Source organism: Dendropsophus ebraccatus, chromosome 12, assembly GCF_027789765.1.
Source record: "Dendropsophus ebraccatus isolate aDenEbr1 chromosome 12, aDenEbr1.pat, whole genome shotgun sequence".
Taxonomy (NCBI): Eukaryota; Metazoa; Chordata; class Amphibia; order Anura; family Hylidae; genus Dendropsophus; species Dendropsophus ebraccatus.
The window spans coordinates 38962365-39034453 of NC_091465.1; the positions used below are offsets into that span (position 1 = coordinate 38962365).

General features: G+C 45.6%; 1 protein-coding gene and 2 long non-coding RNA genes across 7 annotated transcripts; all 3 read right to left on the bottom strand.

Annotated features, from left to right (window-relative positions):
* Positions 1 to 23528: 23528 nt before the first annotated feature.
* On the bottom strand, positions 23529 to 29674 carry LOC138769032 (uncharacterized). 4 transcript variants are annotated; one of them, XR_011359198.1, is made up of 11 exons: positions 29472 to 29674; positions 29278 to 29365; positions 29078 to 29157; positions 28849 to 28976; positions 28359 to 28742; positions 27996 to 28251; positions 27829 to 27887; positions 27398 to 27529; positions 27019 to 27290; positions 26605 to 26911; positions 23529 to 23895 (listed from the first exon to the last, which is right to left on the bottom strand). It is a non-coding gene; the product is annotated as an uncharacterized lncRNA (long non-coding RNA). The 4 variants fall into 4 exon arrangements; XR_011359196.1 differs by having other exon boundaries at positions 27829 to 28251; XR_011359197.1 differs by having other exon boundaries at positions 27829 to 28251; positions 29278 to 29368.
* Positions 29675 to 29678: 4 nt separating this feature from the next.
* LOC138769033 (uncharacterized) lies at positions 29679 to 35337 on the bottom strand. Of its 2 annotated transcripts, XR_011359201.1 has the most exons (6): positions 35304 to 35337; positions 34766 to 34816; positions 34041 to 34070; positions 33697 to 33745; positions 29845 to 30628; positions 29679 to 29738 (listed from the first exon to the last, which is right to left on the bottom strand). It is a non-coding gene; the product is annotated as an uncharacterized lncRNA (long non-coding RNA). The 2 variants fall into 2 exon arrangements; XR_011359200.1 differs by lacking the exons at positions 29679 to 29738; positions 29845 to 30628 and adding an exon at positions 32921 to 33163.
* Positions 35338 to 35847: 510 nt separating this feature from the next.
* On the bottom strand, positions 35848 to 57694 carry LOC138768700 (uncharacterized). The gene is made up of 14 exons (XM_069946653.1): positions 57638 to 57694; positions 57419 to 57528; positions 42688 to 42712; positions 42404 to 42422; positions 41773 to 41808; positions 41421 to 41459; positions 40938 to 40988; positions 40729 to 40773; positions 40421 to 40462; positions 39469 to 39519; positions 39237 to 39284; positions 37087 to 37128; positions 36081 to 36131; positions 35848 to 35899 (listed from the first exon to the last, which is right to left on the bottom strand). Exons 2-14 carry the CDS (start codon positions 57443 to 57445, stop codon positions 35848 to 35850), a joined length of 528 nt encoding a protein of 175 aa, XP_069802754.1. The 5' UTR covers positions 57446 to 57528; positions 57638 to 57694.
* Positions 57695 to 72089: the final 14395 nt, after the last annotated feature.

Sequence of the window (72089 nt, forward strand, 5' to 3'; positions counted from 1 at the left end):
GGAAGAAAGTCTGAGTGAGTGTAGCTAAACTTTCCTTGTGAACTGCAGCTGTGCCCTGAGGAAATGTGACACCTAGTGGTCCAAATGAGGTGTGTATGTGGTTGATCATACTATAATACTGCATCTATAATACTTTAGATGGTTCTTTTGATTATTCTTCATTCTATATAGCTGCAAACATGTGTTCTCCACACCAGTCTTATACTGGTGCATCCACGGTGCAGAATGAGCTGTATTTGTCATTTCTGCATCATTGCAAGCATGACAACATTTATATAATGGTAAGTTTGTTCAATTTTATTAGCTTTTGGATTTCATACTTTTACATCATTTTGGATGATGGTATATGAAATACGTAGGCTGACATTGCAAAATAATGAACATGGTACACACTCTAAAATGCTGTGGGGGTGGGGAGTGTTACATACTTTTATTCCCATACTCTGATATATTACTTACCTCCATTCTCCTCCCCGTCACATACCTAAGTAATATAATTACATGAGTGGACAGGTCACTGCCTCCCACAAGACCAGCACACTCCTCCTCTTCAGCTTCCACGCTGCATGTGCTGTCTCTGCATGCTGAAGAGGAAGGAACAATCTGATAAATAGAAGACAAAGAATAAAAACACATACTGAGGCGGATCAAATTATAGTCAAGCTCATAAAATGAAAATATAGTTTTAAAGGAGATAACATCCTCGTCTCTCTTCCTTTGACATTTGGCAAAAAACTACTCCTTCTATACTTTCCAAATTAAAAGGGGATTTCTGGTCATATGTAAATGAGTATATTCACTGTATCCTGAAAAGCTCTGGAGCTTTCTAATATCTTGGCATTTTAATTTTTCACTGTTAGTAAAATGGGGCATAAAGCATGTACCATAGGGCAGACTGCGGGTCTACTATACAAGAGTCTAGGGCAGCATATCCACTGTGAAAGCTCTGTTTAGGCTAGATTCACATGTAACATATGCGCAGCGCAGTAGATTTCACAGATACCTCTTTTGTAAGTGTCAATGTGATTACATACTCCCAGCGAGATTTTCATCCCCATCCCCATAGACAGCAAGCCAGCGTATTTTTTCATATTAACTACGGCCGTTGTTGCAATCGGCAACAACGGCCGTAGAAATACGAAAAAATACATTGTATGAACATAGCCTAATACTAAAAACTAATATAGCTACAATAGTACTGCTATTATAATGAACCAAACCTAAACAAATTTCAAACTTCGCGGTAAAGTTTGGTGAACAAAACAAACCAAACTTTTCAAAGTTCACTCATCTCTAATATGCACTTAAAGGGGGAGATTTATCAAACATGGTGAAAAGTGAAACTGTCTCAGTTGCCCCTAGCAACCAATCAGATTCCACCTTTCATTTTCCAAAAAGTCTGTGAGAAATGAAAGGTGGAATCTGATTGGTTGCTAAGAGCAACTGAGCCAGTTCTAATTTACACCAGTCTGATAAATCTCCCCCAATGTCTTTTCTTTTGTATGGATCTATATTTATTTAGAACGATGACTTAAGGGCATTTGTGTTAGTACCGCATCGGTGCTGGAGAGTTGTTCCTATGTGTTACAATATTATAACCATGGCTCTTTGAGTGCTCTGTCAGATTATCAGTAACATAAATCTATGATCCCAAGGTTTTGTGTATAGTCTTTTCAAATGGAATCACACGTGGCCTTGGATCACAGATTTACCTAACATGATCTTCTCACATAACATAAAAGGTATCTTAGATTAGTTAACCCCGTTTTTAAGGTTACAGCATAAGTTTAGTCTTGGCGAGATTTGTCACATGTCATTTAAAATTATGCTGACTACCTCAGTGGTGAGTCCCTCCCGTGAACCCCAATAATGAGACACGACACCAGCACGGAATGCATCGGCCACAGCAGCCGTTTTATTAACAAAATTAATAATAACAATAATAACCAATAGGCACATTTAAACCTAACCTCAACACTCTGAGATAACCCAACCTTTTTTAGGCCTGAAGGAGGTCCTCGAAGCCCCATAAACAGGCGGTCCCCAATCTGAACCACTCCCGACTTGCCCACAGGTTCTACCTCCAGCCGAGGCGCACCTGACTCGGAGGCATGTAACTGAACCCCTGTGTGCCCTTGAATTCCACTAGATGCCTCCGGGGCCGAAGCCCCCCACCAGACCCCCTGGTTGCCACTAAAGACCGCCATGCCCTCCTAAATTAGGGAGTCCAGAACCACCTATTGGTTCCCTCCCTATTCTCCAGTGCCAATGTACTACACCGACTTCGAGGACCCCCCACATCACCCCCCCCCCCCTCAACTGCTGCGACAAAAAAAAAACAAACTCCACTGCTGCACCACCAATGCCCCATGCTCATCCCCCCAACAGATCCCCGTCCCTCATCATCAGGGAGGGTGGGTGGGAGATTGTTAGCTCCTTTCACTCTGGCAGTAAACTGGCTATGCCCTCCCCTAACCCCTTTTCCCCTTAAATACTGCCTCCCCCCGCCCTTAGCAACCTACCTAGCACCCAATCCCCTACCTGCCATACCCCCTAGCCCCCCAATCCCTTAGCCCCTATACCCTTTCCTGCCCCCACCCCTCTCCGCCCCCACCCTTTCCCCCTACCCCTCCCACCTCCCCTTCTAATGTTAATCAACCCCCCGCCCCCTAACTGAAACTCTACCTCCTTCTCTCTGTCCCCCCAAAGTCCAGTCATGCAGGCCTCCCCTAAGCTGCACCCCCAGTCCGGCCTATACTGTCACCTTTATGATAAGACCCCCTTTAATAACCCTTCAGCAGCACTCAAAGCTGACAAAGTAGTCTGATGTCATACATTGTGCAAAGCTTGTACACAGTCAGCAAAATCATATTTGCTCAGTGTCCACACGATTTTAGAAAATGAGAACGTTGTTGTAGAAATAGAACCCTGCCAGTGTACCAGGATCTGGAGTTGGCAGACATATCGTATGTTGAAATGCCTGATTGCCTCTTTAACTCTCAATAAGATTTTTGATAAGGAATTGTGCATTCTTGAGATTTTTTTAGCATGTGTCAGGATAATATAAACCAACGCTGTATAAAACAGGTTATATATTATCCTGACACACGTTGAAAGAAAAATACCTTAAAAATTGCAAAATTTCAACTGTTATCAAATTTTACTTTAAGCACCAAAGTGCTAACTATGTTACATAGTTTTTGGGGAAAGATACAACTATAGAAAACGATAGAGAAATGCAGGGACCTGGAAACTGGCTAGGCCTCAGGTGTGTTGTGAGGCCTAACAAACTGAAGGAGACATGGGTGGCTGTTCTCACTCCTCTGGTAAAACCAGGAATATCTAGAAAGTTCTAGCCCTCTGGAAAGAGAGGGTTGAACTTTGCAGTGATTGGTTCTCATCCAGAAAGAAGGTGGACCAGTGAGACACCATCTTCAGAGCACCCTTCATGGTAAAGTTGCCATTAAGAAGGTCATGCGACCAGAATCTTTACTTTCTTGACATGTGACCATTAGATGTGCCACACTAGTGTTTACCCTTGCAGAAATCACAGATGCACCACCTCGTATGGGCGTGCAGTAACCACGGTCCAAATACGTGTAAATTATATTTAATTTCCCAGAATCACGTATAAAATCTAACTTTTATTAGATATGCATTAAAAGTAAAAAATGTATTAAAACAAGTGTTCTACACATATGAAATCGGCACTTCACAACAGATCTAGGGTGTTGACCCTCTGATAGACTGGTATACTTAGGGATAGATTAGCCCAGATATATAAGGATAAAACCAGACTTCAGAAAAAATTGCGATAAACAAGTATCTCTGTCTCAATCCAAGTCTCTTCCGGCACCACAATCACCATCCTGGGCACGTTGGGGGTAGTGAGTAATCCCTGTGGGGATGAGTACACCATATCTGCACTGTGACTTATCATGATGGCTGTCAGTATATATGCTTCATGCACTTGCCAGTTTCTGTGACTGTACCTGATGTATGAGACCTTTTTCATCTTCCAGGATTGGATCTAGTACTTGGCAGACATAGCTAGTATATGCATGGTTGCCATAGATTATTGTAGAGGTTATGCATGTTATCATATTTACATGTGGCTTGTGACTTCATAGGATACTGGTATCTAACCTGAACCCCAAAGGACTGTCTCTGAGGGTCATTGCTATTCCTATTGGTCATACATACAGTTTCTGACGTGTAATACTGCAGCCATAAAAGTGTACTCCTGATTGTATTGTGTGTGGTTTGTCTGTGTCTTGGGGTTATCCTGACCTGTCGCTCCAAGTGCTTATCGGAGGCCGGGCCAGGGTGAACACCCAACGCACGCACAGAGTATACACACGGTATATACCCCCACTTGTCTCCTACCCTTTTCTATATTCATCTGATTTTTCTATTTATTTAAACACAATAATTCTATATAATCTCTAAACAGTAACCACTGTGTTTTGTGAAGGTCTCCTGATGATCCCAGGGACATATCTGGGTGAAACGCGTAGAGACTTGGATTGAGACAGAGATACTTGTTTATCGCTATTTTTTCTGAAGTCTGGTTTTATCCTTATATATCTGGGCTAATCTATCCCTAAGTATACCAGTCTATCAGAGGGTCAACACCCTAGATCTGTTGTGAAGTGCCGATTTCATATGTGTAGAACACTTGTTTTAATACATTTTTTTACTTTTAATGCATATCTAATAAAAGTTAGATTTTATACGTGATTCTGGGAAATTAGTGTTAACCCTTGCACTTGCAAAATTTAGCTCATGTATGATGTTTAACAGTGTTTAGCAGTGTGACAAGCAAAATGGTTGTACATTCAAGAGACTTAAAATAGTTAAAACTCTTAGTGAGATGTTCCTGTATAATAAAACTACAGGGTTATGGGTACCAGGACACTGTATTACATTGACTGTGACAGGAAAATCTGAGATATTTTTGGTGGACAGGAAGTTCACTGAAGGAAAACTAGTGACATCACCTATCGAATTCACCATCATGATGGACATTTTAGGCTGGGTTCACACACAGTATATTTCAGTCAGTATTGTGGTCCTCATATTGCAACCAAAACCAGGAGTGGATTGAAAACCCAGAAAGACTGTTCACACAATGTTGAAATTGAGTGGATGGTCGGCATTTAATGGCAAATATTTGCTGTTATTTTAAAACAACGGCTGTTGTGTTGAAATAATGGCCGTTATTTACTGTTATATGGAGGCCATCCACTCAATTTCATCATTGTGTGAACATAGCCTTTCTGTGTTTTCAATTCACCCCTGGTTGAGGTTGTAAAATACTGACCAAATACTGACTGAAATATACTGTGTGTGAACCCAGCCTTAGGCTATGTTTACACAACAATCTTTCTGGAAATAATGACTGTGATTTGGCATTGAAATCTCCAGATTGTCTCCTATTCATCAGCTGTGTCAGCACGGCACATGGGCTGGATCGTTAAGGCACCTGTGCAGTTTTCACTGCAGAGGAATAGGAAAAATGATGAAGAGGGTGTGGAGGAGGGACGGAGGGGTAATGCAAAGTTAGGGCACAGATTCTCCAAGCCACGGCCGTTGGGCGCAGGGCTGCAAGTTTAAAAGTTGTTTTTTAGGACAATAGCTGCATCACCTGCCAAACGGAGCCCAGGACAAATCTTGGATTAAAAGCAGCTATCCGATGGTACAAGTGGTTTGGGGGGGACAGATTGTGGGTACAGAGCCGCTTTAACAAAATCTGGACAGAATCTGCCTTCCTTGTAATAATCTAAGCAATAAGAAGTGAATGAGAAGCTTACAGAGCTGTGAGATAAGACTGGGAGCATGAACTCAGGGAAAGAAGAGCTAATGGAGATTGTCACAGACTTCCACCTCAAACTCCACTGACTTTGAAGCTGCCGATACGTTCCTGACAGGTATCATCCTGCCATTGTTAATCCTACAGGTGTGGTGACCATGGATTCTCCTTTCAGTTTGGAGGAGCTGCTCTCTGCTACTAAATAATTTAGGCCTGGCAGGACCCTGTTGGTCTTCCAGCAAAGCTCTATGTAGCCAAGAGGAACACTCAGACAGATCACCATTGAGGGCACAGCACTGGTTTCTGCATAATGAAGTTCTGTCTATGCTCCAGTACACTGCATGGCTAGTTTTTAGGGCCATTGCTAGGAGTGTTTTTCACCTGGAGATTTAAAACGGAAGTGGGTTGTTATGTACAAGGATTCTTTTGCATGTGATAGAGATGAGTGGCTCTGTGGGCACACCAGTGTCTTGCGCCTTCCTCTTGCCCTTTTGGTAGGGACTCAGGTGGGACAGCTCCATGCAATCGGCACACTCCCTGGATTTATGAACCTACTGCAGGGACTCAAGCCTGACTTATAAATTGTGTTAAGAGCGCTTTATTGGCAGGAATTGGCACATTTCAAGGGAGTGCATGTCCATCCTGGCCTGCGGATCCCAGCCTGCTCAGTAACTTTTATATATTTACAGTCCAGACATCAATGATGAAGTGAAATACCACCTCCCTACTTTCCCCTCTCCCTTTGTGTGATTTTTCTTTCAATAAAATCTTGCCCCTGTCTGTCTGTCATTGCCTGTAATGCTTTATTGTTGGACTTTGGGGAAGATGTATCAACCATGGTGTAAAGTAAAACTGGCTCAGTTGCCCCTAGCAACCAATCAGATTCCACCTTTCATTTTCCAACCCTTTGTTCTTATAATGTGTGTGGGAATGTTAGTGTAAGTGTTAGGTATAATATATAGTGTAGGAATACCAGTGCTGTATGTTGTGCACAACGCTATGCATGGTGACTGCATTGATTTATTGTGCGCTATTTTGTAGACAGCGTTACTTTGCAGTACATTGTATGTTTGTTTATGATGACTGCATTGGACTGGAGTGACTGTATGTCTGCCTGTTTCTTATGCAAGGATGAAGTATATACCTTTGCCACCTAGCAAGGCTCCTTTTAACTCTCTTTTATACTGCATTTGCTGAAAGCACCACTAGGGGGAGCAAGTAAGCCATTAATATCACAGAACAGCAGCAGGTGGCTCAAACATCATTTGTACAGTAAATAAAAGATTTCCTCAGAAATACTCAGAGTTCATCATGATGTGGAGATACCAGTTTTTGTTTTTTAGCTTGGCGCAGTCACTTGTACTCAAAGCTGCAGTCAGCAATGCTTCATGTATGCAGAATTTTCACATCAAATGTCAGTGATAATATACATAAGGCCAAATTAATTTTAATAATCAATGTAATGTCTTTTATAATTATATGTTACTTTTTACATGCAATAAACTGCAACAAAGAGTAATCCCTCACGTTTTGAGCCCACAGCAGCATGATATGGTTGTGACTCATACAGAGATCGCAATCCCTGGTTTAAAGACTGGCCAAAAGGTCATGTGACTATATTTTTTGGAGAGTAATTCTTACATACTAACATTCGTTCATTTAAATTTGGGTGTCACTTTTATTAAAACTTTAAATTTAAATGGCATAGTGCTTGAATACACGGTCTAATTCCAGTACATGCAGCTCCTGTCGGATAAGCTTTTACACTTCAGTTTCTATATTCATCTGTTATTTCTTCTGCCTTCCGACACTAGTACAATGAAGCCTAAATAAGCAGGTATAAGTGTTGCCATGTGTAAATAGGGTATTTATGGGCTATAACTTGGAAGGAGATCTAATGGTACGTGTACTGTACTTGTACTAGCACAAAACAATAATAACAACAGGGCATTGATTTATTTGTCCTGTCCTCAAAGTATCATTCATTCCATTCTGCATTAAGAAAACACTCCTTATTGTTAGGAGCAGCGCACCTGCCATGGATTTCCCCCTATTGTTCCTGCACATATTTGCAAATAAAGACTGACTCTGTTTACATTAGTTGTGATTTTCATTCATGGTTCATTCATCTCCTCTAAGGCTATGCAGTTGTGGTGGAGCTCAGATGTTTCTGCCCACCAAGGATTCATCAAGGTTATTGGAGGTCTCAGAGCAAAATCTTTAAGGCCTAATTCACATGTCCGTTGTTCTGTCCGCAATTGCTGGCACGCAATTGCGGACAAAACATAGAACCAACGTTATTCAATGTCCCTGTTCACACGTCCGTATGTGTATACGGGGCCGCCATCCGTGCTGCAAAAAATCTGTTGTAATGCGGAGCTAGGGTGAATGAAGTGTCACGTAGTGCTCCATGAAGCACGGAGCACTAGATATGCTCATTCGTAGTGCGGTCCGCGATCGGGGACTGCACTACGGGTGTGTGAATGTGACCTGACGCTTTCATCTATATCTTTCTCATTCTATGTGTTCCTTTGGTATATAGCTATAAGGTGTGAAGTGATAGCATTGAAACCTAGGTCCTGCATTCTTTTTGCAGTGTTTGCAGTGTTAGGCCGGGTTCACACTACATAAAAAACCCCTTCTTTAATAACACCGGACGTAATTGGGCAAACAGTGGCCGTTATGCAATAAATAACAGCTGTTGTTTGCGCAATTACGGCCGGTGTTATGAAGTACGGCTGTGTTTTTTTACGTAGTGTGAACCCGGCCTAAGGTTATGTTCACACAACGTATGAGACCGGCCAGTCTCTGAAAAGATCATCCCGGCCGGATAATCTTTAGCCCCGCAGAGTTCTGATGCGGGCACATCCCTGCGCATCGGAGCTCTCCACTGCACGCTATGAAGCGAGTGGCCGGATCCGCCCTACAGTGTGCACTGACAAGGTTTTCTGCAGCCGCTATTCAATGAATAGCAGCTGCAGAAAACTGACATGTCAGCTGTTTGCGGGGCCGCGAGAGATCCCAGCCAAAGCATATACTATGGGGGACATTTATTAAGTCCGATGTTTTCTGCGCCGGACTTAAAAATGTCCCCGCAGCTCCGGCACTACGGAGATTTATGTAGAGGCGGACTGCCTCTACATAAATCCGGTGCGCACGGCAGAAAACCTATGCCAGCTGAGATCTTAGTGTGAAAACAATGATGAATCCAGCGGACTCTGCACCGTGGCCAGCTATTGGCCGAGCAGACTGTCACTCCTGAGACGAGTGGCCCACTCACAAACAGCGTGGTTCACCAGAGAGCTGTAGGTGAAAACCGGGGGAGCACAGAGAGGTAAGCATACATATTTTGTTTCTTTATAACAGCAGAAAAACAAGAGTAGATATTCCTTAATTATTAGATGCATAAACGGAATTTCTTAGCCCTACAGTATAGGCAATAGTTCTTGCTGTAATGTGGATAGGATGATGGGGATGATTTTATTTATTTCAAAGTGAGGCACACTTTTACAAATGACTGACATTCCGCCAAATGAAATACCCTAAGAAACATTCCGCCAAATGAAATACCCTAAGAAACATTCCGCCACATGGAATGTTTTAAGATACATTCCGACAAATAGAATGGCCTAATAAAAAAAAAATACCGCCAAATAGAATGTCCTAAGAAATATTCCGCCACATGGAATGTTTTAAGATACATTCCGCCAAATGGAATGTCCTAAGAAACACTCCGCCAAATGAAATGGCCTAAGAAACATTCCGCCACATGGAATGGCCTAAGAAACATTCTGTCACATGGAATGTCCTAAGAAACATTCTGCCAATAGAACGGCTTAAGAAACATTCCGCCAAATAGAATGACCTAAGAAATATTCCGCCACATGGAATGTCCTAAGAAACATTCCGCCAAATGAAATAGCCTTAGAAACATTCCGCCAAATGGGATGTCCTAAGACACATTCCGCCAAATGGAATGTCCTATGAAACATTCAGCCAAATAGAATGGCCTAAGAAACATTCCGCCAAATGGAATGTCCTAAGAACCATTCCGCCACATGGAATGTTTTAAGATACATTCCGCCACATAGAATGGCCTAAAATAAAATACCACCAAATGGAATGTCCTAAAAAACATTCCGCCACATGGAATGTTTTAAGATACTGTCAGGATGGTATCTCTGCAGAGCATTATGCGCCCCTCGGCTCGTGCTGTTCGGCCGAGAAGGCACTGATTTTCTTGTATCCTGTTTCTGTGTTTTGTTTTGCTGTGTGTGAACTCTGGTTTATTGCTCACCTGGGTTGGGAGACACACCCGACTTCACCTGCTGAGTTCTGTCTGGCCATGTCAGGGTTAATCTGTGTTTTGGTTCTGCTGTGACTGACAGGTCTTCCTGCCAGTGGATCTGTTTTGTTCTCAGCTGTCTGTGCTTGGAGATCAGGGGGATGGTCCAATTATGTTCTGGATCAGAACCCTGGCCTCCTATATAACTACCTCAGTCTTGGATATCATTGCTGGTTATTGACTTAGTCTCTGCCTGCTTGTGGATTCTGTTTCTTTGCATCTCCTGACTACTGCTTTGTGTTCTGACTATCCTTGCTAGCTGCTTGCCCCTGACCATATCGCTTGTTTGTTGACTCTGATTATAGGATTGTGATTTTGTACTGTGCTGCCTGATTGTTGTGACCCGGACTGTCGACTATTCTTTATTGTATTTTGTCTGTCTGTCTTGTCTTTGTGTCCCACCTAGCCAGTGCAGGGACTGCCGCCCAGTTGCTCGCCGCCATCTTAGGGCGGATTGGGGCAAGTAGGTAGAGGACAGTGGGCGGGGCTGAGCTTAGGGCTCACTGACTTGTCTTGTCCTGCTGTCCGGTTCCTAACAGATACATTCCGCCAAATAGAATGGCTTAAAAAAAATTACCGCCAAATGGAATGTCCTACGAAACATTCCGCCACATAGAATGTTTTAAGATACATTCCGCCAAATGAAATGTCCTAAGAAACATTCCACCAAATGGAATGTCCTAAGAAATATTCCGCCAAATGAAATGTCCTAAGAAAAATTCCACCAAATGGAATGGCCTAAGAAACATTCCGCCACATGGAATGGCCTAAGAAACGTTCCGTCACATGGAATGTCCTAAGAAACATTCCACCAAATAGAACGGCCTAAGAAACATTCCGCCAAATAGAATGGCCTAAGAAACATTCCGCCACATGGAATGTCCTAAGAAACATTTCGCCAAATGGAATGTCCTAAGAAACATTCTGACAAATGGAATGTCCTAAGAAACATTCCACCATATGGAATGTCCTAAGAAACATTCAGCCACATGGAATGTCCTAAGAAACATTCCACCAAATAGAATGGCCTAAGAAACATTCCGTCAAATGCAATGTCCTAAGAAACATTCCGCCACATGAAATGTTTTAAGATACATTCCCCCAAATTGAATGGCCTAAGAAACATTCCACCACATGGAATGTCCTAAGAAACATTCCGCCAAATATAATGGCCTAAAAAAAATATACCGCCAAATGGAATGTCCTAAGAAAGGTTTCGCCACATGGAATGTTTTAAGATATATTCCGCCAAATGGAATGTCCTAAGAAACATTCTGCCACATAGAATGGCCTAAGAAACATTCCGCCAAATGGAATAACCTAAGAAACATTCTGCCACATAGAATGGCCTAAGAAACATTCCGCCACATAGAATGGCCTAAGAAACATTCCGTCACATGGAATGTCCTAAGAAACATTCCGCCAAATAGAACAGCCTAAGAAACATTCTGCCAAATAGAATGGCCTAAGAAACATTCCGTCACATGGAATGTCCTATGAATGGAATGTCCAAAAAAACCATTCTGCCAAATGGAATGTCCAAAGAAACATTCCAACAAATGGAATAGCCTAAGAAACATTCCGCCAAATGGAATGTCCTAAGAAACATTCCGCCAAATGGAATGTCCTAAGAAACATTCCGCCAAATGGATAGGTGTATACATTAGGTGTATAGGAACATATGACTCTGATGCTGCAGAGATAAGGAGGATACAACAAAAATATTGGGGCATCTTACTCTTGGATGAGGATCTAAGAGGTGTTGTAGGACCCAAACCTAACATTACATACTGGAGAGGTAAAAACTTGCGAGACCTGTTGGTCTATAGCCACCATCAAAGCAGTTGTGGAACAATGGGCCCTACTACGGTGGGGTCGTACCCATGTGGACATTGTGGCTTTTGCCAATATATGCCCAAAATACAAGAGTTTACAAATCCTATTGATGGCAAGATCGACAAAATAAGATAATTTATAAATTGTAGTTCAAAAGGGGTGGTTTATGCCATCAAATGTGGATGTAACAAGCTGTACATTGGTAAAGCTATCCAATAATTGAGAAGACGAATATCAAAACACCTGAGCTCCATTCGTACATCTCAAGACACACCATTATCACGACATGTACATGAATTCCACAATGGAGATTTCCAGCATCTACAAATATGGGGAATTTGTCAAATTAAATTAGGAGAACGAAAAGGGAACCTCGACCAACAGATACTCGGTGAAGAGGTGAGATGGATATTTCACCTCTCAAGCCTAAGTCTAAATGGCCTATATGAGGGTTTTTTGTATGCTGCTTTTCTTTAAGTTTTTAATAGTGTAGGGGTTATGATTTTATGCATTGTAGATTTACTTACCGTGAGAGATTCCTGGTTTTTGGCTAGTGTGGTTCCCTAATCTAGAAATTAATATATTCAGGGACATCCTTATAAACAGAAGGATTTTTCCTATTTAGCAGGATTCGAGGGCTTCTCTCTCCATTTTATGAGTCCCCTCCACATCACCGATATTTTGATGAAGTAGCAAAAATATATACAGTTGTGTAGTATTTCACAATTTATTTGACAAGATATTAGATTGCTTCTACTTACATGTACATAAATTAATTCATTTACTGTTATTATGATCAAGTTATATGCCCCTTGCCTTTAGGCCTGTCTAATAATGTCTATTTAATATGTCCCATATATAAAGGCAACTTGTGACCTGTTATGAATAAACTTTATACATAGACACAATAGGGGAGATTTATCAAACATGGTGTAAAGTGAAACTGGCTCAGTTGCCCCTAGCAACCTATCAGATTCCACTTTTCATTCCTCACAGACTCTTTGGAAAATGAAAGGTGGAATCTGATTGGTTGCTAGGGGCAACTGAGCCAGTTTCACTTTACACCATGTTTGATAAATCTCCCCCAATGATTCAATTAAGTAATTATAGACATACAGGTAGATATAGTATACTGGTGAGGATTTCTTCTTCTAAGTCCGTGCGTCTGCGCGGGCAGAATTGTCAGCATACCAAGAAGAAAAATAGTTTCTAAGTCCGTGCCCCTGCGCGAACTGCCTGTATACCAGCAAGGTGAATTTTCCTAAGTCCGCACACCTGCGAGAACTGGGAAATTGTCTAAGTACACATGCATGCGTGAGAGATGATGAACCGACTGTACGTCACGGAGGGCGCAACAGAACCGCACAGTGATGACATTGGTGAGCCGGTCTTCTGAAAAGCAATGAGATGGATCTAATCATTGGTTGGTTGTTAAAGGGCTGATGATTGGAGGGCAAATAGGAGTCATGCACTATGTAGGATGACGTCTCAGATTGACTCGTCTGTTTATTTTGGTGAAGAATGGACAGCCTTCTTACCGGTTCGCAAATGTTATTGGTTATGCTGATTATTCCAACCCCTATGATATCACTAGGGTGAGGTATAAAAAACCTAGCCAAGCCAGGGGACACCGCCATTTGCTCTACACCAGAGGACGCCCCGTTTAGGGGTGAAACTAGTTGTGGAGGCGGTGTGTTAGTTTTTAGATCCACATTCACAGTCCAATTGAAAATATAGGTAGTCTGCAGCTACATAGTGTTTTTAAACATACTCACGGTTATGGATATTTTTTATGATGTATATACATTACAAGTTACGTTTTAGACATTAGTTTTTGAGGATAATCAGGGTTCTTTTGGGTTGTTGGCCCTTTGTGCCTGGGTGTGTTAATCAGGGAACTCTGACTATTCAGCTCATCCCAGGTAACAAGGTCTAGGGCTTGTGCCACCCTCTAGGACAGGTCGACCGACACTGGTGGGCAATAGGTGGTGCAAAGACCAAAGAGCCAAAACACAGGCACAATTATTCTCTCTACTCTCAAGTATTCAACTTATTCTCCTTCTAAAGTTCCGGCAGAGCACAATACTACATTGGGTTGGGACTCTCTGGACAACCTCTTTCTCTGAACTTCTTCTACCTCTCAGCACAGAACCTGTCTCCAAGGTCTAAAGTAACTTATCGAATCAAAAGCCTACTGTGTATCAATGTATCAAGAATTTTTGCAGTAAAGAAGAGTTGGGTCAGAGCTCCACTCCGGACCACCGTGGTAAGTACCCAAGGGACCCTTAAACAGCTCGGCAGGTTACCGACCACAGGGGAAAGGGTATAGCCAGCCTGTCTAAAATAAAAGCAGGTGTGCCATCATAACTGTGTGCCCAACCGGCACTGGCATCACAACAACCTAACATCTGGCTGAGTTATATTCAGACCAACCACCATAGAAGTGACGTCACACGATACCATCTGGCAAGTGACCGGTTGAGCATACACCACACCCCACACCATATATCATGCTTTTAGTGGTGTCTTTTTTTGGAAGGACAATAAAGCTATACATTTTCACACAGATTCTGCTTGGATGTGCATTCCTTGTGTAACACACCACTCTGCTCCTGTTTGTGTATACACATACTGTATATGATACATCCATCACACACACAAAACACATACACATGCACTGTACATACATCATATATACACACAACACAATTAAATACAGTGAAACTTTACATCAGAGATATGCATTACATTACATATTTACATCCATGATCCATGCTACTAACACAGGGGTAGGGAACCTTGGCTCCCCAGCTGTTGCAGAACTACAACTCCCATCATACCTGGGCAGGCATGATGGGAGTTGTAGTTTTGCAACAGCTGGAGAGCCAAGGTTCCTTACCCCTTTACTAACATATGCACCCCACAGTATAGTTACTCTGAAGGCAGGGAAGCTACAGGGGATCCATGTGGGGCAGGTTGCAGCTTCAGCTCTTCTCCTCACAGCCGCTCTAAGCCCCTCCCCCTTCTCTGTCCCAACATCAGAGAGAGCAGCTTCTATGCAGGGAGGAGAGATCTGTCCGCCCCCCCCCCCTCATTATAATATAACCCTGGGCCCCTGATAGCTGTACTGCCCTGATAGCGGCCCTGCTTATTGCTATCAGCAGGAGGCTTACAGTTATTAGCAAACTGCTCTGGCAGTCAGTCCCTATTGGCTGGAGGCAGTATTCTACCTCCGGCCACTAGAGGCCGCTCTCTCCTCCCAGGACCACTGCAGGGATGTCACTCCTGCGACTCACAGAGCCTGAAGAAAGACAAGATGGTGGCGTATTTCCTGTGAGCCAAGTATGTATGTGTGTTTTTTGTTATTACTAGGGGAGGTGGGGTATCTTGGAGGGGGGAGAAGGAAGGGGGTGTAGTCTCCAGGTCTGGTGCTACTGCTGCTCCTGCCTCCTCCTCACTTTACTGCTTCTCTGTAATAAATCTAACTGTAATTCCTTATGGGAAGCTGTGAAAGAGTTAATCATGTGGATTAATTACTGTACTGCAGCCAGAGAAGGGATGGGACTTTTATCAGCTTACATGGAAGAATGTGGCCTCCAGACCTCTTGTCCTTCAGATCCTTCTTTCCCTTCCAGACCCCTCTGTCGCCCTCCAGACTCCTCTGTCACCCTACAGACCCTTCTGTCACCCTCCAGACCCCTCTGTCACCCTCCAGACCCCTCTGTCACCCTACAGACCCTTCTGTCACCCTCCAGACCCCTCTGCCACCCTCCAGACTCCTCTGTCACCATACAGACCCCTCTGTCACCCTACAGACCCCTCTGTCACCCTCCAGACTCCTCTGTCACCCTACAGACTCCTCTGTCACCCTACAGACCCCTCTGTCATCATACAGACCCCTCTGTCACCCTCCAATCCCTTTGTCCCCTCCAGACTCCTTTATCAAGACCGCTCTGTCCTTCTCCAGAGCCACTGTCACACTTCAGACTCCTCTATCCTTCTCCAGACTCCTCTGTCCTCTTCCAGGCCCCTCTATCCTCCTTTTTTTATCCTCCTTTAGATTCCTCAAGCATGTAAAGTGTATTGGCAGCTCTAAAGGAAATGTAAGAAGCAGGTTAGAAGACTTATGTTCCCAGAGGGCCGGGACACTTAGGAGGCAGGTTGTTTTCTTACCTTCATCCTCAGTGCAGTTTTTACTAAGGCCGGATTGACACGTTCAGTGTTCGTTCCATGAAGAACGATTGGTGAATCCCTGCACTGGAGTGTTTCCTTGCCCAGCATTATGTATCAATATCATACCGGGAGCAAGGAAATCTCTGTGGCACAGTAGTGACAGCGCCGTGTGTTCAGTGCCTAACTCTTTACTTAACCCTTTGGGGACCAAGCCCAAAATGACCCAGTGGACCGCGCAAATTTTCATTTTTGTGTTTTAGTGTTTCCTCTAGCACTTTCAGTTTTCTATCTACAGGGCCATGTAATGGCTTGTTTTTTAAAGGAGTAGTTGTACTATGTAATGGCGTCTTTCATTTTACCATAACATGTATGATGGAATCCCAAAATTATTACTTATACAGATATAAATTGGTGAAATCGTAAAAAAGAATGCAATATGGTAACGTTTGGGGGGTTCCTGTGTCTACGTAATGCACTATATGGTAAAAGCAACATGATACCATTATTCTATAGGTCAGTCCGAACACAACCACATGCAGGTTTACACAGATTCTTTTTTTTATTAAATCCTTTTTTTTTTCACCTACGAGGCTGTATGGGGTGTCATTTTTTGCACCATGATCTCTAGTTTTTATTAGTACCATATTTGTGTGGATCCGAAGTTTTGATCACTTTTTAATATATTTTTTAATATATAATGTAACAAAAAATCGGGAATCCTGGCGCTTTTTTCACTCTTTTTGTTTACATGTTAATGTAATGCTGCAGTGCGATCAGTGCAGCCTGTCACTAACGGCTCACTGCAGCCGGTCCCCACCTCCTATGAAGTGCGCTCCGCCCCGCAGGGTGCTTCATAGCACAGGATGTCTGAGGACAGTCACCCATGGCGTACCGCTACTTCCTAGGTCGCCTAGGGGTTAAAGGGGAACTATTAGATGAATCTAACCTGATGAAATGTCACTATTGTGCAGGAGATGTAAAGGATGAAGGTATGTCTCTTAACTGAATCCTCAGCACCGTTCCTGTGCACTTAAATATTTACTCAAGGGTTCGGTTAGACCATTTGTAGCACTGGTGCACCATTAGGAGCACTGCCCCACCCCCATAGCACCAATCAAAATATCAAAATGGCTTCTGGGGCACGAGCAGTGCTCCTAATGGTCTTACCAGACCGAGGAGTAAACGACGGGAACCGCACAGAGGATGTAGGTAAGATACATACCTTCATTCTCTGTGCCTCCTGCGCAATAGGGAGCTATCAGCAGGTTAGATTCCTCTAACCTTCTGATAGTTCCCCTTTATGTATGCAAATTAATCAGTTTGGTGCCCTAGGGGCGGGACAACAGCCCTAAGGGCACCAATCCACCACGTGTCTCCTAATGAAAGTTCATCAGGCATTCTGCAGTAATGTCACAGCAGAGCACTGGATGAATATTCATGAGGAGGGCAGGAGTGACAGAGACTGCACCAAACTGCCTAATTTATTTATTGATTAAAGTGAAGATTTAGCAGAAAGAGCTCTGAGAATGGAGGTAAGAAAATTACATGGAGCAGTAGGGGGAGAGAAGAGGATGATCTCTGAAGCTGCTTGTGCCAGTGATTATCAGTTATGTGGGCAGAGAAGAGAACTGATTGCTGGCAGTGGCGTAGAGAAGGGGACAGGACAAGGGATGTTCTCTCTCTACGTAACTGGTTATCACTGGCAGCAGGCAGCATTCTCATCACTGCCATCAAGCAGCTGATACTATATAGTATTCTGGGGTCTTATACTAGAGTATATAATATGCTTGGGGTCAGGGGCGTAACTACCACTATAGCAGCCATAGCGGCTGCTATGGGGCCCGCCGCATCAGGGGGCCCCATGGCCTGCTCCTGCAATACACTGGGCCCCTTTAGCCGTCATTATTTGCAGCATCGGGTGGCCCTGCTGGTCTCCTGGGTTTTGCAAATGTCCCTTTAACTGCAAGCACTCCTGACCAGAGCTAGCAGTTATGTAGTTATGACTTCACTTGACCGTTTAGTGGTCAGTCGGGGGGAGGGCAATCAAAAGTTTGCTATGGGGCCCAGCCATTTCTAGTTACGCCCCTGCTTGGGGTCTTATACTAAAGTATATAATATGCTGGGGGCCTTACACTAGAGTATATAATATGCTGGGGGCCTTATACTAGAGTATATAATATGCTGGGGCCCTTATCCTAGAGTATATAATATGCTGGGGCCCTTATTCGAGAGTATATAATATGTTAAGGGCCTTATACTAGAGTATATAATATGCTGGGGGCCCTATAGTAGAGTATATAATATGCTGGGGGTCCTATAGTAGAGTATATAGTATGCTGGGGGCCAGATACTGGTGTCTATAATATGATAGGGTTCTGATAGTGGGGTCTATAATATGATAGGGGCCTGATAATCGGATCTGTAATATGATGAAGGTCTGATAATGGGGTCTGTAATATGCTGGGGGCCTAATACTGAGGTCTGCAATGCTCCCTTTGTATTGTCCTAACTGTAAGGTCTATACAATGAGAAGAATATAGGGAAAATTTTGTAATAATCCACCGATAGAAAGCCACACCCTTACAAACCACACCCACAATAAGCCACACCCTCATTGTCAGAGTTGAAGTGTCCCTGGCAACTATGATAATGATTATAATTATGATATGTATTATGTAGAAATAAAAATCATATTACCATTTTATGACAACTCCAGGTTTAATGATTTTCTAATTTCCAAAAGTATGCCAGTAAGTTCAATGGCTTCAGCTCCGGTGTATTCCCGGGCACCAGCCGAGCATGAAATACTGGAGGTCAGCAGTCCAGGCCTCAGTGTGACGAAACCCTCTCCATCCATTAGAATCAATGAAGCCGCCTCACAGAATGGAGTGGGTTTTGTCACACTGGGGACGGCCAGTCGGCCTCCAGTCCTTCATGCCTGGCCAGTACCTGGGAATAAATCGACGCTGTGTTTGGAAACTGGGCTGCGGTTCATCCCTGAGCTGGCACCAATATATTTATATAATAAAAACACAAAGCAATGTACTACTGGAACATTCGCTTTAGGATATGACATTTGGATTTAAAGGGGTTCACTTTCTTCCTAAAACAGCACAATTCTTGTCTCCAGTTTGGGTGCAGGTTTTGCAACTCCATTGAAGTCAATGGAGCTTAAAAGGGTACTCCGGCTCGGGGATATTTTTAAGCTATGGTCTCCCCGGTTCCAGCGCCGGGTCCCGGATCGCGCCGCCCCGTACACCCGTCCCGCGGCTACTTCCTGGTGTGAGCTGTGGCATGAGACGTGACGTCTCAAGGCAGCTTAGCCATTCAGCAGCCGTAGCGGGGTCCCAGCCTTTGGCTGATCGTTGTCACGAAGCAATAATCGGCCAAATCAGGGCGATTTGGCCAATTATCGCTCCATGTAATAGGGCGATAGACTGTAACACACCTCAGCTTTCATTTTAGTAGAGAAATATGTGAAGTGAAAGCTGAACTGTGATTGGTTGTTATTGGAAACAGAGAATCTTACACTAAGACATCTGGTTACTTCTCCCTAAAGGGAACTGAGGTCTTGTAATAGAAGAGAAATGGATGAAGCTTCTGAGGGAAGTTTTGGATCGTCTGTGTTGTTTGGTAAACCCAGAAGAGCTCCGTACATCTCAGCAGTCTGGTAAGGGACAACTTTTAGGCTCTAAACTTAGCATTCCCATTGTGTTGCACTTTCTGCAATGTTAGATGTGTCACATGGTCACTTATAATGCACCATCTTTTTGACGATGAGGCAAACAAACTAGAAAGACTTTGAAATGTGGCAAAAAGCCTACAGACTTAAAGGAGTTATTAGAGGAGCAAAAAAGGTCCTTCCCCTATGTTTCTGGCGATAACTTCTGAGACAAGAGTGGGTGGGAGCATGGTGCGGGCATTGTGTGAGCTATCATAGCTATCATAGAAAGGTTATCAGCTCACCAGTAGAAAGCAGTCCTTCCGAGTTCAGCTCCACACCCGGCCGGTGTGCCCACGTACTCCAAGAAGAAGACAGACGATCCAGCAATTGCAAAGGTGAAGGTTTTATTTCATTACAAATGCATACAGATGAACACTGTACTGCAGGGACCCCCACAGACAATCTGACGCATTTGAACCACATGCACGCTCTTGCTCCAAACCTGTCTCCCTGCTGCAACATTGGTATAATTGCCTGCAACATGCTCCCATCCTCCTCTCATCTTGGAAGTTATCACCAGAGATGGTCGGAGGCAGGGGCGTAGCTAAAGGCTGATGGGCCCTGGTGCAAAATGTTAGCTTGGGGCCCCCCCATCTCACCCGATCAGGCAAAGTCATATCTAACCTTATATCCAATTACTCTAATGTGCCACCATGTTCTAATGCACTGTCACTGCCTCCACCTCATGTACTGCACTACTGCCCCCTATAATTAATGGACTGTACTGTGTCATTGTCTAATCATTGTATTCCAATCTTTGACTCTACAGCTGAAAAACTACAACTCTCATCATAAACTGCCAGTTGGAAACGATGGGGGTTGTAGTGCTGCAACCTGAAGAGCCACATGCTGCAAAACTACAACTCCCATAATAAACTGTCAGCAGGGCACAATGAAGTTTGAACTTCTGCAACCTGGAGAAGTCACCTGATATCACCTGCAGTCCTATGTAACACCACAGATAACAGTGATATCCCTCTGAGTACAGATAATGTAGTAGTCACCTGCAGTCCTACGTAACACCACAGATAACAGTGATATCCCTCTGAGTACAGATAATGTAGTAGTCACCTGCAGTCCTATGTAACACCACAGATAACAAAGTGATATCCCTCTGAGTACAGATAATGTAGTAGTCACCTGCAGTCCTATGTAACACCACATAACACAGTGGTATCTCTGAGTACAGATAATGTAGTAGATGTCAACTGCAGTCCTATGTAACACCACAGATAACATAGTGATATCCCTCTGAGTACAGATAATGTAGATGTCACCTGCAGTCCTATGTAACGCCACAGATAACACAATCATATCTCTGAGTACAGATAATGTAGTAGATGTCCCCTGCAGTCCTATGTAACAGCACAGATAACACAGTGATATCTCTGAGTACAGATAATGTAGTAGTCACCTGCAGTCCTGTGTAACACCACAGATAACACAGTGGTATCTCTGAGTACAGATAATGTAGTAGTCACGTGCAGTCCTATGTAATGCCACAGATAACACAGTGGTATCTCTGAGTACAGATAATGTAGTAGTCACCTGCAGTCCTTTGTAACACCACAGATAACACAGTGGTATATCTGAGTACAGATAATGTAGTAGTCACGTGCAGTCCTATGTAACACCAAAGATAACACAGTGATATCTCTGAGTACAGATCATGTAGTAGAAGTCCCCTGCAGTCCTATGTAACACCACAGATAACACAGTGATATCCCTCTGAGTACAGATAATGTAGTAGTCATCTGCAGTCCTATGTAACAGCACAGATAACACAGTGATATCTGAGTACAGATAATGTAGTAGATGTCCCCTGCAGTCCTATGTAACACCAAAGATAACACAGTGATATCTCTGAGTACAGATCATGTAGTAGATGTCCCCTGCAGTCCTATGTAACACCACAGATAACACAGTGATATCTCTGAGTACAGATAATGTAGTAGTCACCTGCAGTCCTATGTAATAGCACAGATAACACAGTGATGTCTCTGAGTACAGATAATGTAGATGTCACCTGCAGTCCTATGTAACACCACAGATAACACAGTGATATCTCTGAGTACAGATAATGTAGTAGCTGTCACCTCGGGGCGCCCCTACTAAATGATGTTCTACAAAATAAGAAAAGTGTCATAAAGGGACTCACAGGTGACGTCTTCTTTGATCTGAGGCATCACTTTCCCTTTTCCTCTCCATCCGGCCCAGACCTCCAGGATGATTTCTTCCAGATATGTTTCATCTTTTCAGAACCTGGGAGACAAACAATTTAGGCTCCGCACATTTCTAGCAGCTTCCTTTCCTTTCTCCCTCCTGTAGGCTCCCATAGTAACTGCTCTGTGTGGTGTTATGTGCAGTAAAGCGAGTAGGAATGTGGGATGCTCCCTGTATGTAGGATCCCCTGCTCTGCCCCCTGTATGTAGGACCCCCTGCTGTGCCCACATGAGCTAATAATGCCCCCAGAGGTGCCCCCATGAGCTAATAATGCCCCCAGAAGTGCCCCCATGAACTAATAATGCCCCCAGAGGTGCCCCCATGAACTAATAATGCCCCCAGAGGTGCCCCCATATACTAATAATGCCCCCAGAGGTGCCCCCATGAGCTATTAATGCCCCCAGAGGTGCCCCCATGAACTAATAATGCCCCAGAGGTGCCCACATGAGCTAATAATGCCCCCAGAGGTGCCCCCATGAACTAATAATGCCCCCAGAGGTGCCCCCATGAACTAATCATGCCCCCAGAGGTGCCCCCATGAACTAATAATGCCCCCAGAGGTGCCCCCATGAACTAATAATGCCCCCAGAGGTGGCCCCCCATGAACTAATAATGCCCCCAGAGGTGCCCCCATAAGCTAATAATGCCCCCAGAGGTGGCCCCCATGAACTAATAATGCCCCCAGAGGTGCCCCCATATACTAATAATGCCCCCAGAGGTGCCCCCATGAACTAATAATGCCCCCAGAGGGCATGATAGGGTTCCATTGATTCTAATGGAGTCACGTCATGGAGGGGCTGGGGTTTCTTCCCACTGGGGGTGGATTGCCCCGCCTCCAGTGCTTCAGCCTGGGCCTGGTGGTACAGTCACTTTAAGGCTATGGCAACCATATGGATTGAGAAGTGCTTGAGGGTACTGCTGTAAAACACTCTGAATATTAATGCCAAGCAGAATGAGAGACTATTAATTTGATAATCTCATTAATCTCTCTTTCAATGACATTACCATAGTAATGGGTAAAAGTATCCTAAGACATCGCTCTTAGACTATGTTTACACAACATACTATTTTTGAAAAGAACAGTCACCGTTTTCCATTAAAAAAGGATGTTTTTTATACCGCAATGATAACAACAGCCGTTGTTATCACACAATGCATTGAACAACGGCTGTCATTTGGCACTCAAAACAACGGTGGTTGTTCAATACATTGTGAGAAAACAACTGCTATTGTTGTATTGGCTTCAATGCATATCATTGCAGCACAAATAGAACGGCCGTTGTTTTAATGGAAAACAGCAGCCGTTCTTTTCAAAAATAGTATGTTGTGTGAACATAGCCTAAATGATCTTTCATTACAGCTTTGATTATAACAAGATGAATAAGACTAAGACATTTGCCATTATTTGGTGTATACAGTTTATTGGGTGACTTTAAGAATGGCAAATTCTTTTCCAAAACATCTCTCCTTTTATTTCTTCATTTCTCTGGATTTGTAGCGATTTCCCTTTTCTCAGGTTTCTTCTGCATGATTCCACCTCTGGTGGTAAGAATGTGGTCAGAGAAGAGTAATACGTCACTAGGTATTGTCCAGTATGCTGCCATTTATTATGTGATCTTGGGCTGAGGTCGGGCAATGTACAGCAGAAGCAGGAAACAATAACTTCTTCTTTTTGTGAAAACATCGTCGTTGCTTTTGCAGCTTTCTCATCTTCACATATTTGCTGTTTCCTTTTCTTTCCGCTTTGTGCATCTGTAGGTTCTGGAGGGGCCATTTATGTTGCTTTTAAAGAAAACAAAAAATGTAGATAACTGAAGATGAAATGTCGCCTTCTGTTTGTTACAATGATACAAAGAATTGTGTTCACTCCTATAATCATTGCTATGAACATTGTGGGGTCAGGTTTGTGGCCGCCAAAGTGGCTGTATGACTTTAGTCCTCAAATAGGCCGATATTATACTCTCTTTTAGTTGGCAGGGTGGAAGAGCGATACCGCCGGGGGCCTTAACAGGTACCTGCTGGGGACCAATGAAGTAATTATATTTGATTTCCTATTTTACAGAACACGGAGCCTAAATCTAGATGAAGATTTGAACCAGGGTTCTGCTATTGTTTTGGTGTAAAATCCTGGCTCAAAGTAAGTAAAATAGGTGACGTAATGTTAGACTAGACATTGTAAGTGTGCCTGAGATTTATGCTTTCTGGCACATTTCTGAGACAGTCAGTTCTAAGTGTACACTGTTTGTTGAGAAATGTGCTCTGTGCATCCCCTTTAAAGGGTTATTCTGGAGAAATATATGTATATATGGTTCAGGGGAGAAAAAGAGCGCTGCACCTCACACCTATGGCTGAAACTAGTGCCTCTCGGCTGCATAAAAAACATCAGAATTTTGTGTATGAATTGATCAAGCCACACTTCCCCATGTACCATCGTGCAGGTATCTGATACACAAGGGTCCCTACACTAAGTCCACACCGTGTCGGTCAGTGGCCACCATTCCCGTAGGAGTGCACGAGCAGGGAAGGGGGGCCATGGAACGGCCCTGCAACCCCCCTTGCCACATGGACTTAGTGTAGGAATCCATGTGTATCAGATACCTGCACGATGGTACATGGGGCAGTGTGGCTTGATCAATTCATACACAAAATTCTGATGTTTTTTATGCATCTGAGAGGCACTAGTGTCAGCCATAGGTGTGAGGTGCAGCGCTCTTTTTCTTCCCTGAACCGTATTTTGTTTCTCTCTTTTCTCAGTGTTTTTGCACTCCTGCTGGTAAGACCCACATGACCGCAAGTAGCAGGAGACACCTGAGTGCATGTGCTTTTATCCCTCCTGTTTGTCCCATTCTATCTGCAGTAGCAATGGTGAGCACAATACCTTATCCAGACTTGTGCTGTTTGGGGGCGGCTTCCTCCGCCGGCGGTGCTGGCTGGGAGTTTTTTTTTGGGGGGGGGCATTTTTGGGTCTGGTCCTGTGGCATGGGGGTTGCAGGGCCGTTCCATGGCCCCCCTTCCCTGCTCGTGCACTCCTGCGGGGGTGGTGGCCACTGACCGACACGGTGTGGACTGCACGATGGTACCTGCACGATGGTACATGGGGCAGTGTGGCTTGATCAATTCATACACAAAATTCTGATGTTTTTTATGCAGCCGAGAGGCACTAGTGTCAGCCATAGGTGTGAGGTGCAGCGCTCTTTTTCTTCCCTGAACCATATATGTATATATGTTGTCTTTGTCTGGTAACAGTAACACGCCCCTTCTGCTGTTACCAGTGGCTGTGTCGGGAACTGCAGAGCATCAGAAGCCCTGTCCCGACCCAGTTACCTATCGGTAATGCTGCTGCATGCAATGTTAGCGATACTTAGCCTCCCCCAATGTTTGTTCTAATGTAAATTAGCATTAGAATAGACATTACCACTTGGGCAGCAGCCTGTGTCAGGAGAACTGCAGTCACCCACAGTTAAAGAGGTGCTCCAGCGTGGGGGCACTTTTTTTGGGGACCGGGGAGGAGGTGGCTGAAATGAAAGACGTCCACTTACCTCCCCGGTTCCAGCGGCGGGTCCCGCATTACGGCGCTCCGGTGCCCGGTTCTGTTCCCGGCCGCTTCCTGGTGTCTGACGCCGCCCGAGACGCTACGTCTCAGGGCCACTCAGCCACTCAGTGAAGGAGGCGGGATCCGAGCGGACTTCAAACGGATCCCGCCTCCTTCACTGAGTGGCTGAGCGGCCCTGAGACGTAGCGTCTCGGGCGGCGTCAGACACCAGGAAGCGGCCGTGATGCGGGACCCGCCGCTGGAACCGGGGAGGTAAGTGGACGTCTTTTATTTCAGCCACCTCCTCCCCGATCCCCCCAAAAAAGTGCCCCCACGCTGGAGCACCCCTTTAAGCTCTGAAGTCTTGCAGTCTCACTGTAGAACTGCATTCTCACACAGTAAAGCTCATGGTTTTACTATGGCACCGCTGCAGCGCTCCTGACACATACAGCTTCCCCAGTTGTAATATTTATTCTATTCTGAAGGCCCTATTACACCAAGCAATTATCAGTCGTACTTGGCTCATTACCGGCAGTACCGGACGATAATCATTTAGTGTAATTGTGCATGTTAAAGGACCATGATCAGCAGACATGCACAATACAGCTGATCGTGATCTTTCAAAATGTTGAAAAATCACGATTAGTGCATCGGCGGTCTGCTGCTTGTCGATTCGTGTAATAGGAGCAGCGGTTGCAGACCGTCACTGACTTTAATTGGCAGCTCAGACAATGTAAGAATTGTCTAGGCAGCTCCTCCTGCTGCTAACCTCAGCCGCCCTGCTGCTTCCCACTCGCTGTCTGTGTATGGAATAGCACAGGCAGCAGGCGGGGAGCGAGGAGGAAGTGAGCGCTGACCTTACAGTTCAGCACTCGCTTCCCCCTTATTATCGTGCCATGTAATACGGCTTTATAGCTTCACTATGAAATTGTTTGATTGTGCTCAGCATTTGTATTTACCTTTCACACATGTAAGAAATCAAGTCTGGCTGGTTGTTGGATGGCTGGCTGATTGGCAGACTGTACAGCTGATTGTCTGGATCGCTGGCTGGCTGACTGGCTGGATTAGCGGCTGGCTGACTCACCAGCTAGCTGGCGGGGTAGCTTAATGGCTGTCTGACTTGCTGGCTGGATAGCTAACCGACCGGCTGGATAAGTGCAAGGCAGGCTCACTCGTTGGCTGGCAATGTGGACCGTGTACTGGCTGCAGGTACCTGGGCTGATTATCTGATTGTGCGGCTGGATGGATGGTTGGCCACTGCTGGACCTACCAGGACAAAAATAAAATCATGCCACAGGGATATATTGGGGATCTCCTGGAATTGTTATGAGGGTGCTGAAACTGGTTGGGCAGCAAGCGGCTTTTGTATTTACCTTTCACACGTGTGTAAATCAAGGCTGGCTGGTTGTTGGATGGCTGGCTGGTTGATAGACTGGACAGCTGACTGGATGGATCACCGGCTGTCTGACTCACCAGCTAGCTGTCAGGATTGCTTAATGGCTGGCTGGCTGGCTGGTAGCTGACCAACTGGATAGCTGGAACGCTTGATGACTTGGTAGCTTGCAATGTGGTCTGTGTACCGTTGCAGATACCTGAGCTGATTAGCTGACTGTACGACTGGCGTGATGGCCGGCCACTGCTGGTCCTACTAGGAGAAATATGAAATCATACCACTGGGTTGTAGTGCGGACCTCCTGGAATTGCTATGGGAGTGCTGTAACTGGCTGGGCAGCGCGCAGCTTTAATATTTACCTTTCACTCATTTGAGCATCATGGGTGGTTGGCTGGATGGCTGGCAGGTTAGTTAGCTTACTGGCTATGTAGATGTTTGGCTTTCTGACTAAATGACTGGCTGGCTGACTTGATGGCAGGTTACTGCTGGACCTATCAGAATAGAAGATAAAATCATGTCTCTTGAAACAAGGAAAGGACATTGGATGGGGACTGGGGTCCATGGGGAATTGCAGCCTTTGTATTTACCTTTCATTCAAGTGAGAATGAAGGCTGACTGGTTAGCTAGATGACTGACTGACTGGATGGCTAATTGACTTTCCTCTGCTGGACCTACCAGAACAGAGGATAAAATTATGTCATTGGTGTCTGGATGGGGACTGGGCCGGGACCTCCTGGGATTACTGTGGGATCCTGTAATTGGCTGGGTAGCACTCAACCTTTGTACTTACCCTTCACTCCTGTGAGAATCATGGCTGTCTGTCTGACTGGATGGCTCTCCACCGCAGACCTACCAGGACAGAAAATAAAATCATGCCACTGGGATCCAGTGGTGACCCCCTGGAAATGCTATAGGGGTGATGTAACTTATTGGGAAGCACTCAGCATTTGGATTTACTGCTGGTTGGTTGTTGGAAGAATGGCTGACTGGTTGGTAGACTGGACAGCTGGCTTTCTGGCTGGCTGGATTACTGGCTGGCTGACTCAACAGCTAGCCAGCAGGGTGGCTTAATGGTTGGCTGACTTGCTGACTGTCTGGAGAAGTGAAAGGCTGGCTGACTTGCTAGCTGGCAATGTGGTCTCTGTAGCGGCTGCAGATACCTGGACGGATTATCTGACTGTACGACTGGCTTGATAACCGGCCACTGCTGGACCTACCAGAACAAAAATAAAATCATGCAACAGGGATCTAGTGGAGACCTCTTGGAATCGCTATGAGGGTGCTGTAACTAGCTGGGCAGCAAGCAGCATTTGTATTTACCTTTCACTCAAGTGAGTGTCAAGGCTGGCTGGTTGTAGAATGGCTGGCTGGATGATTTGCAGACTGGACAACTGGCTAGCTGGATTACTGGCTGGCTGACTGGATTGAGTACTGACTGGCTGAATCACCAGATAGCTGGCAGAATGCCTTAATGGCTTGCTGATTTGCTGGCTAGTTAGCTGACTGGCTGGAGAAGTAGAAGGCTGGCTGCTTGGAAGGCTGTACAGCTGGCTGGCTTGCTGGATTCCTGGCTGGCTGACTGGCTGGATTTCCGGCTGGCTGACTCACCAGCTGGCTTAATCGCTGGCTGGCTACTTAGGTGACCTAGTTAGCTTCCTGGCTGGATTGGTGGAAGGCTGGCTTCATGGCTGGCCACTGCTGGACCTACCAAGAGTAAAATAAAATCATGCAACAGGAATAAAGTAGGGACCTCCTGGAATTGCTGTGGGGTGCTGTAACTGGCTGGGCAGCATGCAGCTTTAATATTTACCTTTCACTCATTTGAGCATCATGGGTGGTTGGCTGGCTGGCTGGCAGGTTAGCTAGCTTACTGGCTATGTAGATGTTTGGCTTTCTGAAGAAATGTCTGGCTGATTTGATGGCAGGTTACTTCTGGACCTATCAGAATAGAAGATAAAATCATGTCTCTGGAATCAAAGAAAGGACATCAGATGGGGACTGGATTGGGGTCCACGCGGAATTGCAGCTTTTGTATTTACCTTTTATTCAAGTGAGAATGAAGGCTGACTGGTTAGCTAGGTGACTGACTCGATGGCTAATTGACTTTCCGCTGCTGGACCTACCAGAACAGAGGATAAAATTATGACATTGGGATCTGGATGGGAACTGGGCTGGGGACCTCCTGGGATTGCTATAATGTGCTGTAATTGGTTGAGTATCACTGAACCTTAGTACTTACCCTTCACTCCTGTGAGAATCATGGCTAGCTGGCTGGCTAGCTGGCTAGCTGACTCGCTGACCAGCTGGAGGAGTGGCCCCTGCTGGACCTACTAGGACAAAAATAAATCATGCTACATGGCTATATTGGGGACCTACTGGTAATGCTATGAGAATGCTGTAACTGGCTGGGCAGCAAGTGGCATTTGTATTTACCTTGTGAATATATGTGAGAATCAAGGCTGGCTGGCTGTTGAATGACTGGCTGGCTGGCTGTTGAATGACTGGCTGGCTGGCTGTTGGATGACTGGCTGACTGGCTGGCTTTTTGGTTGGAAGGCTGTACAGCTGGCTGGCATGATTCCTGGCTGGCTGAATTGCTGGATTACCGGCTGACTGATTCACCACCTAGCCGGCAGGATGGCTGGCTGGCTGACCAGCTGGATAGGTGGAAGGCTGGCGTGATAGCTGGCAACTGCTGGACCTACCAGAAGAAAAATAAAATCATGCCACAGAGTTATAGTAGGGACCTCCTGGAATTGCTAGGGGGTGCTGTAACTGGTTGGGCAGCAAGCAGCATTTGTATTTACCTTGTGAATATATGTGAGAATCAAGGCTGGCTGGCTGTGGAATGACTGGCTGGATGGCTTGCTCACTGGATGACTGGCTGGCTGGCTGGATGGATGGCTTGCTCACTGGATGACTGGCTGGATGGATGGACGGCTGACAGGATAATCGTCTGCTTGGATGTCTGGATTTATTACTTCTTAAATGGCTTCTGGATTGCTTGCTTCTGGAATGGCTTCCTGGCTGGCTGACTTATTACGTAGTGGCTGACTTATCGGGTAGCTAGCAGGGTGGCTGACTGGATAGCTAGCTAAGTTGCTTGCTGGCTGGATAATTGGAAGGCTGGCTGACCAGCTGACTGGATGGCTTACTAGCTGACAATGTGGACTCTCCTGCTGCACATATCTGGATGGGGAAACTTGCATAAAGATTTTCTATTGGGCAGAGAAGTACACAAGCAGGACTACCTACTGATTGGAAGGAGCGCTGCTGCTTTGTATGCCCACATAACCGCAAGCAGTCGATTTTAGAGTAGCATAGTCAATCTGTGCATGCTCTGACATTCTTTTCCGCTCAGAAGCTTTCATTATTATATGTAAGCCAGTGCCGCTCACTGAGCTCTCGCCCCGCTACCACCTGTCCCAACACCACACATATGCCGCAGGAGTGCACAGGTGGAGGGGGCATCTGATTTATGTTAACAAAGTAACTACTCATACCCCCTTACCCCTGCATATGATCGGGGCCCTTGATGGCCGTACACCCACCTGGTGATAGTAAGTCCCTTTGAAGGGGCCCTCTTTCTTCCTGGAATGAGGCACCAGATTTATGTTATTGGGGCCTCCTCCTGACACCTCTTGGTGTTAATGGAGTCCTGTCATCTAGTCTGTAATGGTAAAGGGAACCTTGCCCCCATATAAGGCAAATGCATCCTCCAGTTGGTAAAGGCGCCCCATTTGCCACTAGCTATTTTGGGTGCCTCCTCCAGACTCCGCTAGGTCTTAAGGGAGTCCTTACCTCCAATATTTGATCTTAAAGTGGGGTTCCTCCTCCCCCAAATTAGGTAAATGGCTCCTCCTGATGGTAACGGCGCCTCATTTACCTCTATAGGTTAAAAAGGTTATCCAGGAATCTAAAAAGATTAGAGCTTTCCTCTCTCCCTGGTCACTGACCTCCAGATTACCTTTGTCTCAGTCTAATACTTATCTGGCCTAAAGGGCTGAGGGTAACGAGGCAAATGCTATGTTGCGTTCACACCACATGGGTGAAACCAGGCTTGCCGCTGTGGCCAAGGTATACATGATGTTGTGAGAACATCAGCAACATTGTGTGTACATTAGCCACCACTGGTTTGTCCAACGTGCAGCGATCGCAACACAGTACTCACTCCATCATCTCATCCTGCCTCTTCATGCAGGATGAGAAGGTTTTTTGATGTCATAAGCTAAAGAGAGTAAGTAAAGGAGGAAAGTGGCTGAGAATCGAGGAAAGGCCTCAGCTCCCTTGACAATCTCTTTAAGGGCGCCACCTCCGGACTACATTAGGTGTTAAAAGAATCCTTACCTCCAGTATCTGGTGTTATTGTGGGGTTCCTCCTCCCCCATATGAGGCAAATGGCTCCTCCTGATGGTAACGGCGCCCCATTTACCTCATGATGTTTAAAGGTTTATCCAGGAATCTAAAAAGGTGATACCTTTCCTCTCTCCCTGGTCGCTAACCTCCAAATTACCTCAGTCTGATACTTTCTTATCTGGCCGAAAGGGATGAGGGTGAGATAACTACTATGTTGTGATCACTGCATGTTGGTGAAACCAGGCTCACCGCCGTGGCCAAGGTATACATGATGTTGTGAGAACATCAGCAACATTGTGTGTACATTGGCCACCACTGGTTTATCCAACATGCAGCGATCGCAACACAGTAGTCACCGCATCATCTCATCCTGACCCCTTCACGTCAGATGGGAAGGTAAGCTGCTGAGAGTAAGTAAAGGAGGAAAGTGGCTGAGAAGCAAGGAAAGGCAATACCTCTTCAGATCCCTGAAAAACCTCTTTAAGAGCGCCACCTCCGGACTCAATCAGGTGTTAAAAGAATCCTTACCTCCAGTATTTGATGTTATTGTGGGGTTCCTCCTCCCCCATAAGAGGCAAATGGCTCCTCCTGATGGTAACGGCGCCTCATTTACCTCTTGATGTTTAAAGGTTTATCCAGGAATCTAAAAAGGTAATACCTTTCCTCTCTCCCTGGTCGCTAACCTCCTGATTACCTCAGTCTGATACATTCTTATCTGGCCGAAAGGGATGAGGGTGAGATAACTACTATGTTGTGATCACTGTATGTTGGTGAAACCAGGCTCACAGCTGTGGCCAAGGTATACATGATGTTGTGAGAAGATCAGCAACATTGTGTGTACATTGGCCACCACTGGTTTATCCAACATGCAGCGATCGCAACACAGTACTCACCGCATCATCTCATCCTGACCCCTTCACGTCAGATGGGAAGGTATGCTGCTGAGAGTAAGTAAAGGAGGAAAGTGGCTGAGAAGCAAGGAAAGGCAATACCTCCTCAGCTGTCTGGACAACCTCTTTATGGGCGCCACCTCCGGATTCAATCTGGTGTTAATAGAATCCTCACCTCCAATATCTGATGTTATTGTGGGGTTCCTCCTCCCCCAAAAGAGGCAAATGGCTCCTCCTGATGGTAACGGCGCCCCATTTACCTCATGATGTTTAAAGGTTTATCCAGGAATCTAAAAAGGTGAAACCTTTCCTCTCTCCCTGGTCGCTAACCTCCAAATTACCTCAGTCTGATACTTTCTTATCTGGCCAAAAGGGATGAGGGTGAGATAACTACTATGTTGTGATCACTGCATGTTGGTGAAACCAGGCTCACTGCGTGGCCAAGGTATACATGATGTTGTGAGAACATCAGCAACATTGTGTGTACATTGGCCACCACTGGTTTATCCAACATGCAGCGATTGCAACACAGTACTCACCGCATCATCTCATCCTGACCCCTTCAGTCAGATGGGAAGGTATGCTGCTGAGAGTAAGTAATGGAGGAAAGTGGCTGAGAAGCAAGGAAAGGCAATACCTCTTCAGATCCCTGAAAACCCTCTTTAAGGGCGCCACCTCCGGACTGCATTAGGTGTTACAAGAGTCCTTACCTCCAGAATTTGATGTTCTTGTGGGGTTCCTCCTCCCCCATATGAGGTAAATGGTCCCTCCTGATGGTAACGACACCTAATTTACCTCTGGATGTTACAGGTGTCTCCTCCTTTCCAGACACTTCAGATGTTACGGGTGTCTTCTCCTCCTGCCGATAGCACTGTGTTACCTAGATAAGAGATATAAAAAAAAAAAACTATTAACAAAATATCAATCAGAAAAGTAAAATGAATAAATGTATAAATATTATTAAGCTAACGGTCCTATTACACCAATCGATTAAAGAACATACTTGTCCGATTATTGACCATTGCGGCCGATAATTGCTTGGTGTAATATCTCCTGTTAAAAGGCAACGATGAGCCGTCATGCACAATGTCGGCTGATCCATGTCTTTCAACAGGTTGAAAAAAATAAGAAACAATAACAGCCTGCTGGCTGTCGCTTCGAGCTATAAGAGCGGCGGAAGCAGACGGCCGCTATCTCCTATGGGCTCTCCAGTTGATCTAAAGATCATCCGGGAAGCCCCTCCTGCAGCCCACCAGCTCTTACCTGCTCTCTGTCGGCACGTGTATTAGTGCCGGGAACGAGGAGCATGCGAGCGCGGATCTGACAGGTTGGGGCTCGCTCGCTCCTCCAGATCAGCCCGTGTAATAGGGCCTTAAGTACAATAAGGAAATCAGTGAGATTTTGGTTACTCACCTTTTAGTCGTCTTTGATGGTACAGCAGCAGCAGAACAGTGCCCGAAGTCTACAAAACAAAGAGAAAATCCACCATGACTTTCCTAAGATAAGACATATCTTCTGGTGACACATAGTGATGGGAGAATAGATGTTACATTGGAGAGAAGGGGGTCAGATATGTCCCTATCAGTGGGGTGTAGATGGGGAAGTTTAGGTACAGTGCCGGGTACACTATGTTTGTTAGGCCACAACTAAATCAAGCTGTTCTCAATGATCGAGGATAAAAAAAGAGGACGACTCTAGATGACTGTTTATCCCTTAGTATAAATATATCATGTAAAGACATTATCACTTGTATTCACCTGTCCATGATGGTCCTCCTGCTGGTGCTCCTAAGAAGAAATGGGGAGAAATAAATTAATAATTTTCCAAACCAAAATCATTGAGCACATTACTTTTATATAGGACAGTAGCACTTACAGCTATGTATATCATGATAATTCTTTCCTTACAGTATTTATAGGCGACTTTATTTACCTCTACAGTAATATTCTACATTTAAAGGGAAACTGTCAGCAAGTTATTAGCATCTAACCTGCTGACACATTCCTATAGTGGACAGGAGGCTGAAAATGTAGGAAGTTTGTTACCTTCCTACTCGGTGCAGTTTGCGTGTACTTGGTTGTGTAATGCACATGCTAATGAGGCAGTATGGTCCACTGGATGTGGGACTACCACCTTCAGTGCACCAATCCGCCAAGGGCCTACTCCTCCTTCTAATGAATAGTGGAGCAGAACTCTGCAATGACGTCACGAACAATGTCGATAGAAAATGTCGATGGTGATAGGGATCAGGCAGTGAGTTTCCATAACGCCTGACCCCTGTTAAGCCAAAGTCAGAGCGATGTAACCGCAGCCTACCCTTCCCCAAAGAGAATATAGGAACTCTCGACCGTGCTTAATGTTCCTCTGTGTGTGTGTGTGGTGAGGACAAGCAGAGGGTGGGAGATATAATTGGTGGACTCATTACATCCACCCATAAACCCCACCCAGTATGACTTCAGCTCTGCTCCTTTTTCATACTTACAAGATGGTGTCCAGACTAGGGCCTCCCCGGTGTGGTGGGTAGTCGTAGTCTCTGTAGCAATAAACATGGCTGTGGTTAGGATTGTTGACAGTGTCCTATCTAAAAATCACATTAAATCTTATCTATTGTAATTTCTCATTAAATTATGACCTTAAACTCCAAGATTTATTTTTATTCTTAAATTCCCATGATGTATTAAAGAGAACCTTTATGTATTAAAAAGAACATTTATGCCTTATTTCTAAGTATAAGATTTCATGTTGCTGGGGTATGTTCTCACAACGTAATTTTTTTTACAGCGATTACGGCCAATCATGATCAATATCTTTTTAAACTGCTGCCATTATCAAAAAACATAGCTGTAAGGTGAACCAGGATCTAAAAGTGGAAAAAGTTTCAGCAAGAAATCGATCGCACAAAAATGTGCGATTTTTTGACACAAAAATTCAGGACTACACTCTTGATAACTCCTCCCTCCCCTTTTATTTCAAGGAAATAAATCTCCTTCAATACCTTCATTTTTTAATGATGTACTTACCCATCCAGTTCGTCCTCTCCGTCTTCCTCGATCCTGTTAGTTGCAGAATAGAAAAGATATTGAGAACCTTATAACAATAGACAAACATATACATATACACTACTATAGTGCATGGGGCCCTGAGGATAAAGGTATGTTTTTTACCCTCATCCTTGGTACCGTTGTTTTGTAATTTACAGTTTAATCAATAGGCTAATAAGGTGTTTTGGTGCACTGGGGGTGGCACTACCACTCTCAGTGCACCCAGCCGGTCCACTTGTCCCTTCTAATAAATATTCACTAGAAGGGACGGCTGCAGTGAATTGGTGTTGAGTGGTAGTCCCACCACCAGTGCACCAAATCGCTTCATTATCATAAATATTAAGCAACAAGTACACAAAAACGGCACAGGGGATGAAGATCAGGAACTTATTTTTATCCTCAGCACCCTGTGCGCTATAGGGACATATTATAAGGTTAGATGCAGAAAACCGGTGGCTAATCGATCATTCAGCTGTCATATATTGAAGGTATATGACCACGTAAAGTCATTGCCTTTTATCACTCACCCTGGTTTGGCGTTGGTGTCATCCTCTTCTTCCACTTCATCAACTTCCCTGTATATGTAATATAAAACAGCTCATATACAGATATATATAGTTAATATGGACATGTGATTAAATAGAGACTTGTGTGGGGAGTTTATAAGGGAAAAAGTTACAAAGCATAATATACTTATTACATCTACCCATGGTCTGCAGCAGTATGATTTCAGTTCTGCTCCTTCTTCATACTTACAAGATGGTCTCCAGACTAGGACTCTCCTGATGTTTCGGGCAGTCGTAGTCTCTGTAACAATAAACATGGCTTTGGTTAGGATTGTTGACCCTGTGACTGTGTTAATAAAATATGACCTTAAACACCAGGATTTATTCCTCTTAGGCCCCGTTCCCACTGAGCAAAACTAGCGGAATTCCGTGGCGGAATTGTCCGCCGCGGAATGCCATTAGCCTCCCGCTCATAATGGGAGTCTATGGGAGGTGCACGCTCATGCTCTATCCGTGCTGAAGAATAAACATGTTCATTCTTCAGCGCGGGGAGAGCAGGAGCGCGCGCCTCCCATAGACTCCCATTATGAGCGGGAGGCTCAGTGGGAACGGGGCCTAAAATTACCATAATGTATTAAAGGGAACCTTTAATCTAAGATTTTATGCTACATCACACATTTTTTAACTTAAAGGGATTATCCAGTGCTACAAAAACATGTCCACTTTCTTCCAGAGACAACACGACTCATGTCCCCAGCTCAGGTGTGGTTTGCAGTTAATCTTCATTCACTTCAATGGAACCAAGATGCAAAATCTGCACCCAAACTGGAGACAAGAGTGGTGCTGCCTCTGGGAGAACGTGGCCATGTTTTCGTTGCACTGGATAACCCCCTTGCGTTGCAGGTAGCCATCTGGGCGGATCCAGACCTGTGTTTAGTTATCGCTCTCTGCCTGTCACTCATCCCACCAAGCCCGCTGTCAGGGAGAGAGCGGTGAATAGTCACAGGTGGTAAGCCGCCCAGATGACTGCCTGCCGTGTGCGTGGGGATTACACTTCATTTTCTTAGATATAAAGCTGCTGCTGCTTCTGCTGAAGCCATGACCAATACGTGCTGCAAGCTGCACAGGGGCTTCATACTGTGTTTCAGAGAACCTAATGCTGATTAATTCCCTTTAAATGGTGTGTTCTCACAAAGTCTTTTTTAAGCAAAAAACGTCTGTTTGCTGCAGTTATTATTTCACACTGATGTACTTACCTATCCAGGTCATCGTCTCCTTCCTCCTCTGCGTCTTCGGTCCTATTAGTTGCAGAATAGAAAAGATATTGAGAACCCAACAACAATAGAGATTCATATACATTACTATAGTGCACAGGGCGCTGAGGATAAAGGTAGGTCTCTTACCTTCATTCTCTGCACCGTTTTTCTGTAATTTGTAGTTTAATCCATAGGCTAATGAGGCGTTTGGTGCATTGGGGGCGGGACTACCACTCTCACTCCTCCAATCCACCAATCACTCCTGTCCCTTATAATGGATATTCGTCCAGTGCTTTGTAGTGATGAGCACCGGAGTGATGTCACCACAGAGCGCTGGACAAATATTCATTAGGAGGGAAGGGCAGGCCAGCTGGAGCGGATCGGTGCAGAGTGGTAGTCCCACCGTCAGTGCACCAAACATCCACATTATCATAAGAATTAAACAATAAAGTACATGAAAATGGCGCCCAGGATGAAGATAGGAAACTTACCTTCATCCTCAGCACCCTGTGCGCTATAGGGACATATCAGCAGGTTAGATGCTGAGAAATCCGGAGGCTAAATGATCATTCAGCTGTCATATGCTGAAGGTAGGGCTGGGCGATATTGCCAAAAAATAAAATCTCGATTTTCTGAAATTTTTGGACGATTCCTGATTTTTTTCTTTTTGCTAAATAAACAGAATTTTTTTTCCCTGCAGCGTCAGATACTATTTTAATTGCGTTTGAGACTGTATTGCTTCCCAGTGTAACAGTGCTCCCCCTGTGCCACCATGTAGTAGACAAGCCCATTGTGTGCCCCATATAAGTAGTTTTTCCATATATGTGCCACTTTGTGCCCCCATATAGTATAGGAGATCTTCTTTGTGCCTCCATCTAGGTAGGGAGTAGTAGTGGAGGCATAGTGGATAAGGGGTGTAGTAGTACAGGTAAAGATGAGAGGTGTGGTAGTGGAGGTATAGATGAGGGGTGTATTAGTAGTACAGGAACAGATGAGGGGATTAGTAGTACAGGTATAGTTGAGGGGTGTAGTAGTAGTACAGGTAACGATGAGGGGTGTAGTAGTAGTACAGGAACAGATGAGGGGTGCAGTAGTAGTACAGGTAAAGATGAGGGATGTAGTAGTAGTACAGGTAAAGATGAGGGGTGTAGTAGTAGTAGTACAGGAACAGATGAGGGGGGGGCAAGCATGGGGCACACTGGAGAGGGGAGAGCATGGGGCACACTGGAGGGGGGAGAGCATGGGGCACACTGGAGGGGGGAGAGAGCATGGGGCACACTGGGGGACAAGCATGGGGCACACAGGAGGGGGGAGAGCATGGGGCACACTGGAGGGGGGAGACAGCATGGGGCACACTGGGGGGACAAGCATGGGGCACACTGGAGGGGGGAGAGCATGGAGCACACTGAGGGGGACAAGCATGGGGCACACTGGAGAGGGGAGAGCATGGGGCAAACTGGAGGGGGGAGAGCATGGGGCACACTGGAGGGGGGAGAGTATTGGGCACACTGGAGGGGGGAGAGCATGGGGCACACTGGAGGGGGAGAGCATAGGGCACACTGGAGGGGGAGAGCATGGGGCACACTGGAGGGGGGAGAGCATGGGGCACAGTGGGGGGGGACAAGCACGGGGCACACTGGGGGGGAGAAGCATGGGGCACACTGGAGGGGGGAGAGCATAGGGCACACTGGAAAGGGGAGAGCATGAGGCACAGTGGGGGGGACAAGCATGGGGCAGATCGGGGGGAGCATGGGGCAGACTGGGGCAGGAGGGAACATACCTGGTGTACCCCCTCTGCCCGGGAGCTAACCGCCGGCACTTGCGTTTTCCTCCCGCCCACACTCCCCGCAGCGGACCCGGTACAGCTGCGGTACAGCTCCAGCACCTGCAGTGACACTATTACCCGATGCTTCAATATCTGCAGCCTCCTCCGGGGACCTCTCGCTCCTCTGGCTCTGTTTCAGTAGCTGGAGGATACGAACAGCCCGCGCGCGCCCGCATCTAGTAATTTATTTTTTTGAAAATCGATTTTCAAAAAAAATCTATTTGATTCTCAAATTCTGGGCGAATTAATGGAATTAATTTGATTAATCGCCCAGCCCTAGTTGAAGGTATATGACCACATAAAGTCATTGCCTTTTATCACTCACCCTGGGGTGGCGTCGATGTCCTCCTCTGCTTCCACTTCATCGACTTCCCTGTATATGTAATATAAAACAGCTCATATACAGATATATAGTTAATATGGATATTTGATTAAATAGAGACTTGTATGGGGAGTTTATAAGGCAAAAAAGTGATTTAGCATAATATACTTATTACATCTACCCATGGACGGACTGCAGCAGCATGATTACAGCTCTGTTCCTTCTTCATACTTACAGTATGGTGTCCAGACTGGGACTCTCCTGATGTTTTGGGTAGTCGTAGTCTCTGTAACAATAAACATGGCTGTGGTTAGGATTGTTGACACTGTGACTGTGTCAATAAAATATGACCTTAAACACCAGGATTTATTCCTCTTAATTTACCCTAATGTATTAAAGGGAACCTTTAATCTAAGATTTTATGCTGCTCAACACATTTTTTTAACTTAAAGGGATTATCCAGTGCTACAAAAACATGTCCATTTTCTTTCAGAGACAACATGACTCTTGTCTTAGGTTGAGGTTCAGTTCAGGTGTGGTTTGCAATTAAACTCCATTCACTTCAATGGAACCAAGTTGCAAAACGTACACACAAATTGCTGACAAGAGTGGTGCTGCCTCTGGGAGAAAGTGGCCACGTTTTGTTGCACTGGATAACCCCTTTAAAGGGAATCAGCTCAATTGGAGCACAGTATAAAGCTCCTGTGCGGCACATATCGGTCGCGGCTTCAGCAGCAGCTTTATATCCGAGAAAATGAAGTTTAATCCCCCAGCACGTGGCAGGTAGTCACTTCTGCGGTCACGGCACGCCTGTGAGCGCGCCCTGCAGGGATGATTGACAGGGAGAGGCACCAGTAACAGGCCTCTCTGCCTGTCACACATCCCGCCGAGCACGCTGTCAGGGAGAGAGCGGTGAATAGACACGTGTGGGGAGCCGCCCAGATGACTAACTGTTGCCCCTCTCCCTGCCACGTGCGTGGGGGATTAAACTTCATTTTCTCGGGTGTAAAGCTGCTGCAGCCGCTGGTGATATGAACCGCGAGCCGCACAGCATACTGTGTTCCAGGGAACCAAATCAACCCTATTAGGCCCATTCATTCCCTTTAAAAATTGTGTTCTCATAACCTCTTTTTTAAAGCAGGAAACGTTTTTTAACTGATGTTATTATTTTACACTGATGTACTTACCCATCCAGGTCGCCGTCTCCGTCCTCCTCTGCGTCTTCGGTCCTGTTAGTTGCAGAATAGAAAAGATATTGAGAACCCAAGAACAATAGACATTCACATACACTACTATAGTGCAAAGGGCGCTGAGGATAAAGGTAGGTTCCTTCATCCTTTGCGCTGTTGTTTTGTAATTTTTAGTTTAATCCATAGGCTGAGGCGTTTGTTGCGCTATAGGGACATATCAGGGAAAACCGGACACTAAACGATCATTCGGCTATCAAATATTGAAGGTATATAACCACATAAAGTCATTGCCTTTTATCACTCACCTTGGGATGGCGTCGATGTCCTCCTCTTCCTCTTCATCAACTTCCCTGGATATACAATATAAAACAGCTGATATATAGTAATGTGATATATGATTAGACTTGGACGGGGAACTTATGAAGCAAAACAGTGAAGCTAGCATAAAGGACTAATGGAGCATTATAATGACTGCAGCAGTATGATTTCAGCTCTGCTCCTTCTTCATACTTACCAAATGGTCTCCAGACTGGGGCGCCATTGGTTCCGTGGGAATCTGCCCTCACTGTAACAATAAAGATGTAGACTTAGATTAGGATTGGTGTCACTAGGCCCTGTTAAAAATTTACAGAAAATCTCATCTATTACAAAGTGTCAATAAAATATGAGCTTCAGCCCCAGGATTTATTTCTCTTACATTTCCATAAAGTATTAAAGGGAACCCGTCATCACATTTATGCTGCTTGTACCAGAAATTATAGTGGTGACCCCCAGTGGCTTCTCTCTGCCCATGAGCCGCGATTGATGGATCTCTCCTTCTACCCAAACAGGAAAAGATCTATCAATCAGCGGAGAAACATGTGGATCCTGCCCAGATGAGTCATAGTTCGGGCAGCATGAACGTGATGTTTCTTTTTAAAATTGACTCATATCCCACAAAATTCCGATGTCCTTTTACCCTTTCCCCCCAAGAAAAGAAAAGTGTTGTGATAGATACCTGAACGCTCTTGGCGCGTACTTCACCAGCATCATCCACCTATTATGAAAGAAGAAATACATAGAAATAAGACATATTATCAGGGGTAACAGTCACTCCTGCAGGTGCTGCACATTTCTGCAGGACGTGATATGTAATAAATAATCCTAAGACTAGCTATAGATATACGATTTCATGCTGCTGGAACAGAATCTAAAAGTCGCAAATTTTTGAGCAAACAAGCGATTGCACATAACTTTGTGACTCTGTAATAAACCCAGGACTACTCTCTTTATAAATTTCCCCCATTTTATTTGAAGGCGATAAATCACCTTCAATGGCTTAATTCTTTTCAATGATGTACTGTACTTACTCGAAGTCCGGTCCGTCGTCCTCGGTATCTTCGGTCCTGTTAGTTGCAGAGTAGAGAAGGTAGTGAGAACCCAATAACAATAGACGTCCATCTACACTATTACAGCAGTTTTCTACCATCTAGAGGAAATACAGTTTCTATACTGAGATCCTCTCAGCAATTCTGCAAATGTGATTGTTGTCTATGAGGCTGAAGTTACACTGTGTTTTGTGTTGGTTGCTCTTTCACATCCAGCTGGAGCTGTGGGGTGGGTCCTAACTAGAGATGAGCGAACCGGGTTCGGGTTCGAGTTGATCCGAACCCGAACGATCAGCATTTGATTAGCGGTGGCTGCTGAACTTGGATATAGCTCTAAGGTTGTCTGGAAAACATGGATACAGCCAATGACTATATCCATGTTTTCCACATGCTTGAGGTTCGCTCATCTCTAGACCTAATGTATCCTGGTCAGATGTCTGATAGGAGAAGGTCCCTCTGATGGGTCTATGGACATGTGGCTACAGACACTGACAATATACTCTATCCAACACTTAAGGAAAAGCTGGGTAAAGTGCTACAGAATGAGTTGGCGCTATACAAATAAAGTATTATTATCATTATTATTATATGTTTGTAGTAAATATTTACTAACCTGGTTGCTGGTCTCCTAGCTGAAAAAAAAGAGACAAACATTATTATTATTATTATTATTATTATTATTATTATTATTATCATCATTATTATCATTATCATTATTATATAATATAGGAATTAAATAAAAAGTCACTCTTCATGTTGGAATGATGTACACTACATAACACAGTCGCATCGTACAGCGTCTGGGGGACTCTGCAATATGTAATGAGATGCATGTGTCTGTAAAAGGTGATGTACATGAAATCCATGGAGATGGTGTAAGAAAATAGCAGAACTCACCCATCAGGTTTCCTTGTCCTGTGGCCTGAAATAGCAAATACAGAGAGTAAGCAGAGTATAGGAACACATGGCTGGGGATATTGGTATAGAGCATCTAATCTACTGTCAGCTCTTTTGTCTTCTGGATTAAAGGAGAAGTCCGACGAACATTTTTTATTAAAGTATTGTATTGCCCCCTAAAGGTTAAACAAATCACCAATATACACTTATTACCGGAAATGCACATAAAGTGATTTTTTTCCCTGCACTGCCTACTGCATCAAGACTTCACTTTCTGGATAAAATGGTGATGTCACGACCCGACTCCCAGAGCTGAGCGGGCTGTGGCTGCTGGAGAGGATGATAGCAGAGGGATGCTCAGTGTCCTTCCAGTGCCCTGTGTCCCTCAGTGTCCCTCTGCCATCATCCTCTCCAGCAGCCACAGCCCCAAAGCTCTGGGAGTCGGGTCGTGACATCACCATGTTATCCAGGAAGTGACATCACCATGTTATCAAGGGAGTGACATCACCATGTTATCCAGGAAGTGAAGCCTTGATGCAGTAGTAAGTGCTGGGAAAATAGCACTTTATAGGCATTTCCTGTAATAATTGTATAATGGTGATTTGTATAACTTTTGGGGGGTAATACAATACTTCAATAAAAATTTTCGACTGACTTCTCCTTTAAGGTGGGATATACAGATGCTGGAACGTGTAAATGTAAGAAAAAAAACTGTTATCTGCTGATCATCATATGTCCTTCTCTGCCCATCTAATCTATTGGATTGTATTCTATTCGATTCTATTGGCCAGATTAGGCTAAATTCACAGGAGGTGTTATAACAATTAATACGTAACTTTCATAAATTATTTAAAAGGAAAATATTCACCACATATAACACAGAAAACACACATAAGTGGCACCCAGCCACTCAAGGTAACCAACAACTGCACTCCGTGAATGATATATTCGGGAGAAACAAATGTCTCACCTATCCAGATGTCCTGTTGGCAATATTCAACACGGTGGGAGTGTAGAGGTGGTGTTGGTCCTGTGTCTGAGGTGAATGGACCCTCTGACCCTAATATACCCTAGCCAGGGTTATAGGCCAGACTACTCCTACTTGCACAGGGAACAGCGGGGCATTCGTTCTACAAAGGACGGCCCCTGCTCTGAAGTACCTCCTTGTGCAATGCCCTAAAGATTTCCTATCTATTGTGTGGGTCCCTCACCCTCTGATGCATTTCTGCTGGGTTACCAGGGACAACACTACGTAAAGGGAACATATAGTGATCATGTATGGCGCAGGTATGGTTACCGCGTCCCATTTGGGGTAATAATGATAACCCTGCAGTGGCAGAGGCTACCCATCTGTCGTCTATGGATCGCTGGATCCTAATCGACACAATGGCTATCTGTCAATGTAACCCAGCAGAAAGGCGACGGAGGGTGAGGGATCCACACACTAGGTAGGGAATCTTTAGGGCATTGCACAAAGAGGAAGTTCAGGGGAGGGGTTGCCTTTTCTAGGATGAGCGCTTTGCTGTCCTCTGTGTGAGTAAGGGGTTGTCTGGCCCATAACCCTAGCTAGGGTATATTAGGGTCAGAGGATCCCTACACCTCAGACACCAACCAACACCACCTCTACACTTCCACCGTGTTGAATATTGCCAACAGGACATCTGGATAGGTGAGACATTTGTTTCTCTCTAATATATCATTTACGGTGTGCGGTTGTTGATTACCTTGAGTGGCTGAGAGCCACTTATGTGTGTTTTCTGTGTTATATGTGGGGAGTATTCTCTTTTTAAATATTTTATGAAAAGTTACATATTAATTTTTGTACACCATCCTGTGAATTATTTTTTTTTATTATGGATGAATATTGGGCTATTGTTCTGGGCAGGAGACTATACAATATTAGATCCCATGCTAATGCATCAGGTTCTCCTGCCAGGAGGTGCTGTGCTCTATGTGTATTAGTTTATGGCTATGTTCACACGCTGTATAAACAATGTCCATTCCGCGTGAACGACCATTGTTTAACACAACCTACAGCCCAAATTAATTGATCATGCGGAATGGCCATTGCTTTTACAGCGTGTGAGCATAGCCTTAAAGCGTAACTGTCATATTTTTTTTATTGCAGAAATCAGTAGTATAAGTGATTTTAAGAAACTCTGTAATGGTGCGTTCACACCTACAGGATCTGCAGCTGATTTTCTGCAGCAGATTTCATTTAAATAACTGAACAAAGCATCAAATCTGCTGCAGATTCTGTAGGTGTGAACGCACCCTAATAGGTTTTATCAGCCAAAAAAGCCTCCTTCTGTACTCAAGAAGCAATCTCCCAGCCTCCCCCCCCTGACTTCTTATCTGTGCATTATCAGGCAAACACGTCTTCATTACAGAGAAGCCATTGAAGACGGGCTCTGCTCTCCCATTCTATCCTTATGGAGGGGGGAGGGGCCGAGGGAGATGAGGGCGCAGGAAGAGGTGACATGAAGGTCAGCTGTTTGTAGATTGTCTGGGCACCTAAACCGCAGGATTCTGGGGTCAGAAAGGTCAGTGCTTATCTATGAACTTACTGAGAGAAGATTGCAGGGTGTTGTGCTGTGCAGGACTGCTCCGTGCTCAGTCACTCCTAACAGCCCCTCCCCTCTCCATAGCCACATAATGGACACAGAAATCCTGCTTCATCTGAAGTGAGGGGGGAGGCTGGGAGATTGCTTTTTCAGTCCAGACGGAAACTCTTTTGGCTTATAAAACCTATTACATTGTTTCTTAAAATCGCTTGAACTGTTGATATTTAATGTTTTCAAAAAAATGGCCCTGAAATGACAGTTACGCTTTAAAGGCAACCTGTCACCACGGGCACCCGCCCACCCCACCTTCAGACAGGGCCTCACATACATACCCGCTCCTGCGTGTCCCACTTCTGGTGCCCTGCCGGATGCGCCACTTAGATCTGGCCGCCGACTAATCTGTGTACTCAATATGCTCCAGTGATTTTCTATAGCCATCAAACTCATCTCTGTTCATATGCATATTGTGCGTACAGATCAGTCGGCGGCCAGATCTCTGCAGCAAGAACAGCATTGGGAGCTGGACATTCAGGAGCGGATATGTATGCAAGTCCCTGTCCAGGGGTGTGGTGGGTTTGGGGGGGGTGCCCTGGGTGACAGGTTCCCTTTAAAGTAGAATAATGTTGTGCCGCGTTAGCCATAGAAAGCAGTAGAATAGTGAAGAAATCAGGCTATACATTTTATGGTTTAATCAGTTTTTATTAAGGTTTTACAAGATATAAAACAGACAACTGTGTGGTGTGAACACAGTAATCAAGGACAAAAGTTAACAACAAATACAGTATAACAACAGTATCCAAAGAAATCTCTGGGGAGCAGTGCAATAGTACAAATAAGCTCCCCACCGAAGGGTTATTTTGTTACATTAGTGGCAAGCTGTCTACTAAGCAATCTCGTGTCACCCAACTGTCTCGGCATATACTCTCCTTGTGGCAATATCAGAGTCTCTGTACATTTTGCTGCAGCCGTTGATAGTCCTTCCATGCTCCCCACATAGATTAGAAATTCTCACTCCGACCACCCCCAATAGCAATGATCTCTTCATCTGAATAATGTTGCTGTATAGTGCTAGTCAATTCCTTCAGCCCCGGAGCCAGCAACTGTTCCACTGCCTGGTAAGTATCAGTTTCACAATAACAAGTAGCTTGCAGAGCAGTGTCCTCTAGCGTGGAAGGACTGTGTGTAGTCCAAGTTGTAATAAGGCTATTTGAGGCGTCAGTTGTATAATGACCCCAGACACCTAAGCATGCCACCAACAGCCTCCAGTACGGAGCAAGTATAGGGCATGACCATAAAATAAGGAGTAAGGAGCCTTGTGTTCTGCAGTTTCTCCAGCAGTGGGCTGAGCAAGACGGGAATATTTGGGGCAATCAGAATGGGGTGTAATACCACCGCAGCATAGTCTTGGTGGCAGCTTCAACATGGGAGATACTAGCTAAGGAGGCAATTGTATGTTTAATTGCCGTGACCAAATCTTTGGTCTCAATGGTTATACCTAACTCCAAATCCCAGTCCAGACGAGTCCAAGAGGTCATAAATTGGCCCTTCATAGTTGTTGAAAAATAGACAAATAGGGCAGAGTCGCATTTGAGGCAGGGCAGGCCGTGGGCTTGGAGGAAATGGAGTACATGTAGGTACTTAAATATTGTAATTCACCAGATTCTAAGAGATATTTAGAGTGTAGATCATAGAAGGGTTTCAGGCGACCCTCCACAAGTAATTGGCCCACTGTCAGAATCCATTTAGAGAGCCAGGAGGAAACGGACAAATCTACACAGGTATCGCTCAAAAGCGTCAGGGGGGTGAAAAGGACATAATCTCAGGAGGAGCCCTGTAAACAGTAACGACATTGTGACCACCCGGCTAATCCCACCTTTGTAAGGAACGTAACTGTGAGACTATGCAGCACCCACGGCTTCTTACCTTGCCATATAAATTTGAATAATAAAGTTTAAGGAAAGTGATACACTTATGGGAAGGGTTCTATACAAGTATAGTAACTTAGGTAGTACCATCATCTTAAAGGACGGTATACGCCCAGTCCAGGATATTTCCATCTTGTTGTAACGGTCTAATTCTTTTTGGAGGGATATCAGTAAAGTTAAGTAATTTTCCTTGTATAGAGTTTTATGCGAGGTGGTGACCTGAATTCCCAAGTAGTTAATACTACTAGTTTCCCAGTCTAAAGTGTATGCAACCTTCTAGGATTGCAAGAGTGACTGAGGTATAGAGGCTGAGTATATTTTATTGTCGGACATGATGTTTTACAAAACTGAATAAACAGACTTATATACGCACTAGACAGAGATCATCAAAGGGTTTTAAAAACTTTAAAGATAACAAAATGCAGTGTACACAGAGGACTTGCACCTACTTACATCTGAACACTGACAGCTGACTACTGAGTTCTTACAACTGAATTCTGACTACTGACAACTGACTTTTGACTACTGACCACTGACAAAAGACTTATGACTACTGACCATTGACTTCTGACCTGACAAATGACTTGACTACTGACTTATGACTACTGACCACTAATTAATGGCTCATGACTACTGACCACTGGCCACAGACTTCCGCCTACTGACAACTTACCATTGACTTCTGACCTCTGACTACTGACTTTTTAATTCTCACCACTAACAACTGAGTTTTGACTACTAACTTCTGACTAATGACCACTTCTGACTACTGACTTTTTAATAATGACCACTTCTGATTACCGACAACTGACTTTTGAATACTGACACAAATGACTTCTAACTACTAACTTCTGAACACTGACTTAGACTCTGACTACTGACTTCTGGCAACTGACTTCTTACAACTGACTTCTGACCTCTGATTACTGACTTTTGACTACTGACCACTGACAGCTGTCTTCTGATAACTAACTTTTAGCTACTGACCACTGACTTTTGTTTTCTGACTAATGACATTTTACTTCTTTTTACTGACAATTGACCATTGACTTCTGACCTTACCTTTGACTACTGACTTCTGACAACTAAAAACTGACTTCCGAGAACTCACTATTGACCACTGACAACTGAATTCTGACTACTGAAAACTGACTTCTGACTAGTGACTTCTAATAACTGACTAGTGACTTTGGACTACTTACAACTGACCTCTGACTTTTGACTTCTGAATACTAACCACTAAGAATTGACTTTTGAATTCTGACAACTGACCACTGACTGTAATATACTCCCAATCCCTCAGGCTGAATGCCTGGGAACAAACACCCCCTTTAATGGGACCCAGCTAAAATATAACTTTTAATCTTACATGTGAATAAAATCTGTGTATGAAGTGGTAGAAAGACAGTGGTAAAAACACAACAGTTGAACTGCTACCGTATAAACCATATGCAGTGGGACCAAACCATGTCTATGTCACAGAATATGGTGGAGCAGGGTGCTGTTGCTATTTAAAATCTGCCTATAGCTCCTTCAACATGTTTCGCTGCGTCCACAGCGTCCTCAGGAAGCGAGTGCTGAGCTGACAGGTCAGCGCTCACTTCCTCATCAATATTGTGTAATGCGGCCTTAAATCTTAGATCTGTGTTTCTTATTTGTTCTAGTGTGGTCTGTATATAGATGTATGTGCTCTGTGGATTTGTAATTATTTAGCGGGTCTGGTGAGAGGTCAGTATTTAAGCGTCTAGCATTTCTATTCTTTCAAATAGTTTGTTCTAGGGTCAGTCTGCAGAAATGCTGGGGGTTTGTTTAGTCTATATTTAAGGGTCCAATGTCTGTATTTATTTAGAGCAGGGGTCCTCAACTGGTGGATGGCCAGCTGTCCGGACCCCTGGTCAGACCTCCTAACCACCCGGGACGGACCGGATCCGGGACGGTTAGGAGGTCCCGCTCCCCACCGCACTGCCTCCCGCCCCATAGGCGTACTGTCCTTAGATTTCAGTACGCCTGTGGGGCTGGGGGCAGTGTCGGTCCGGCCCCCGACTGATATGCGCTATGTAGGGATGTCCCGGGGATTCCCCAGCAGAGCGCGCACCAAAGACCTCAGCGTACGCCGCCGGCCTGTCCTTCCCGGAAGTGCCGGCCAGTGGCGTACACTGAGGTCACTGGTCAACATAGCGCGTATCAGCCGGGGGCCGGAATGACAGGAGAAGAGAAGAAGACAGGCGCAGCGGGGGAGCGAGGTGATAGGTGAGTTGTGGTTTGTTTTTGGTTTTTTTTTTGTCTGGGGGCCATCTATAAGGGAAGAGCACACAGGGGGGCTATATACTACAGGGGGAGAGCACAGGGGGCTATATACTACAGGGGGAGAGCACAGGGGCTACATACTACTGGGGGGAGCTCACAGGGGGCTATATACTACAGGGGAGAGCACAGGGGGCTATATACTACTGGGGGGAGATCACAGGGGGGCTATATACTACTGGGGGACCTCACAGGGGGCTATATACTACAGGGGGAGAGCACAGGGGGCTATATACTACTGGGGGGAGATCACAGGGGGCTATATACTACAGGGGGAAAGCACGGGGGGCTATATACTACTGGGGGGAGCTCACAGGGGGAGAGAACAGGGGGCCTTTATATACTACTGAGGGGACCTCACAGGGGGGCTATATACTACTGGGGGGAGCTCACAAGGGGCTATACACTACAGGGGGCTATATACTACTGGGGGGAGCTCTTAGGGGGCTATATACTACAGGGGGAGAGCACAGGGTGGCTATATACTACTGGGGGGAACTCACAGGAGGCTATATACTACAGGGGGAGAGCACAGGGGGGCTATATACTACTGAGGGTAGCTCACAAGGGGGCTATTTACTACAGGGGGAGAGCACAGGGGGGCTATATACTACTGGGGGAGTTCACAGGGGGGCTATATACTACTGGGGGAGACCACACAGGGGGGCTATATACTACTGGGGGGAGCTCACAGGGGGGCTATTTACTACTGGGGGAGACCACACAGGGGGGCTATATACTACTGGGGGAGCTCACAGGGGGGCTATTTACTACTGGGGGGAGCTCACAGGGGGGCTATTTACTACTGGGGGGAGCTCACAGGGGGGCTAAATACTACTGGGGGGAGCTCACAGGGGGCTATATACTACAGGGGGAGAGCACAGGGGGCTATATACTACTTGGGGGAGCTCACAGGGGGGCTATTTACTACTGGGGGAGCTCACAGGGGGGCTAAATACTACTGGGGGGAGCTCACAGGGGGCTATATACTACAGGGGGAGAGCACAGGGGGCTATATACTACTGGGGGGAGCTCACAGGGGGCTATATACTACAGGGGGAGAGTGAACAGGGGGGCTATATACTGCTGGGGGGCAACAGGGGGCTATACACTACTGGGAGAGAGCGCACAGGGGGGCTATATACTACTGGGGGAGCAACAGGGGGCTATACACTACTGGGGGAGACCACACAGGGGGGCTATACACTACTAGGGGAGCAACAGGGGGGGCTATATACTACCAGGGCAGTCACCCCCTTTGTACCTTATATCAAAGGGCTGGTGAGAGAGAAAAAATGCCAGTTTTCCCGCTAATAAGCAGCAATTCTGTATGTAAATAGTTGAACGTTTGTGAAAAGTAACAAAACACGTTTCCTACTGATGTTCAGCTCGGACCTTCACCTGACAATAGACCCCGGTAAGTGGACCTTCACTAAAAGTTGTTGAGTACCCCTGATTTAGAGGGTCTGATCAAGGGTTTGTATTTAGGGGCCGAGTATGAAGCCTGTGTATATTTTGAAAGACTGCAGTTTGTGTTTGTTTAGGAGAACTGGTCTGGAGGTCTGTATTTATTTAGGGCAGGGGACGGGAACCTATGGCTCGCGAGCCAGATGTGGCTCTTGTGATGTCATGTGCAACACTGAGCATTTCTGTTCAGAACTGCTTAATATCCAACCTATGTGGCCCAGTTATCTGGCAATCCTAAAGGGATGTGTATAGAATAGTTGGAGAGTAATCTCATACACTCTTTTACTGGAAGAAGCCTTCACCTTTCACATATGAGCGTATTGAGCACTTTTTTAAGTATCAAGTTAAAGAAAAAAATGGAAAGTAGTGAAATAGATATCTTTGTGTGTGTGTGTCTCAGGGGTGGTAGCATGTGTGTGTGCGGGGGTGGGGGGTGAGGTGGGGTAATGTATGTGTGTGTGTCAGGTGGGGTAGTGTGTGTCAGGGGGGTTAGGTGGGGTAGTGTTTTTAAGGGTGTGGTTAGGTAGAGTAATGTGTGTGTGTGTGGAGTCAGGTGGATTAATGTGTGTGGGGGGAGTCAGATGGGGTAGTGTGTTTGTGGGGGCAGCTAGGTGGGGTAGTGTGTGTGTGTGGGAGGGTCAGGCCTGGTAGTGTGTTGGGGAGGTGAGATGTGATAGTGTGTGGGGGCAGTTGGAGTCAGGTGGGGTAGTGTCTGTGTGTCAGGTGGGATAGTGTGGGTGATGGACAGGTGAGGTAGTTTGTTTATGGGGGCGGTTAGGTGGGGTAGCGTGTCAGACGTACTGTGTGGGGTAGGGGTGAGATGTCAGTGTGTTTGGGGGAGTTGGGGTCAGGTGGGGTATTGTATGTTTTGGGGGTCAGGTGAGGTAGTGTGTGTGGAGAGGGGTTAAGTCGGGTAGTTTGTGTGGGGGGTTAGGTGGGGTAGTATGTGTATGTGTGGGGTCTAGTAGGTTAGTGTATGTGTCACGTGGGGTAGTGTGTGTGTGTGTGTGTGTGGGGGTCAGGTGGGGTAGTTTGTGTGTGGGGGGTCAAGTGGGGTTGTGTGTGGGGAGGGGGGTGGGGGTCAGGTGTGGTAGTGTGTGGGGGTTAGGTGGGGTAGTGTGTGTGAGATGGGGGTCAGGTCGGGTAGTGTGTGTGTGGGGGGGTCAGGTGGGGTAGTTTGTGTTTGGGGTGGTCAGGTGGCATAGTGTGTGTGTGGGGGGTCAGGTAGGGTAGTTTGTGTGTGGGGGGGTCAGGTAGGATAGTGTTTGTTTGGGGGGTCAGGTAGTCTAGTGTGTGTGGGGGTTGGTCAGGTGTGGTAGTGTGTGTGTGTGTGGGATGGGGTCAGGTGTGGTAGAGTGTGTGTGGGGGTCAAGTAGGGTATTGTGTGTGGGGGTCTGGTGGGGTAGTGTGTTTGTGGGAGGGGCGAGGTAGGGTAGTGTGTGTGTGTTTGTGAGGGTCAGGTGGGTAGTTTGTTCAGTGGGGTCTGGTCGGGAAGTATGCATGGGGTTGTGGTCAAGTGGGGTAGTGTGTGTGTCAGGTGGATTAGTGTATGGGTGGGGGTCAGGTGAGGTAGTGTGTGTGGGGGGTCAGGAGGATTAGTATGTGTTTGGGGGGTCAGGTGGGGCAGTGTGTGGGGATGGTTCAGGTGGAGTAGTTTGTGTAGGGGTTTAGGTGAGGCAGTGTGTGTGTGTGTGGGGTCCGGTGGGGTGTGTGATTGGGATTGGGGTCGGGGGTAGTGTGTATGTGGCATAGGGGTGAGGTGAGGTAGTGTGTTTGTGGGGGCGGGTAGGTTGAGAAGTGTGTGTATAGGAGGGTCAGGCGGGGTAGTGTGTGGGGTTGGGGTCAGATGGGGTAGTGTGTGGGGGGGTCAGGTGCGATAGTGTGTTTATGAGGGCAGGTAGGGTAGTGTTTGTGGGTGTAGTCAGGTGTGGTAGTGTGTGTGGGGGTTAGGTGGGGCAGTGTGTGTAGGTCAAGTGGGTTAGTGTGTTTGGGGGTTCAGGTGGGGTAGTGTGTGGGGGGTCAGGTCGTGTAGTGTGTTTATGGGGGCAAGTGGGGTTGTGTTTGTAAGTGTGGTCAGGTGTGGTTGTGTGGGGAGGTTAGGTGGGGTAGTGTGTGTGGGTCAAGTGGTTTAGTGTTTGTGGGGGGTTAGGTGGGGAAGTGTGTGGGGCGTTAGGTGGGGTAGTGTGTGGGGGTCGGGTGTGTTAGTGTGTGTGGGAAGGGTCAGGTGGAGTAGTGTGTTTATGGGGGCGGGTGGGGTAGTGTGTTTATTGGGGCAGGTGGGGTAGTGTTTGTGGGTGTGGTCAGGTGTGTTAGTGTGGGGTAGTGTGTGTGGGGAGTAAGGTGGGGTAGTTTGTGGGGGTTCAGGTGAGGTAGTGTGTGGGGGGCTTAGGTTGGGAAGTGTGTTTGTGGGAGAGGTTAGGTGGGGTAGTGTATGTGTGGGTCAGGTGGAGTAGTGTGTGTTTGGAGGAGGTCAGATGAGGTAGATGAGGGTGGGCAGTTAGGTTGGGTAGTGTGTGTTGTAGGGTCAGGCAGGGCAGTGTATATGGGGTTGGGGTCAGGTGGGATAGTGTGTGTATGGGGGATCAGGTGATGTAGTGTTTGTGGGTCAGCTAGGGTAGTGTGTGTGGTTTGGGGCTCAGGTGGGGTAGTGTGTGGAGGGGTTAGGTTGGGTAGTGTGTGTTGGTCAAGTTGGTTAGTGGGTGGGTTAGGTGGAGTGGTGTGTGTCTGGATGTCATGTGGGGAAGTGTGTGTGTGTGGGGGGGTTGCAATTGCTCTAGCATCAGACATACAGACTAATGTTGTACATTCTAAGTCATTCTGATCAGGGACTCTGACTGTTTAAAGGGGTTCACCACTTTAAGTAAAATATTTCAGGGTACTGACAGCAGCTCCCTGTGTACTTCAAAGAGCTAAAATCAGGCTCCCCTCCTCCAGGCTGTGCTGCCCTGCCCTGTGGTGATTCTGTCCATAAGATGGCCAACATGAAGGAGCATGTGACCATGACCTGCCCATTACAATGTATTGTCCATCCACCCATGTACCAGGCGCCTAATCAGATGCCCTGCCATCTGCAGCCCTCCAGTGCTGAGATTCCAGCAGCCACGACCTGTCCCACATACCGCACTCGTCTATTAGATATGCAAGCTTTGGCCAGCAGCAGCGGCGCCACGCTCCTGCCCTGCCTTGGGGACGCGCGCACCAGAGACGTCACGTGGCAGTCGTACATTGACCATCACGGCATTAGGCATCCTGTTGACCTTGAAGACCACTGGGGGCCAGGTGGGTTATTGTTTGTGGGGATCAGCCAAGATGGGTATTGTGTGGGGATGGGGATCAGCCAGGATGGGTATTGCGTGGGGATGGGGATCATCCAGGATGGGTATTGTGTGGGGATGGGGATCATCCAGGATGGGTATTGTGTGGGGATGGGGATTAGACAGGATGGGTATTGTGTGAGGATGGGGGGCAGCAAGGATGGGAATTGAGTAGGGATGGGGGGAAGCCAGGATGGGTATTGTGTGGGCATGGGAATCAGCCAGGATGGGTATTGTGTGGGGATGGGGATTAGCCAGGATGGGTATTGTGTGGGGATGGGGGGGGCAGCCAGGTGGGTAGTGTGTAGGGATGGGGGTAAGCCAGGATGGGTATTTTGTGGGGATGGGGATCAGCCAGGATGAGTATTTTGTGGGGATGGGGGGGAGCCAGGATGGGTATTGTGTGGCGATGGGGGGCAGCCAGGATGGGTATTGAGTGGGGATGAGGGGCAGCCAGGTGGGTAGTGTGTGGGTAAGGGGGGCAGCCAGGATGGGTATTGTGTGGGGAAGGGGGGCAGCCATGATGGGTTGTGTGTGGGGATGGGGGGCAGCCAGGATAGGTATTGTGTGGGGAAGGGGGGCAGCCAGGATGTGTTGTGTGTGGGGATGGGGGGCAGCCAGGATAGGTATTGTGTGGGGAAGGGGGGCAGCCAGGATGGGTAGTGTGTGGGGATGGGGGGAAGCCAGGATGGGTAGTGTGTGGGGAAGGGGGGCAGCCAGGATGGGTAGTGTGTGGGGATGGGGGGAAGCCAGGATGGGTAGTGTGTGGGGATGGGGGGCAGCCAGGATGGGTAGTGTGTGGGGATGGGGGGAAGCCAGGATGGGTAGTGTGTGGGGATGGGGGGCAGCCAGGATGGGTAGTGTGTGGGGATGGGGGGAAGCCAGGATGGGTAGTGTGTGGGGAAGGGGGGCAGCCAGGATGGGTAGTGTGTGGGGATGGGGGGGAAGCCAGGATGGGTAGTGTGTGGGGAAGGGGGGCAGCCAGGATGGGTTTTGTGTGGGGATGGGGATCAGCCAGGAATGTGGTGGCAGGGTTTGCTTTGTGGGGGGGGGGGGGGCACATTTTTTGCACAGGGGCCCTATGCAGTCTGTGTCCACTCCTGCGCAGGAACTAGGAGGCGGTTCAAAAAAGGAGTGCAGCGTCGCCATCCCTTCGCTGTCGCCAGTCTTTTCATTTAAAAAAACAAAAAAGCGATGTAGCAGTGGTAAATTTGCTTTAATCCTCTGCATCGGATTGCAGTTTGCATCATTTACACTCTGAGTTACTTACTATGGTCGTTACAAAGTTCTAGGTATCTTTCTTGCTCGCACATGTACATTTTATGCTACAGATTAAATACCTTGAAAATGAATATAAAGTAATAGCTGAACACCACATAGAATCTGCAGCACATATATCTCTTGTGAACATACTCTTTCCTTGTCCGTTTTCAGCAACTGATCTGCAGCAAATACCCAGCAAATCTGCAGCTTGTGAACATATCCTCATTGTGTATTTTACTTCCCCACTGAAGCTATTGGGGGTTATCCGCAGCAGATGTGACCCCAAAATTCACCGGTTGTAGATGTGAAATCCGCACCACAAGGTACAGTAACTTTTTTATAGATTTTGTGCAGATTTTTGTAGCATGTTGGTAAGATTTTTCACATCTCATCCTTTTTGCTGCTACAGCAATTTTTGTTTTCAAGTAAATTTAATGCCGAACAATTTTTTCTTTACTTTTGTATCATGAACAGTTGCACAACAAGGTTTCCTTAACCACACTGGGGGTGAAAACAGCTCAAATAATTCATAGTAACATGGTAATGAGGGCAGATAGAAGTGGGATTTTAGTGTAGTCACCACATTTCTTGTGCTATTGTACACCAGTAACAAATATGATGTACTTTGTGATTTTCTTTTAACAATAGTCTTCCTTGCTCAAAATAAAACCGGGTTTTTGTGTTTCCTTTTTCTTTTGAACAAAGTGTCCTCTGTAGTGATGACTTCAGATGTCCCCAAACAACAGATAGACAATGTTATCACGGCCGGTTTTAGACATAGGGTGGTATTACGTGGGCCGAGCAGGGCCCGATAATACCTGTAAACGAGCAGCGATCTGCTAGATCGCCGCTCGTTTACTGGGCCTATTACACGGCCCGATAATCGTTAAACAAGGGCTGCAAGGACATTGTTACCGATGTCCTTGCAGCCCTTGCACAACTATATACATTACCCATCCACGCTCTAGGGCTGCTGCTGCGGTGTTCTTCTCCCCAGGTCCCGCGCGCTGTAACGTCAGAGTGGCCTGTTAGCTGACAGGCCACTCAGCCAATCACAGGCCGGGACCGCCGCGGCCTGTGATTGGCTGGGCGGCCTGTCAGCTGAAAGGCCACTCTGACGTTACAGCGCGCGGGACCCGGGGAGAAGAAGACCGCAGCCCTGGAACGTGGATGGGTAATGTATATCGTTAGTCGCCGCCCGTGCACCGCTATTACACGTAGCGGTGCGCGGTTGGCGCCCGACAAAAATAAGTCAGAACCTATATCAATGATCAGCCGATGATCGTTGTCATCAGCTGATCGTTGTATTTATTACATGGAATGATAATCTGCTATGTATAGGTGGAAATATGGCTGTATTTTGATAATTAGGGCCCTTAAATAATAATTTTGATCTTCCAAATATCAAAATGCAGACAATTTTTCACCTAAAAAATGGTTTGTGTATTTAGCCTATAGCTCCTGATGCAGATATACTATTATCCCATGTTACTACAGTGTAAGTCTGCATCAGCTCTTAGGCCAGGTTCATGCCTCATGTTTGCTATGTGCTTTCCCTTTATATCTATTCCTTGTGCGGATATATATCTGGTAAGAGCACATAACACACACAGTGCATGAGCCCGGCCATGGAGCCTGCACCACCCAGCAGCTGCCCATGCTCCAGCTCAGCCCCGTCCCCTGCAGGAACATGGAGGAGTGACAGTTGGATAATCTACAGAAATGGTGCAGGCTGGGGAATATGTGACCTATAATAAGGTATTATACAGCCCAGGGTACACAGGGATAGGCTGCGATTGCCTGCATTATTCTGGGGACTAAGGGACAGTGTGACATTAGCTAAATCCCCTCTCTCCCTCCCTAATTCTGTATGGGAGGGTAAATTGTCACTCACAGTTGGTAAAATAAGTGATTGGCCCATATTCGGAAGGGTCCAATCCACGTCGCTCCTCTCCGCCGTCCGCTGTAGATCCTGGTCTGTCGTAATCCTCACAAATCCGTCGCCTGAAAATAACAGAAGAAACATCAGATAGGGAAAATGGGAAAATAAAATGTAAAAATGTGTGAAAAATAACAAAAATAAACAGGGGTCAATGAGAGAAAGCATACTTACAGTCCAACTCCTACAAATCCTCCAGATGAAGGTCCGGTCCAATCCGGTTGGTTGCTAGGCATCCAAGATAGCCTGATGATGTCATTCCATTTAAAGTGGTACCGCCCATTTAATGCCATATCACTGCAATATACATCAGATAGATCAGCAGCTGTATTTAATATGGTTTACGCTATAATGTGATAATAATATTCACATCAAACAAATGTATGTGGTAAAAAGTTAGAGCTGATCTGTAAAAACATTATCTTTAACGGACATTTTTTTTTTACATATATATATATATATATATATATATATATATATATATATATATATATATAATTGTTATATCTCCTATTCCTTCCCCCTGCTTGTAGAAAATCACTTTTGGGATTTTGGGTTGCTTTTCATCTTGACGCTTCCAGTCTGCCATAGGCCGCCATTGTAACAAATGTATGACAACTGTTTTTCTCCTTTTTTGCTTACAGTTGTATTGTGCACTCCATAAAGCTTTCAGCATATGTTGCTATCGTACTGTGTGTGGGCATGCCGCTGTATACATCATTTCATGGTTTATTTAAGAGTACACCATTGGTGCTTCATGTACACGTTAATATAAAAAAATACATACAAATTTTTATTTTATTAAAATAATTTTAAAAACTCAATTTTTTTTATTTATGTTTTTAGTTATGTCTCTTTAATAAAACAATTATTTATATACATGCCGTGTTATTAAGGAGGTGTGGTCGATTGGGCAGTACTAGACCTGGTGGCTGACTGTTTAAAGCGACTCTGTACAATCTGACCCCCCCAAACCACTTGTACCTTTGGATAGCTGCTTTTAATCCAAGATCTGTCCTGCAGTCCATTTGGCAGGTGATGCAGTTATTTTCCTAAAAGATTACTTTTAAAATTGCAGCTCCGTGCCCTATGGGCGTATCTGTGCCCTAACTTTGCACCACCCCTCCGTCCCTCCTCATCATTAGGAATGCTCCAGGCAGATTGCCTACTATTCCCGACCTGTGTTACCACGGCACATGGGCTGGATCATTAAGATACCTGTGCAATGTTCAAACAGAAGGAAATGTTCCAGTGGCATTCCTAATGATGAAGAGGGTGGGGTGGAGGAACGGAGGAGGTGGTGCAAAGTTAGGGCACAGATACGCCCGTAGGGCACGGGGCTGCAATTTTAACCCCTTAAGGACAGAGCCTGAAATGGCCTTAAGGACAGAGACAAATTTTATGAATATGACCTGTGTCACTTTATTCATTAATAGCTTCGGGATGCTTTTACCTATCTGTCTGATTCTGAGACTGTTTTCTTGTGACATATGGTACTTTACATTTCTGGTAAATTGGAGTCGATACGAATCTTTATGAAAAAATCCAAAATAACGTGAACAATTGTGAAAAATTGCATTTTTCCAACTTTGAACCTTTTCTGCTTATACAGAAAGTGGTTATGCCACATAAATTATATATTAAATAGCATTAGCAACATGTCTACTTTATGTTGGCGGCATTTATTAAACTATCTTTCATTTTTTTTTAGACAATAGGAAGCTTAAAACATTAGCAACAATTTTCCAAATTTTCAGTAAAATTTCAAAATCAGATATTTTTAGGGACCTGTTCAGGTTTAGGCTATGTCCACACTACGTATCTTTCCGGCCGTAGTGCGAACATCGAATATACGCCCGTAGTTTTGAGGTTGATGCATCCGCTTGAAAATATACGATATACAGCCGCACAATGCACACTACGTATGAGCTTACGGCCGGATCGTATACGGCGCCGTGAAAAATTAACAAGACCATTGTTTGAGGACGGAAATTTTCCAACTCACGGCCGTGGATTTCCATGCGGTCCCGTACAAATTACCTATTTCAGCCAAATTGAACTTGATTTTTAGATCCAAAAGGTTCTGTGTGGTTTACGGGGCTGGGCGAAGATTTCCAAGTAAATGACCTGTTTCAGATCGCTTCGAAACAAGCTAGGGAAGCATAACTGTACTACCGGCGTATGTTCGTGGTTCGCCCGCATGTTTGCAATCCGGCCGCATGTCTATTTTTCTAACGGCCGTAGTTTCAGCCGCACATGTACGGCCGCGTACGAACTATGGCCGGACTCATACGTAGTGTGAACATAGCCTTAAAGTGTATTTGAGGGGACTGTATGTTAGAAAGCCCCACTAAGCACCCCATTTCAGAAACTGCACCCCCCAAACTCTGCAAAAGCATATCCAGAAAGTTTATTAACCGTTTAGGGGAGTCACAGAAATAAAACCTAAGTGTGTAAGAAATGTGAAAATCTTAATTTTCTGTGCAGAGATTTTATTGTAATCCAATATCTTTCATAATTATAAACCTATTACCAGAGAAATGCACCCCAACATTGATTGCCCCGTTTCAGCAGTTTATAGAAATATCCCATATGTGGCCCTAATACGCTATTTGACGCAGCCACAAGCCTCAGATATAAGGGAGCGCCTAGTGAATTTCAACGCCTCCGTTATATTTGGTCATTTTTGACTGTACCACTTCAGGTTGGCAGAGCCTCTGGGGTGCCAAAACATAAAAAACACCCCTAAAGGGACACCATTTAGAAAACTACACCCCTCAAGGAATGTAACAAGGCGTGCGGTGAGCATTTGGACCCCACAGGTGCTTCACAGATTTTCAGAACACTAAAATGTTGTTCTAGCCTTTAATTTTTCATTTTTACAAGGGGATAAAAGAAAAAAATACGTATGGAAATACCCCACATGTGGACATAAAGTGCCAAGCGGGCGCAGGACGAGCCTCCAAAGGGAAGGAGCGTCAATTGGCTTTTGGAAGCTGGATTTTACTCGAATGGATTTCAAGGGCCATGTCGCATTTACAGAGCCCTCGTGCTGCCAAGACACTTGAAACCCCCCACATGTGACCCCATTCTGTAAACTACACCCCTCAAAGAATCTAACAAGGGGTACAGTGAGCATATGGACCCCACTGGTGATGGGCACAAATGTGGAACAATGTGACGTGAAAGGGAAAATTTTCATTTTTTCACTTTCACGGTACAAATGTGCCCGTCATCAAGGGGTCCATATCCTCAGTGCACCCCTTGTTAGGTTCCTTGAGGAGTGTAGTTTCCATAATGGGGTCACTTGTAGGGGGTTTTAACTTGGCAGCACGAGGGCTCTGTAAATGCGACATGGAGTTCACAGTGGCTTATTAAATGTACCCTGGGCCCCGGGCTGTCCACTCAACCTGGCCCCCCCCACGGCCAATCCGCCCACATTATAATCCGCTACTGCCCCCCGCTGTCCCCAATAAACACTGCCTGCCTCCCCTCCCTGCTGGCCTCAATAAACATAATGTTTGGTCCCTTGCTGCTACCCCCAGTAAGCGTTGTCCACCCCACCTCCGCTGCCCCCAATAAACATATTGCCACTTGTTCACCCACTGTAGCCCCCAATAAACATATTGCCACCTGGTTTCCTGCTGTTCCCCCCCCCCCAAGGTCACAGCTGCACAGAGGTTGTCAGGAGAGGAGGGGGCTGATCTTATAGGGGAGGTCACAGGGTCACAGCAGCACAGAGGATGTCAGGAGAGGAGGGTGCTGATCTTATAGGGGAGGTCACAGGGTCACAGCAGCACAGAGGATGTCAGGAGAGGAGGGTGCTGATCTTATAGGGGAGGTCACAGCAGCACAGAGGATGTCAGGAGAGGACGGTGCTGATCTTATAGGAGAGGTCCCAGCAGCAGAGAGGATGTCAGAAGAGGAGGGTGCTAATCCTATAGGAGAGGTCCGAGCAGCACAGAGGATGTCAGGAGAGGAGGGCGCTGACCTTATAGCTGAGGTCGCAGGGTTCCAGCAGCACAGAGAATGTCAGAAGAGGAGGGTGTTGATCTTATAGGGGAGATCGCAGGGTCCCAGCAGCACAGAGGATGTCAGGAGAGGAGGGGCTGATCTATAGGGGAGATCACAGCAGCACAGAGGATATCAGGAGAGGAGGGGGCTGATCTATAGGGGAGATCACAGCAGCACAGAGGATGTCAGCTGGCCCCCTCTTCCCCCCCTTATAGATGGTCCCCCTCTTCCCTATTTGCCCCTTATAGATGGCCCCCCTCTTCCCTATTCCCCCCTTATAGATGGTCCCCCTCTTCCCTATCCCCCCCTTATAGATGGTCCTCCTCTTCCCCCCTTATAGATGGTCCCCCTCTTCCCCCTTATAGATGGTCTCCCTCTTCCCTATTCCCCCTTATAGATGGTCCCCCTCTTCCCCCCTTATAGATGTTCTCCCTTTTCCCCCCTTATAGATGGTCCCCCTCTTCCCTCTGTCCCCCTTATAGATGGTCCCCCTCTGCCCCCCCTTATAGATGGTTCCCCTCTGCCCCCCTTATAGATGGTCCCCCTCTGCCCCCCTTATAGATGGTCCCCCTCTGCCCCCCCTTATAAATGACCCCCCTCTTCCCTCCCACGTGCAGATAACACACACACAAAAAAAAAAAAAAACACAACACAACTCCAAAATTCAAATGGCGCTACTTCCCTTCAGAGGCTTGCCTTGCGCCCACATGGCGCTTTTTGTCCACATGTGGGGTATTTACGGACTCAGGGGAAATTGCTCTACAGATTTTGTGTGTTTTTTCTCATTTAACCCCTTGTGAAATAAAAAATTTAAGGCTAAACCGACATTATAGTGTAAAAAATGTAATATTTCATTTTCACGCCACATTGTTCCACATTTGTGCCCGTCACCAGTGGGGTTCATATGCTCACTACACCCCTTGTTACATTCCATGAGGGGTGTAGTCTCCATAATGGGGTCACTTGTGGGGGGTTTCAACTGTCTTGGCAACACAGGGGCCTTTTAAATGCAACGTGGCCCTCGAAATCCATTCCATCCAAATAAAGCCTCCAAAAGCCAAATGGCACTCCTTCCCTTTGGAGGCTTACCCTGCACCCGCCTGGCACTTTATGTCCACATGTGGGGTATTTTCGTACTCAGGGGAAATTGCTCTACACATTTTGTGTTTTTTTTATCTTTTAACCCCTTGTGAAAATGAAAAAATCAAGACAAGATCAATGATTTAGTGTAAAAATTAAACATTTTTTTACACTAAATGTTGGTCTAGCCTTGATTTTTTCCATTTCCACAAGGGCATAAAAAAAGAAAATGAACACAAAACGTGTAGGGTAATTTCCCCTGAGTAAGAAAATACCCCACATGTGGGCATAATGTGCCATATGGGCACAGGGCAAGCCACCAAAGGGACAGAGCGCCATTTAGAGGCTGGAATGGAGGATGGAGGCCATGTCGCAATTACAAAGCCCCTGTGCTGCCAGGACAGTGGGAACCCCCCACAAGTGACCCCTTTCTGGAAACTTCACCCCATAAGGAATCTAACAAGGGGTGCAGTGAGCATATGGACCCCACTGGTGATGGACACATATGTAGAACATGTGCCGTGAAAATAAAAAATATATTTTTTTTCATTTTCACAGCACAAATGTGCGCGTCACCAGGGGGCCATATCCCCGCTGCACCCCTTGTTAGATTCCTTATGGGGTGTAGTTTCCAGAATGGGGCCACTCTCCTGGCCGCACAAAGGCTTTGTAATTGCATCATGGCACGCCTCTAATGGGAATGGCGGCCATACCTATTTAGCTGGAGAAAAGGGACAATTTTAATTTATTTGGGGGTATTAGGCCAATTATTATAAGGTTGAAAAGGACAGGTGTCCATCAAATTCAACCTGTGTTTATCCAGAGGAAGGCAAAAAAAAACCCTCGTGAGGCAGACGACAGTAGCCTCATCACTGTGAAAAAATTCCTTCCCGACTCCATAATGGCGATCAGAATAATCCCTTGATCAACGTGACCCTTGAAATATGAATAAGGGAAAGAATTTAGATAATGTAGAACCCCAATGACGTGTGGTGCGCCTTGAAGCGATCCAGTATGCAGAGGCCGGGGGGATCAGGACAGGTGTCACACTGGAAAATGGTGTCCTTCCTGATACCCCTGTTACGCCACACTCTGCACTTCTTCTGGGGTCTCCTGTACTCCAGTGTGGGGGACGTCACCTGGAAATTGTTGCCCTGGTGCGATATGGGGTCCTTCATATTCAGAAGCGCTGTGTCCACTCCATGGCTGCCGAATATTAGGGCTTTATTACTGCTTCTGATATGTTCGGATCGTGCCGTAAGCTACAGCAGCTCGGGCAGCGAGGGACCGGAAGAGGGGGCGCTGGTATAAAAGTTATCTCCATGCAGGTGGTAACCTTTATCCAGCAGTGGGAAGATCAGTTCACGAACGATCTTCCCACTAACTCAGAGGATGGGGGGGGGGGGCATCTGGGGGCTGGATTCGGGTGTCCCTTCCTTCATACACTCTAAGGGTACCTGCACACTGCGGAATGGCGAAGGATAACCCTTTGTGCATTCCGCAGCTGGCACCCACCGGCGGACTGATGCAGGTGTGCTTCTCCACCGGTGTCACACTCCATTCTATGCATGGGCGGATTCCGCCCTCTGTTCAAAGAATGAACGTGTTCATTCTTTGGATGGACGACGGAATCCGCCCGTGCATAGAATGGAGTCTAAAACACGGGCGAAGACGCGAGCCTGCATCAGTCCGCCGGCGGGTGTCAGCTGCGGAATGCACGAAGGGTTATCCTTCACCATTCCGCAGTGTGCACGTACCCTAAATCTGTAAGTGTACCCTGAGGTACTCTCACAGAATTTGTACAATTTCACGCCATACCCTAATCTCTTATTGGGACGTACTGGTGGAAACGTAGCGTACGCTGCCCCCCAGACACGTCACTGGATGATGATGATGAATGGAGGAAAGGATTCCCCCATTTATCCTCACTGGCTGTTTCGGTGTCGGAAGCAATAATAACGTATGCATCCACCGCCGAAAACACCCTGGGGCCATCTTTATAAGGGGATTGGTATATGGGGTATGTAAATGTGTAGTGGTGTAATGTAAAACTTTATTTCATGTAGTGTAGTGTAATGTAGTGTTCTTTTACGTTTTTTTTTTACAGTAAGAAAAATATACCTACGCCAAGAAAGGAGCTGCTGATAAATGCGGCACTTATCAGCAGACAGTGGCGGTAGGATATGGGGGGGGGGGGGGGGGGAAGCCCCTACGCCAAAAAAGGGGAGTTGCTGATGAGCGGCGCACTTACGTGCGATGCTGATCAGCACTCAGCGGCGTTAGGGTGCATAAAAAGATAAAAAAAAAATTGGTAAAAAAAAATATATATATCTTTTTAACCCAAAGCAACTGATCAGTGAATAATATTCACTGATCAGCCGCTAGGGGGCAGTAGAGCGAAGCTGCCGGAGATGGCCGAGGCCCCCCGAAGACCCGAGTTTTTCCGAAGATTTCCAACGCAAGCCGACCGAACCCAGAAGTGACCTGACGAAGACGCCGCTGACCGCCGATCGTCGCTCCGGACGCCGGGATCAGCTGAGTATGGTGCACCTACACCACACACACCTGTTCTGCCCATCACGGCGATCGTGGGGGTGGCACCGGCGCCATCTTTTCCCAGGTCACTAATGGCGATTGGTGCTGTCTCGGACAGCACCAATCACCATTGCTTTCCGGGTCACCGATGACCCGGAAAACTGTATTCAGCTGCTATCGGCTGATCTGTGTTGATCTGTCGGCATGGGGGAGGGGGTTTAACCACCCCCTGTGCCGACGAGCAGAGATGGCCTGCTATACATTATAGCAGGCTATCTTCCCCGATCGCTGTGTGTAAACACATAGCGATCGGGGAAACATCAGGCGTAAATTTACGCCCATTTGCGCTAAGTACCAGGGTGCGGGGGAGTAAATTTATGCCCGATGTCGTTCAGGGGTTAAAAGTAATATTTTATGACAATAACTGCATCAGCTGACAAATGGACCTCAGGACAGATCTTGGATTAAAAGCAGCTATCTGAAGGTACAAGTGGTTTGAAGGGGTCAGATTGTGGGTACAGAGTCACTTTAAAGGGGAACTCCAGGTAGAGGTTAAAAAAAAAAAGAAACTTCTGCAGAAGCATAAAGCATTACTCACCTGTCTATCCCAGTTTTGAAAGTACCAAAAATCTATTTTTTTTTTGCTCTGTATTGTGTTTCTGTTCTTCCTGGTTTAGCATTTCCAGAATGCAATGCTTTCCCTCAGCTGATCATCACAATCCCCCACCCACACAATCAGTAAAATTCGTGCTGCAGCGGTTTCTGGCCGGTCAGAGATGGTGAATCCCTAAGGGGATTGGATTATCCAGCCAAGCCTCCTGTGACATCACGCCCTGCCCCCTGTCTGCATCATCAGCCTGTGCTCAGCAAACACACACAATGTGAGACAGAGGCATGGAATATTTGTCTCTAAGGGGGGAGAGCAGAAGGAGCAGGAGACAATGTGAATTGGCACAGGGGCCATTTTTTTTCACTTCCTGGATTTCTATCAGCTACCAGTGTGGCATAACCGTACAGATACAGTAATAGGCTATGTTCACCCTACATATCAGACTCTGCCAAGATCATCCCGGCCGGTAGTGCAATACCGCCGGATGATCTTTATGGCCGTAGTGTTCTGATGCGGGCGCATCCCTGCGCATCAGAACTTTCCATAGCGCTCAATAAAGCAAGCGGCCGGAGCCGATCGCTTCATTGTGTGAACTGACAGGGTTTCCTACGGCCGCAATTCACTGAATTGCGTCCGCAGAAAACTGACATGTCAGTTATTTGCGGATCTGCACGGGATCCCGGCCGGAGCACATACGATGTGTATACGCTCCGGCCGGGATGCCATAGAATAATAGGCTATGTTCCACTCTGCACAAAGTACGGCCGTTGTTGCCGATGGCAACAACGGCCGTACTTTTACGTAGTGTGAACATAGCCATACATTTATATAACTTTTAATGAACTTTTAATAGAAAACAAGTTTTTCTTATCCGGAGTTCCCCTTTAATGTATTCGCTTCTATCCCTAATGACTGTTTCCCCCCTTGTCGGCTGCTTTTATTATAAGTTGGGGTGTTTTTGTAAATCCCTCAGAGCCAGTCGTTCTTCATTAGTCAAGTTATGGTATTGGGGGCTAGGAGTAATATGTTGGATATCTCTAGTAACCAGGTCAAGGAAAATTTCTATGCAGGAAATGTCCCCCACGGGTGGGAATTTAGTACTTTTTAATCTACAGTCTGTAAACGGGCCGGTGCCTCTGTCCGTGGTATTGCTATCCAAGAGTGCTGTCAGGTCTCTTACCCCTGGTGAATCCTCCAAGTTTATTCCTAGTTCTTGGCAGTCCTTTTTGTCCTTGAAAGCCCTAGAAATTGTCGTGGACAACAGCAACAAAGCATTTAGACTTAGCACTCAAAGTGGAGATAAATGAATAGGGCACTGCAACAATATTGACCCATCCTAATAAAAGATCAGGGATATGAGGCATTTCCTGGTCTATAGCCATTCTGTGCCACCTCAGTCTCAATTCATTGGTAACCTACAGGGCCGAAACTAGTGTTCGGGCTTTCAATATGTAATGAAATCAATGAACTTTGTTGATTCCACAGGTAGGCAATGTTTACCCATAATATTTCTGTCAGTATTGTGGTCAGTATATATATTTTTTAAAGTGTCACTGTGGTTATAACTTTCAAAATCTAAATCAACAGTAGATGTGATATAAAGCAAGTTTCCAATATACATTCAGTATTTATTTTTTTTTTGTTATCATGCTGTAAAACAAAGCTGAACTTACCAGAAATCCAGGTCCTGTCTCCTGAACACACAAAAACACAGAAAAATGCAACAGCTCACCACAACAGCAAGATACAGACCCACCATAGACATTTTTTTAGCAGTTGGGGGGCTGCTTTTAACTATTTTCATGTCTATGGTGAGTCTGTATCTCGCTGTTTCTGTGAGCTGTTGCATTTTTCTGTGTTTTTGTGTGTTTGCAATCTCAGACATGGCAACGTGCTCCTGCCTAGTGTGAACGGTGTTCTAGGAGAGCTGACCAATATTGTCCTTTTTTTCTGTGTTCCAGTTGGGGGAGTGGCTGCCTCTACTTGGTCGTGCACTCCACCTGTCCAACCCAGGTGGTGCAATTATTTTGCAGGTATTAGACAAATCTTGCATGCCCAGAGCCATGGAGAGGCCATTTCAGTGTAGGGTCTGCCTCGATATGAGTCCACCATACCGTGGTGGGGCAGTTTACACTGTTTGCAAATAGTAACCAAGAGACTCATTATTTTTGTGGGTATTGTGGTGAGATGTTGTATTTTTCTGTGTTTTTGTGTGTTTGCTATTTCAGCCATAGCAACATGCTCCTGCCTAGTGTGAACGGTGTTCTAGGAGAGCTGACCAATATTGTCCTTTTTTCCTGTCTCCTGAAGGCAGATTTTCTGACTTGTGCTAGGTGAAAAAAAGAGATTAAACACAGGAATTCCGGCCAATACAGAGAGTCACGGCTCAGTGTGTCCATCAGTCACATGACTGCTTTCTCTCTGTGAGCGTTTAAATGGCCTGGGATACACAGGACTTCCTGTTTTCTGACTGTTTCCTTTTTTTTGAGAAGAAAAAAGTTAGAAAACAGGAAGTGCCGTGTTTTCCCTGATACCTAAAAAAAAAAAAGAATTGCAACCTTGCTTTATATCACACCTAACCAGGAGTGGCTTGAAAACACAAAAACGTTGCACACTATTCCATGAAAATTTTTCTCTTTCAGTTCCATTTCTGGTTTTGGCTATGTTCCCATTTCAAGAACATCAGAGGAAGGTGGCCGCCTTGTTTAAGAGACAACTGCTAATAAAGATCATGTTATATATTAACGAGACAGTATGTTGCTAAAGTGGAAACATAGCCTTTGGCTGTCATTACTGAACAAAATACAGACAGAAATACTGAACAAAATACTTTGTGTGAACATAGCCGTACAAAGACTTTTAGGATTGTCCATGGGATCCCCTACAGTATGGAGTGTGACCATATACGTGCAGGCAATTGATTGGGTGATTTTAAGAGGCACTAGGCCCAAATTCAAGTGAAGTGGATTACCATATTAAGTGCAGTTATTCCATCAGGACTTTGCTTGCTTTTTATAGCAGATTACCATATTCTGACCACCAGCCCCATCACTGCTAGCATTTTTAAATTTATTTGTCTTATACTTTATCACAATTATGAGATCAGTCCCTCATTTACACACACATCACACATTTATTTTGAAATCATTTAATCATCAAATTCTTACATATGTAATTCATATTTAATAACGACTTATTTATATTATTTATTAGTTAACAGCACTCAACAACATGAAAATACTACGAAAAAAAAAAAAAATCTTTATTAGGGTATTTTCACATTTACCGAGCACAGCAGTAGGGCAGCATTTCACAGCAGTAGGGCAGCGCACTAATTGGCTGAGTGGGATGTTGGGGAGCTGGAAAAACAGGGCGGAGCCCGGGCAGGTAATGTATTAGCCCAACAGCTGGTGGGTTAAGCGAGCAGCGGCTACATTCTCACAGCTTGGTATGTGTTAACGTACCCTAAAAGATTTTTTTTTCCTTTTTTTTGTCTCATTGCACTGTATGTTTTAATACTTTTTGTTTGAATCTGTTTGTTTTTATTGGATGGCCTAGCAGTGGGTGTATTTAACTGATGTGATTTTAAGTTCAGGCTCCATAGGCAACAGCACCATTTTGGAATCAACTCATGGTAGTCATACTTTTCCCTCATATAGATAATATAAATATGGCTTGTACACCCCACCTCAGTACCCCCAGTTATAGCTTGAATTGCAAAACATCGGGGTCTGAGGTAGTGGTTCAGGACTCTTTGGCACTATAATATATAATTATTCTATTTTTTTTTTTTTTAGAATTTTTAACTTTACATATATATTATCTACTTTGGACTATCGTCCCAAAATACATTTTGGCATAGTAGGCACTTTATATTTTGTATAATGTATACATTATATGATTGGTATTGTGGTGTGGATATTTTTAATACATTCTCACTTACATTACATCACTATAGGCAATATGGATGCTTTCTGTGGATAGTGTGCAACATGAATTGATATACTTTCCCTCTATTTAATGATCTTATGGTGCCTTACTTCCCCTGCCCATGGGGCACGGTATGTTTCAATATTCTTCTTTTTCTTTGTTTGTTCACACTACAGAATCGGTGCCGAGATTCCATGCGGACCCCCCCCCTTTAATCTATTTGAGTGGGAGGGCTCGTGCACCTCCACTCTCCGTGCTTCTCCACTCAAAGAATTGTCACTTCTTTAAGCAGAGAGGCGTGGAGAGCGGAGGCGTGTGAGCCCTCCCATTCAAAGAGATTGAAAGCAGGATTTGTCTTTTGGTGCCGATTCTTTTGACATGTCCTGTGTGTGCAACATTGTGATCAAGAGTGCTGAATTTTTAAAATGTTTTTTCAAACAATGTCACTCCATTTAATAACCAATGTGATTCCCAAAATATTTGTTAATTATTAATTTACTAAAAGTGACACCTTGCTAAAGAAAAACAGCTATAAAGTCTTGGCTACTTAACATCTCAGAAATCCACTGTACACTGACGGTTGTCAAAGGACATCTGTCTATAGTAACTGCCGGATCGAAACAAAGTAAAGAGAATGGTGGCATGGTTTAGCATGTGGTCTTTGCAAGAAAGAGGTAGTCTGAGAAAGCCTGTGCTGTGTATCTGCAAGCTCAGTCAATAAACCTGAAGAAGAATTACACTGCTCCTTAAAGGTAAATCAAGACTTCCTTCTCATCTCTGACCATATGTAATAGTGTACTGTATAAATCATCAGCCCTGCAGAGTCTGAGCTTGTTGACAGTGTACTATCTTCAGCATTGTATTACTCAATAACAGATAGGAGTATGTGCTGTGATTGGCCAGAGAAGTAAAGGAAAGGTTGTCCATGTATGAGTACTACTGGCAAACAGCCAAGCCCATGGAGAGCAGAAAATAAATAGCTGTGCACCATAGAGGGGGCTCTCAGGAGCTTGATAACAGCAAGCCCATGAAAGCTTTTAAAAGGTGCACTTTAAATGTTTTATTTGTGCGCAGTGCAATAAGATATTTTCTGGGCACATGCTATGAGAATTGTTTATAGAGACTGCTGCCATTAAAATATGCACATTCAGTAAATTACAGTATAGAAGGTGTAATTCTCAATAGTGAAATGAAACTTATACACAGCATTACACATTACCATGGAATTGACTCAGATGTCAATTTATTCCCACATATATTGGAGGAATTGTACAATACAATGTTATAACAGATGCTTAGGCATTATTATATTCTTACTGAAACAGACAGTGGGGTTGCAAGGCCGTTCTATGGCCTCCCTTCCCTGCTTGTGCTCGCTTTGCGGGGTTGGCGGTCGCTGACTGACACGGTGGTGAGTTAGCGTAGGGATCCATGTGAACCAGGGGGACCTGCACGTGGTATATGGGGCAATATGGTTTGATCAAATTATATACCAACATCCTGGCGTTGGTTTTTAAATGTAGCTGAGAGGCATTAGTGTCAGCCATAGGTGTGAGGTGCAGTGCTCCTTTCTCTCCTTGTCCGTATTTTACGTTTCTCTCTTTTCTGAGTGTTTGCACTTCTCCTGGTAAGACCCACATGACCGCAATCAGAAGGAGGCACCTGTGCACACATGACTAGTACCTCCTATTTTTCAATTTTACCTGCAGGAGCAATGGTGAGTGATACAACCATGTTCACACTTGTGTTGCTGGGTGGCAGCAGTCTCCACCGGCAGTGCCTGCTGGGTTTTGGGGGGGGCCCTTGGGGATTGGTCCTGTGACATTGGGGTTGCAGGGCCATTCTATGGAATCCCTTCCTTGTTTGTGCTCGCTTTGCGGGGTTGGCGGTCGCTGACTGACACGGTGGTGAGTTAGTGTAGGGACTCATGTGAACCAGGGGACCTGCACATGGTACATGGGGCAATATGGTTTGATCAAATTATATACCAACATCCTGGTGTTGGTTTTTAAATGTAGCCGAGAGGCATTAGTGTCAGCCATAGGTGTGAGGTGCAGCGCCCCTTTCTCTCCTTGTCCGTAAAGTAAAGAGAATGGCGGCATGGTTTAGCATGTGATCTTTGCAAGAAAGAGGTAGTCTGAGAAAGCCTGTGCTGTGTATCTGCAAGCTCCGTCAATAAACCTGAAGAAGAATTACATAGTTCCTTAAAGGTAAATCAAGACTTCCTTCTCATCTCTGACCATATGTAATAGTGTACTGTACACATCATCAGCACTGCAGAGTCTGAGCTTGTTGACAGTGTACTATCTTCAACATTGTATTACCCAATAGCAGAAAGGAGTATGTGCTGTGATTGGCCAGAGAAGTAAAGGAAAGGTTGTCCATGTATGAGTACTACTGGCAAACAGCCAAGCCCATGGAGAGCAGAAAATAAATAGCTGTGCACCATAGAGGAGG

What these genes read in the sequence shown, in the direction of transcription:
- LOC138768700 (XM_069946653.1), bottom strand. Translation starts at nt 57,445, where the DNA reads ATGGGCCAATCACTTATTTTACCAACT. An exon ending in GACGACGGACCGGACTTCGA is followed by an intron (nt 41,460 to 41,772) that starts GTAAGTACAGTA and finishes CTTTCATAATAG; the next exon opens with GTGGATGATGCTGGTGAAGT. An exon ending in CCCAGTCTGGAGACCATTTG is followed by an intron (nt 40,774 to 40,937) that starts GTAAGTATGAAG and finishes TTGTATATCCAG; the next exon opens with GGAAGTTGATGAAGAGGAAG.